General features: G+C 44.3%; 1 pseudogene across 1 annotated transcript; it reads right to left on the reverse strand.

Annotated features, from left to right (window-relative positions):
* Nucleotides 1-26,573: 26,573 nt before the first annotated feature.
* Nucleotides 26,574-33,002, reverse strand: LOC307192978 (store-operated calcium entry-associated regulatory factor-like; annotated as a pseudogene). The gene is made up of 2 exons: nucleotides 32,833-33,002; nucleotides 26,574-27,585 (listed from the first exon to the last, which is right to left on the reverse strand). The product of its transcript is annotated as a store-operated calcium entry-associated regulatory factor-like (transcript).
* Nucleotides 33,003-72,089: the final 39,087 nt, after the last annotated feature.

The raw sequence follows: 72,089 nt of genomic DNA on the forward strand, positions 1-72,089 counted from the left end.
AAACCTCAGAGAGAGGCAGGGTGACAGCAGCTTGCAGCCACACCTCTGCTACCCTCATCCACAGCCCTTTCTCCTATCCTGCCATTCTTTCACGCTCTAGTTCGATATTTCCTGAGCGCCAGCACTGTACTAGGCACAGAGGGTGCAGCATATGGTCTAGCAGGGGAGACAGAAAATTAACACCAGCACAGTCACTGGCACATGGAAAATAACCCCCAGAACTATTAATGAACAAATGATTAGTTGAACAAGAGTGTTGGAGGTAAGGCTTGGTTCTTTCAGCAGCCATCAGGCACATTTTCCTCAGGATGAGCACTCTGGGATGGAAGCCTCTGGATGACCATCTGTGACCTCTGACAAAGGGAGGCCCAACTGGCTGGCAGGACTGCTGTTCCAAAATGAAAGGTGTTAACAAAGAGTCTGACTTAAAAATGGGCAGAGGGGGCTTCCCTGGTGGCGCAGTGGTTAAGAATCCGTCTGCCAATGCAGGGGCCATGGGTTCAAGCCCTGGTCTGGGAAGATCCCACATGCTGTGGAGCAGCTAAGCCTGTGCGCCACAGCTACTGAGTCTAAGTTCTAGAGCCTGCAAGCCATAACTACTGAGCCCACATGCCACAACTACTGAAACATGTGTGCCTAAAGCCCGTGCTCCACAACAAGAGAAGCCACAGCAATGAGAAGCCCACGCACTGCAACAAAGAGTAGCCCCCACTCACCACAACTAGAGAAAGCCCACACACAGCAACAAAGACCCAGTGCAGCCAAAAATAAATAAATTAATCATTTAAAAAAAAAATGGGCAGAGGATCTGAATAGACAGTTTTCCAAAGAAGACCTACAGATGGCCAACAGGTACATGAAAAGGTGCTCAACATCACTGATCATCAGGAAAATGCAAATCAAAACCACAATGAGATATCACCTCACATCTGTTAGAATGGCTATCACAGAAAAGACAAGAAACTACAAGTGTTTGTGAGGATGTGGAAAAAAGGGAATCCTTGTGCACTGTTGGTGGGAATATAATTTGGTGTAGCATCTATGGAAAACAGCATGGAGGCCCTCAAAAAATAAAAAAAAGAACTACCAAACGACCCAGCAATTCCATGTTTGGGTATTTATCTGAAGGAAACAAAAACATTAATTCAAAAAGATATCTGCACCCCTGTGTTCCTTGCAGCATTACTTACAATAGCCAAGATTTAGGAACAATCTAAGTGTCCATCAATGAGTGAATGGATAAAGAAAATGTGATGTTGATATGTGATATATACATATGTCACATTTTATTTATTGACATATATAACACATGCACAATGGAATATTATTCAGCCATAAAAAAGAAGGAAATCTTGCCATTCGCTACAGCATGGATGGGCCTTAATTAAGGTCATTATGCTAAGTGAAATAAGTCAGAGAAAGACAAATACTGTATGATCTCACTTATATGTGGAATCTAAACAAACAAACAAATCCAAGCTCACGGATACAGAGAACAAATCGATAGTTGCCAGAGGCGGTTGAGGTGAGAGGTGGGAGAAATGAGTAAAGGCTTCAAAAGGCACAGACCTCCAGTTTGTAAATTAAGTAAGTCATGGGGTGTAATGTACAGCATGGTGACTATAGTTAACAATACTGTGTTGGATATTTGAAAGTTGCTAAGAGAGTGTTCAAAGTTCTCATCACAAGAAAAAATTTGTAACTGGTGATGGATGTTAACTAGACTTACTGTGGTGATCATTTCAAAATATATACAAATATTGAATCATTATGTGGTACACATGAAACTAATAAAATGTTATATATCAATGATATCTCAGAAAGAGAGGGAAGGAGGGAGGGAAGAAGGAAGGAAGGAAAGAAGGGAGGGAGGGAGGGGAGGGGAGGGAGGGAGAGAAGGAAGGGAAAAAGGAGGAAAGGTAGGTGTTGAAAAATGCCCAGGCTTGTCCACAGGGAGCCTGGAACCAGCCTTGCCCAAAGCTCTGCCTTAGAGATGGGGACACTGAGGCCCACTGGGGGAGCTGACTGTCAGAAGTTTACCACCATGGTGTCGGATGTCAAGTCTAAAACACTTCAGAGAAGATAATGTGATATGAACATGTGTTTGTGTTCAAGCTGCAGCTCCAGAGGAGTTTTCAGTTGCTTATTCCAGAATTCACAGTCCAGCTGGCATCCTCTCCAGCAAGGCCTTGCTGGCTCCAGAAGCCACTTGGACAAGAGCTTTACCTTCAGTGTTGATCAGCACCAGAGACTTTGCTGATTAGCATAATGACTGTTAAAAATAAATGGGTTTTCCAGATGGAGAGATATACCATGTTCTTGGATTGGAAGAATCAATATTGTGAAGATGACTACACTACCCAAAGCAATCCACAGATTCAGTGCAATCCACAGCCAGGGCCTTTACCACCTTTTTTTTTTCTTTTTCCTCCTCTTTTTTTTTTCTTTTTTCGGTACGCGGGCCTCTCACTGTTGTGGCCTCTCCCTTTGTGGAGCACAGGCTCTGGACGCGCAGGCTCAGCGGCCATGGCTCACGGGCCCAGCTGCTCCACGGCATGTGGGATCTTCTTGGACCCGCGTCCCCTGCATCGGCAGGTGGACTCTCAACCACTGTGCCACCAGGGAAGCCCCCTTCTCCTTTTTACTACTGTGGTTCTGTTTTACCTTCCGGTTGTTGTTTCATCTATATTTTTATTTTTATATTTTTTCTAACATAGCTGTTAGTTTCCTAGTCTAATCTTATTTTTTACTTTGTTATTGTTCTTTTTTTTTTTCTTTTGCCGCCCCCCGCAGCTTGCGGGATCTTGGTTCACGAACCAGGGGTCGGGCCAAAGTTCCTGCGGTGGGAGCTCCGAGTCTGAACAACTGGACTAACAGAGAACCTCAGACCCCGAGGAATATTCATCAGAGTGAGGTCTCCCGGAGGTCCTCATCTCAACACCAAGATCCAGCTCTAACCAACAGCCTACAGACTCCACTGTTGGAAGCCTCAGGCCAAACAATCAGTAAGACAGGAACACAATCCCACTCATTAAAAAATGGGAAAAAAAAGTGAGACGGCAAGAATATATGTCACAGACGAAGGAGCAAGGTAAAAACCTATGAAACCAAATAAATGAAGAGGAAATAGGCAATCTACCTGAAAAAGAATTCGGAATAATGATAGTAAAGATAAACTAGAATCTCGGAAATAGAATGGAGGGCCGGATTGAGAAAATACAAGCAACGTTTAACAGAGATGTAGAAGAACTAAAGAACAAACAAACAGAGATGAACAACACAATAACTGAAATGGAAAATACACTAGAAGGAATCAATAACAGAATAACTGAGGCAGAAGAATGAATAAGTGACCTGGAAGACAAAATGGTGGAAATAACTGCTGAGGAGCAGAATAAAGAAAAAAAGGATGTAAAGAACTGAAGACAATCTCAGAAACCTCTGGGACAACACTGAACGCACCAACATTTGAATTATAGGGGTCCCAGAAGAAGAGGAGAAAAAGAAAGGGTCTAACAAAATATTTGAAGAGATTATAGTGGAATTCCCTAATATGGGAAATAGTCACCCAAATCCAGGAAGCACAGAGAGTCCCATGCAGGATAAACCCTAGGAGAAACACACCAAGACACATATTAATCAAACTAACAAAAATTAAATTCAAAGAAAAAATATTAAAAGCAGCACGGGAAAAACAAAAAATAACGTACAAAGGAATTCCCCATAAGGTTATCAGCTGATTTTTCAGCAGAAACTCTACAAGCCAGAAGGGAGTGGCAGGATATACTTAAGTGATGAAAGAGAAAAACCTACCACAAAGATTACTCTACCCAATAAGGATCTCATCAGATTCGACAGAGAAATCAAAAGCTTTTCAGACAAGCAAAAACTAGAGAATTCAACACTACCACACCAGCTTTACAAAAATACTAAAGAAACTGCTGTAGGCGGGAAACACAAGAGAAGAAGACCCACAAAAACAAACCAAAACAAATCAGAAAATGGTAATGGAACATACATATCGATAATAACCTTGAATGTAAATGGATTACATGCCCCAACCAAAAGACACAGACTGGCTGAATGGATACAAAAACAAAACCCATATATATGCTGTCTACAAGAGACCCACTTCAAACCTAGGGACACATACAGACTGAAAGTGAAGGGATGGAAAAAGATATTACACGCAAATGGAAAACAAAAGAAAGCTGGAGTAGCAATACTCATATCAGATAAAATAGACTTTAAAATAAAGACTGTTACAAGAGGCAAGGAAGGACACTACATAATGATCAAGGGATCAATCCAAGAAGAAGATGTAACAATTATAAATGTTTATGCACCCAACGTAGGAGCACCTCAATACATAAGGAAAATGCTAACAACCATGAAAGGGGAAATGGACAGTAATACAGTAATAGTAGGGGACTTTAACACCCCACTTAACACCAATGGACAGATCATCCAAACAGAAAATAAATAAGGAAACACAAGCTTTAAATGACACAATAGACCAGATAGATTTAATTGATATTTATAGAACATTCCACCTGAAAGTGGCAGAATACACTTTCTTCTCAAGTGCACATGGAACATTCTCCAGGATACATCACATCTTGGGTCACAATCAAGCCTCGGAAATTTTAAGAAAATTGAAATCATATCAAGCATCTTTTCTGACCACAACATTATGAGATTGGAAATCAGTTACAGGAAAAAAAACTGTAAAAACCACAAATACATGGAGGCTAAACAGTATGCTACTAATTAACCAAGAGATCACTGAAGAAATCAAAGAAGAAATAAAAAAATACATAGAAACAAATGACAATGAAAACACAATGATCCAAAACCTATGGGACACAGCAAAAGCAGTTCTAAGAGGGAAGTTTATAGCAATTCAGTCTCACCTCAAGAAACAAGAAAAATCTCAAATAAACAATCTAACCCTACACCTAAAGCAAACAGAGAAAGAAGAAAGAAAACCCAAAGTCAGTAGAAGGAAAGAAATCATAAAGATCAGAGCAGCAGAAAATGAAATAGGAACAAAAAAAACAATAGCAAAGACCAGTAAAACTAGAAGTTGGTTCTTTGAGAAGATAAACAAAATTGATAAACCCTTAGACTCATCAAGAAAAAAAGGGAGAGGACACAAATCAATAAAATTAGAAATGAAAACGGAGAAATCACAACTGACACTGCAGAAATACAAAGGATTGTAAGAGACTACTACAAACAACTATATGCCAATAAAATGGATAACCATGAAGAAATGGACAAATTCTTGGAAGGTACAATTTTCCAAGACTGAACCAGGAAGAATTAGAAAATATAAACAGACCTATCACAAGTAATAAAATTGAAACTAATTTAAAATCTTCCAACAAACAAAAATCCAGGACCAGATGGCTTCAGAGGCAAATTCTATCAAACATTTAGAGAAGAGCTAACACTGATCCTTCTCAAACTTTTCCAAAAAATTGCAGAGGGAGTAACACTCCCAAATTCATTCTACGAATCCACCATCACCCTGATACCAAAACCAGAAAAAAATATCACAAAAAAAGAAAATTGTAGACCAATATAACTGATGAACATAGATGCAAAAATCCTGAACAAAATACTAGCAAACAGAATCAAACATATTAAAAGGATCATTCACCATGATGAAGTGGGATTTATCCCAGGGATGCAAAGATTCTTCAGTATATGCAAACTAATCAATGTGATACACCACATTAACAAATTAAGGGGAAAAAAACATATGATCATCTCAATAGATGCACGGAAAGCTTGTGACAAAATTCAACACCGATTTATGATAAAAACTCTCTAGAAAATGGGCATACAGGGAACCTACCTCAACATAATAAAGGCCATATATGACAAACCCACAGCAGACATCATACTGAATGGTGAAAAACTGAAAGCATTTCCTCTAAGATCAGGAAGAAGACAAGAATGTCCACTCTCACCACTATTATTCAACATAGTTTTGCAAATCCTAGCCATGGCAATCAGAGAAGAAAAAGAAATAAGAGGAATCCAAATTGGAAAAGAAGTAAAACTGTCACTTTGCAGATGACATGATACTATACATAGAAAATCCTAAAGATACCACCAGAAAACTACTAGAACTAATCAATGAATTTGGTAAGATTGCAGGATACAAAATTAATGCACAGAAATCTCTGGCGTTCCTATACACCAGCAACAAAAAATCAGAAAGAGAAATTAAGGAAACAATCCTATTTACCATCACAACAAAAAGAATAAAATACCTAGGAATAAACCTACCTAAGGAGGCAAAAGAACTGTAGTCAGAAGACTATAAAACACTGATGAAACAAATCAAAGATCATAAACAGAGGGAGAAATATACCATGTTCTTGGATTGGAAGAATCAATATTGTGAAAATGATTATACTACCCAAAACAATCCACAGATTCAATGCAATCCCTATCAAACTATCAATGGCATTCTTCACAGAATTAGAACAAAAAATTTTACAATTTGTATGGAAACACAAAAGACCCTCAAGAGCCAAAGCAATCTTGAGAGAAAAAAATGGAGCTGGCGGAATCAGACTTCCTGATTTCAGACTATACTACAAAGCTACAGTAATCAAGACAATATGGTACTGACACAAAAACAGAAATATAGATCATTGGTACAGGATAGAAATCCCAGAGATGAACCCATGCACCTGTGGTCAACTAATCTATGACAAAGGAGGCAAGGATATACAATGGAGAAAAGATAGTCTCTTCAGTAAAAGTGCTGGGGAAAATGGACAGCTACATGTAAAAGAATGACATTAGAACACACCCTAACACCATGCACAAAAATAAAAATAAACTCCAAATGTTAAAGATCTAAATGTAAGACTGGACACTATAAAACTCTTAGAGGAAAAACACTCTGACATAAACCACAGCAAGATCTTTTTTGACCCACCTCCTAGAGTAATGGAAATAAAAACAAAAATAAATAAATGGGACCTAAATAAACTTCAAAGCTTTTGCACAGCAAAGGAAACCATAAACAAGACGAAAAGACAGTCCTCAGAATGGGAGAACATATTTACAAATGAAACAATGGACAAAGGATTAATCTCCAAAATATACAAACAGTGCATGGAGCTAAATATCAAAAAAACAACTCAATTAAAAAATGGGCAATAGACCTAAATAGACATTTCACCAAAGAAGACATACAGATGACCAAGAGGCGCATGAAAAGATGCTCAACATCACTAATTATTAGAGAAATGCAAATCACAACTATAATGACGTGTTACCTCACACCGGTCAGAATGGCCATTATCAAAAAATCTAGAAAAAAAAATTGCTGGAAAGGGTGTGGTGAAAAGGGAACCCTCCTGCACTGTTGGTGGGAATGTAAGTTGATACAACCACTATGGAGAATTGTGTGGAGGTTCCTTAAAAAACTAAAAATAGAACTACCATATGACCCAGCAATCCCACTACTGGGCGTATACCCTGAGAAAACCATAATTCAAAAAGAGACATGTACCACAATGTTCACTGCAGCACTATTTACAATAGCCAAGGCATGGAACCAACCTAAATGTCCATCGACAGATGAATGGATAAAGAAGATGTGGCACATATATACAATGGAATATTAGACTTACAAAGAAATGAAATTGAGTTATTTGTAGTGAGCTGGATGGACCTAGAGTCTGTCATACAGATTGAAGTAAGTTGGAAAGAGTAAAACAAATAGCATATGGTAACACATATATATGGAATCTTAAAAAAAGAAATGGTATTGATGAATCTAGTGGCAGGGCAGGAATAAACACATAGACATATAGAATGGACTTGAGGACACAGGGTGGGGAGGGGGAAGCTGGGGCGAAGTGAGATAGCATCGACATATATACACTACTGAATGTAAAATAGTTAACTAGTGGGAAGCAGCAGCATAGCACAGGGTGATCAGCTCGGTGCTTTGCAATGACCTAGAGGGGTGGGATAGGGAGGGTGGGAGGGAGGCTCAAGAGGGAGGGGATATGGGGATATATGTAGGCATATGGCTGATTCACTTTGTTGTACAACAGAAACTAACACAGTATTGTGAAGCAGTTATACTCCAATAAAGATCTATTTAAAAAAAAAACCAATCAAAAAATGGGCAGAAGGCCTAAATAGACATTTCTCCAAAGAAGACATACAGATGGCCGAGAAGCACATGAAAAGATGCTCAACATCACTAATTATTAGAGAAATGCAAATCAAAACCACAATGAGGTATCACCTCACACCCGTTAGAATGGGTATGATCAGAAGATCTACAAACAACAAATGCTGGAGAGGGTGTGGAGAAAAGGGAACCCTCTTGCACTTTTGGTGGGAATGTAAATTGATATAGCCACTATGGAGAACAGTATGGAGGTTCCTTAAAAAACTAAAAATAGAATTACCATACGAACCAGCAATCCCACTACTGGGCGTATACCCAGAGAAAACCATATTTCAAAAAGACACATGCACCCCAGTGTTTACTACAGCACTATTTATTTACAATAGCAAGGTCATGGAAGCAACCTAAATGCCCATTGACAGATGAATGGATAAAGAAGATGTGGCACATATATACAATGGAATATTACTCAGCCAGAAAAAGGAACGAAATTGGGTCATTTGTAGAGATGTGGATGGACCTAGAGACTGTCATACAGAGTGAAGTAAGCCAGAAAGAGAAAAACGAATACCATATATTAACACACATATGTGGAATCTAGAAAAATGGTACAGATGAACCGGTTTGCAAGGCAGAAATAGAGACACAGATGTAGAGAAAAACTATACGGACACCAAGGGGGGAAAGGGGGGGGTGGGTGGTGGGATGAGTTGGGAGATTGGGATTGACATACATACACAAATATGTATAAAATAGGTAACTAATAAGAACCTGCTGTATAAAAAATAAGTGAAATTCAAAAATTAAAAAAAAATGGGTTTTCAGAGGTGAAATCAGTGGCTTGTTAGCCAGCTTAATGAGTGCTAGAAACAGGCACTTGTTGATGAAATTGATGGCATTGAGAGTGTGTAGCTTGGCTAAAACATTTTAGAGACACTCCCTCCCCTGGCATGAAGAGGGTGTAAGACTCCATGAGCTCTCGGATGGCAATCCAGGCTGCTTCCTCTGCATCTGCATCTGGCCACCGATGCAGGGCGATTCTGGTTGCCTGAAGGGGACTCTAACTATCACAGAATGTGGCTCTGGAATATTCTTATCTCTGTCTAATATTTATTGAATTTAATAATTTAATAATTTAATTTGGGGACTTCCCTGGTGGCGCAGTGGTTATGAATCCGCCTGCCAATGCAGGGGACACGGGTTCGATCCCTGGTCAGGGAAGATCGGACATGCTGCGGAGCAACTAAGCCCGTGTGCCACAACTACTGAAGCCTGCATGCCTAGAGCCCATGCTCCAGAACAAGAGAAGCCACCGCAATGAGGAGCCCGCGCACTGCAACGAAGAGTGGCCCCCGCTCGCTGCAACTAGAGAAAGCCTGCGTGCAGCAACGATGACCCAATGCAAACAAAAAAAATTTTTTAATTAAAAAAAATAATGTGTTGCATGAACTGTTTGGGGCCTGCTTGCTTATAATGGTTGCTTAATAAATGTCATTGTGGGGACACAATTCTGTCCACGACTTGCTTTCATTGTAGGCTGGTAGCAAGACTGTGGGAAAGCTGCAAATCCTCACACGATCCCACAAAAATGAACCTCATTTGTGCATTTCAGATTGGCTTAGGTTTCTTTGCACTAATGACCGTAGGAATCAGTGAGCCTGTGACCAGTCCTCCTTACTCCCAGGCCATTGCTCTGTCCCCGCCAGTTGGGAGGGGCCAAAATGCAGCTCTGCCACCTCCTTGAAGACATCTTCCCTCCAGCCCCATGACTGGGGACTGGGCCACTGGCCAGAAGCCATTTGTGTAGCAAATAGGAAGGCTGGGGGAGAGCAGTGCAAGGGTGGAAAATGCCTTGGGGTTCCTGAATTTCATGAGAGAGATCTGTGTTTGAGAAGTGTCTTCTTTGGGTTTCTGTGGTCACCAAGGGCCTTCCAGAGCTACCCCTCCATAACCCAAACCCCAGGCACAGGCCATCGTCTGTCCTCCTTAGCTTGTTTGGGAATTTCCTACTGTCCAAAGCCTTTGAGGGTCAGGGAGGCAGGAAGTCCAGAGAGGAGGAGAAGGGAACAAATCTACTTCTCACCAACGCCCCCCATGCCCACCTAGATCAACAGCAGATCCAGAGATCTGCTGGTGGAGACAGCGATCCTGCTGGACACTCCGAGAAGTGCAGCTTTGGGTAGGTGTCCAGGAGGAGCTGAGAGTTTGGAAAGATGTGCTGTTCCAGAAAACACTTCCACTCCAAGACTCAGAGGGCCTGGTAGAAATGCCTGGTGCCCAGGTTGTGAATTTGGAGTTGTCCCTCCACCTGGCACACTCCCTAAGGCTCCTCCAAGCTGCACGGAAAATGTCACCTCCTGCATCCATCTCATCTGGGTCCAAGCTCTAGTCCAGATGGGGCTGAGCTGGATGGCCGCCCTTGGGCTCCTTCCATGGGAGGGACACTGGGGAAGCTGGCTGGGCCTCCTACAAGGACGATGCTCCCTTTTCCCTTTGGGAAGACACTGCCAGGAGGCCCTCTGTCCCCTCCTCAGGTGGTCTCAGGAGAGCTAGCCCAGGTGCCCACGGTCACGGCCTTGATGACACCTCTTTATATTGGCTTTCCTCCTGCCCCATCTCACTTCTTTAATCCCTCCCTAACCCTAACCCTTCCCAAATAAACCCCTTGCAGACAAATCCCTGCCTCAAGCTCTGCTCTCGGGGACTTGGGCTGAGACCCTCCTCATGGAGGCTTTCCTTGACCCCCTCAGAGCAGGCTGGGGCACCCCCATACACTGGCCATCCCCTGCATTTCCTTGCAGAAGATCCGTCATCCTTGTGTTACTGGGCAAGAGCCTGCTGCCCAGCACACATAGAAACCAACACTGTGGTACCAGCTTCTGACGAAAGAGAGCTTTATTGTCAGGTCGACCAGCAAGGAGACGGGAGGCAAGGCTTTCAGATCTGTCTCCCTGATCGAGGGTTAGGGGAATTTCAAATTTGGAAGCCGACTGGCTAATGGATCCATAAAGGTACTTGTGCTGCTGGAAGCCAGATTTTCCTTATTGAAGGACTTCTTGCTTTATAAAGGGCTCCAGTGGCAACATTTCTATGCTTTGAGTTCTGCAGACTGAAGATTTTTGGATCTGGGGTCATCCTGGAGGCTTGGGCTCCCGTCTTGCACATGCATATTGCTGTTTCTGCAAAATAACTCAAGGTTTGATCAATCAACAGCCTATTTAAGGAGGCAAAACCAGTTTAAGCTGCTGCTGTTTCACTTTTGTGTAGTTATTTATTCATGTCTCTCTCCCAGCTAGAAAATAAACTCCACAGGCCAAGAGGAGTCTGTCCTGTTAACCACTTTATGGCCAGAACACATAGGAAGTACTCGTTAAATATTTGTTGAGTGAATGATTGATGGATGGGAAGCAGATGAAGAGGATATAGTTACTATCACACACCAGCTCTGCCTCACTGAGAGTCTCCCTGCTGAGTTTTCTCCCCTGCAAGGGAACAAGGCCTCACGGGGCTGTCCTGGGGGAAGGAGACCTTAGGCCCTTGGAACGTGGGAAGGGGCTGAGCAGAAGGAAATGATGACCATGACCTCCAAAAAAATTCGGACCTTCTCAGACCTGCCTTGGAGATTTGGAGGAGCAGGAATTAGCACTTAATGAGCATCTGCTGTGTGTCAAGCACTCAGTGGACATTGTCAAGTGCGCATGTATCCTGCCACACTCCCTGGGGCCTGGGGAGAGGTGTGATAGGAAGGCACGGCTCTGCTCATGCTGGCGGACTCACTGTTGGGTCAGAAAACTACACCAGGCCCCTCTTCAACAACAAGAATAGAAGACACCCCATTTATCTGGGAATGGGAAGACCATTGTTATCCCCATTTGACAGATGGGGAAACCTAGAGTCACAGCTTGAAGTCACTCGCGGTTTAAAATGAATGAGACGGATGCAAGCCCAGGTCTGTCTGATATCAAAGCCCAGAGGTCTTGCCGCTCCCTGGAGCAGCCCCCTGAGCCCTGTTTCTGGACAGCCAGAGGAAAGCAAGGAAGCCAGGAATCCTGATTACTTCCTGGCACCCGGGGCTGTGCCTTCCTGTCCATTTGCAGAATGCAGATGAGAAGGGTGAGGGTGAGTCCGCAGAACAGTAAAGAAACACCAACATTCCCTTAATGGCCAGCAGTCAATCCGCCCTGAGCCAAATTTCCACTCCCATGGCAACGTCAACACAAAGGCAAACCAGGAAGCCCTGTCCGGTGGGGTGGGAGTGGGGGGCGGGCGTTGAGCCTCAGCCAGAGGGTGGCCTGGGGGCTGGGCCCCATGTGTCATCAGGGGACTCCTGCAAGATCAGCACAGCACCCCCATTTTCCAGAGGAGGAAAGTGAGGCTCAGAGAGGGGGTGTCCTTGCCCAGTTTCACACGGCTGGTCTGTGACTGAATTAGGCTTCAACACGCAGTCTGAACCGAAAGTCCACATTCTTTCCAGTTGTCACGTTGGCCCTGCTAGGAAGGGAATCATTTTTAAAGTGAAAAAGAGGTTGCCGTAGCAGTATAGAATTCAGTTGCATTCCTGTAACTGATTAAAGCTACATTATACTGCTGTGATTGGTAGACAGGGGGATTAAGAACAGAGAATCCTTAACCATTGTCATCCCACCCAGGCCATGTCTGTGTCCTATCATTCTAGAACCTGTGGTCAGCTTCAAATCGTTTTATTTTTTTTACGTCTGTTACCTTATTGGTGCTACTAAACCATCTGTGAAGTGGGGTCTAGCCCCATTTTACAGAGGAGGAAATTGAGGCCCAAAGAGCTTAAGCGAGTTTTTCAAGGTTACATGGCTAGGAAGTGGTGGAGACAGGATTTGAACCCAGACTGAATCCCAGGCCCATTCTTGTAAGCACTGTGCTTTGCTGGGCTGTTAAAACAAAACAAAACAAAATTCACCTGAGTAAATGTAAAGATCTTATTGCCTTTATTCAATTATTCACGAATCGTCAGCATCCCAACTAGCAAAAAGGAAGGAGCTCTCAGGAGCTGTACAAAGTGAAAGACTTTTATAGGCAGAAGGGTGTGGGACAAGGAAGTTACACCGCGGACGAGCTGTTTGTTTGTGGCAAGGTCACCTTTCTTGAGGGGACAGCTGGCTTCTATCAGACAGATTACCTCACTTGTGCTAGCCAGGTAATTCCAGATTGGCTGGTTTAAGACTCCATGCCTGGGGAAGGCTGAAACTGTAATTAAGTTAGGTGTTAAGTCTTGGTTTGGTAACATGGCACTTAGCACAAGTGACTCCATTTGGGTCTGCTTCCTCTTTTTTAACAGGGCTCTGTGTAAAGTGCTTTGCAGTCATTACTTCACTTAATCCTGGTGATAATCTTGCAATATAGGGGGAATTATTTAATCCCACTTTACAGTTAAAGCAACAGAAATGGGGAGAGGAAGACACTTGCCCAAGTCACATGGCAAGTAGTATCTGTCCCCGAGAAAAGTCCCAGAGACACACCCCTTGATTCTCCTGGAAAATGACAGCCATGTTCCTCCACCATGGTGCTGGGCTTGCCTACTTGTCCTGGAGCTGGACAGATGGGAATTGTGGACAAACCTGTGGAAGCTGCCAGACTTGCCATGGATCTGGGGTGGGGGTGTGGGGAGGCTTCAGTAACTTAGCAGTTCAGTTAGTAGGTGCACCTTGGAGTCTTCTCAGCCATCAACTATAGGAAGGGAAAAGAAACTCAGCCTGACCCATCGCCATTCTCCCATTGTCTTTTCACTGGATCCTTGAACCTTCCCAGTGGGAATGACTCTCCCCATCTTGCAAAGGAAGAAACGCAGGCTCAAAGAAGGAAAATGACTCACCTAAGCCCATACAGCTAGTTGAGCAGGGATCCCAACTCAGGGCTGTCCAGCAAGCTGGGTTTCTCCCTCTGCTCTGGACACCCCAAATCTTGAAGCTCCATTCATGAGGGTCTCCTAAGGCCCTGAAAAGTTAAAGAAAACATCAGTTACTGGCTTCCCTGGTGGCGCAGTGGTTAAGAATCCACCTGCCAATGCAGGGAACATGGGTTCGAGCCCTGGTCTGGGAAGATCCCACATGCTGCGGAGCAACTGAGCCCGTGTGCCACAACTGCTGAGCCCGCATGCCACAGCCACTGAAGACCCCGTGCTCCGCAACAAGAGAAGCCTCCGTGATGAGAAGCCTGCGCACCACAACAGAGTAGCCCCTGCTTGCCGCAACTAGAGAAAGCCCGCGCACAGCAACGAAGACCCAATGCAGCCAAAAATAAATAAATTTAATAAATTTAATTTAAATTAAATTAAATTTAAAATTTTAAATAAATTTAATTTAATAAATAAATTTAATAAATTTATTTAAAAACAAAACAACACATCAGTCACCTACTTGGGGCCTTTCTGTTCCTTTTTTCTTGCTGTTTGACCCTTACCAGGCTCAGTGCCAAGCTAGGTCTGTACACCAAGGCTGTCTTTGCCCAGCCCTATGCCCTCCAGACAACAGGAACCTTGCCCTTTTTCCAGCCTCCCTTTCTAGATGGAACCGTAGGGAGAGCAAAGCAGATAGACGAGGCCAGGCACCAGAGGCTTGAAAGGCTTACAGCTCTTGCCAAGGAAAATGTCAGACTTTAGAGGGAGAAAATTGTGTTTCACACACTCCAGACCGAATTCCCATTTCTTTGCCATTACATGCCGAAAAGATGTGTCCATTTAGGATGTAAAAGATTGATTTTTTCACATTTGTTTAAGAGATACAGTGAGATATGGAGTTGAATAAAAAAAAGAGCCTCTGTTGGCCAGGGAAGAAGAAGACTTGGTTTGGATCTTATTTGTGCCTTTACAAAGCTGTGGGACCTTGGGCTAGTCACCTTCCTTCCCTGGGCCTCATGTACAAAATAAGAAAATAGAAACAGATGATCTCTAGGGTTCCCTCTACTCAGCCCTGACATTTTGTTCATTGAAATTCAACATGACCGATGTCTGTTTTGTTCAAAATAAGTTGGCCTCTGTCCATCAGCTGGAGACTGGGTAAATGCATTGAGGTCCAGTCATATAATGGAATGTTATTCAGCAATAAGAAAGAATGGCTGCCGGTAAATGCAGCATCGTAGATGAACCTCAGAAATATTATCTCGAGTGAAAGAAACTAGACACAAAAGACTACAGATTGTAAGAGTCCATTATACAAAGTTAAAAACAGACAAAACTTAATTGTAGTGATAATAGAGGGGTTGCTTTGTGAGTGTGGAGGGGTGGTGGTTATCGACTGTGAGGGGGCATGGGGAACTTTTGGGGGGGATGAAGGGGTTCAACACCTTGATCTGGGTGGGGGTTACAGCAGTATGAGCAGAGGTGAAAATTCATCAAGCTGTACACCTAAGATTTATGCACTTTTCTGTACTTTAATAACAACTCAATAAAACACTATTAATATATAATTATACAAATCTTAATACACAAATACTATGTATGTGTATATACATATATATAATCATATATGTGTGTATATTGCTTCTAGAACTGTCCACAATAAAAACCACTGGAAGTGTCCAAATGCCAAGTTTTCACAAAACAATTAACGAAGTATACCCCTGGGTGTGCTCGTGCTCTAAAAGGAAGAAAAACGGTCTGATCCTTTTTGATAAGAACTTGGTCATATTCTCGGTATGACCAAGCTTTGGAAAATGCCAGTTTGTCAAAGAGACGAGAGAAGAGAAAACTTCAGGTTTGAGGAAGTCTGCTTAAGGCTCAGGGGAGCCCACTCAGCAAGTCATGGTGGGAATGGGGCTGGGAGACTTGTTTTCCAGATGTGGCCGAATCACCACCAAACCCCGCCTTTCTCAAATCCTTGAAGGGGAAGCGATGTGATTGGTCCAGGCCCTGCCCAGCTGCAGGCCTCTGAGCACCTCCAAGGACCATCTGCTCATCACCCCCAGGCCGAGCCCCACCCTGAGGCACAGTCAGTTCTCATCTGAGAAACCACAGCAGCTGCCTCGGTGGTGTCCTGGCGGCTGCTCTTGCCCCAGTGTATGAATTGGCTCAGGCTGCCGTGACAGAGGGCCACAGGCCGGAGGGCTTAACCTACGGAAATGTATCTCCTCACTCTTCTGCAGTTTGGAAGTCCAAGATCAAGGTGCTGAGGCCTCTCTCCTTCCTTGTACGTGACTGTCTTCTCCGTGTGTGTATGTGTGTCCAAATTTCCTCTTCTTATAAGGACACCAGAAATCTTAGATTAGGGGCCACCCATGTGAGCTGATTTTAACTGAATCACCTCTTTAAAAGCCCTATCTCCAAATGCAGTCACATTATGAGGTACTGGGGTTAGGACTTCAGCATACGGGTTTTTTAATTTTTTGGTTGCACCGGGTCTTAGTTGCAGCTTGCCAGCTCCTTAGTTGTAGCAGGCGGGCTCCTTAGTTGTGGCAGGTGGGCTCCTTAGTTGTGGCTCGCCAGCTCCTTAGTTGCAGTATGCAGGCTCCTTAGTTGTGGCATGCGTGTGGGATCTAGTTCCCTGACCAGGGATTGAACCCAGGCTCCCTGCATTGGGAGCATGGGGTCTTAACTACTGCACCACCAGGGAAGTCCCCAGCATATGGGTTTTAAGGGGACACGATTTAGCCCATAACACCCATCAAGGACACTTTCTATCCAGTTGCCAAAGGGAGCTTTCCAAAGCACAAATGTGATTGTGTTGCTTCCCACTCAGAAGCATTCCATGTCTCCCCTCAATCCTCAGGATACATTTCAAATTTCTCACCCTGGCTCAAGGCCCAACGGTGGTCTGGCCCTGCCTCCTGCACCCTCCTCATCTCTCACCATTCTCCTTCCTGGTCTACTCCCGCCTCCTTGTTGCCCTGCCCCTGCCCTGGGGCCTTTGCACAAGCCGTCCTTTTGTCTAATGTGTCCATGTGTCTTGAGGAACTCATCTCCGACTGATTCTCACCCCTGCACATGGCTCAAAAAATGAGAAGCCTGTATTAATTCCTCCCCTCTCCCCCAAACCCCTTTATAATTCTCAGTGTGGATTCTGATACCTCCAGGAACTTTTGTGTTTCAGTGCCTCAGAGAGAACTTTCCAGGCCTATGGAAGGGCCCTCACCTGTGCCAGACTGCAAATGTGGGGATGGGAGGGGGTCCATGGAGGGAGGCAGCGGCAGAGGCAGAGATCTGACTGGGGAGGAAGGGGCAGGAAGGGAAGGGAGGGTTTCTCAGCGTTGTTGGTTTTGCAAAGCAGGAAGACAGGGAGTGTCTTTATGGTTCCAGAATGCCTGGGGGGGCTGGAGAGACCACCCAGAGAGCTTGAGGCAGGAGGGTTTCCATGCCCAGGTATGTGGCTGGTGGTGAAGGAAACTTTTGGAGTCAACAGGGGCTGGTCAATGGAGCACAGAGAAGCAGGCTAAAGAGCTGCTAAGGAGAGCAGAAGAATAAATGGCCACAGTAGCCTCTCAGTGAGCTGAAGAACAGGCCCCATCCCTGTTTCCCATCCCTGTTTTCCCACTGTCACAGAAAGCCCCCATCCTTGATTCTTGTTTGAGCCTAAAACAGAGTAGCCCACAAAACCATGCCTGAGACTGAGTGCTTGCCAATCGGGTGAGTGTGGGCAGAGGGACACCCTTACGCGATTGAGACAAATAAGATAATGTGATGTTTTGTGTGTCCATATGTTGTGGAGCAAGTTGGTGCCTACCTGTGATGGTCAGTTTTGTATGTCAGTTTGGCTGGACCACAGATATTTGGTCCAACATTATTCTGGATGTTTGCATTTTTTGGATGAGATCAACATTTAAATTGGTGAACTCTGAGTAAAGCAGATTGCCCTCCATAGTGGGGGTGGGCCTCATCCAATCAGTTGAAGGCCTTCATAAAATAAAGACTGACCTCCACCAAGCAAGAAGGAATTCTGCCAGCAGTTGGCCCTTGGACTCAAACTGCAATTCTTCCCTGGGCCGCTAGCCTGCAGGCCTACTTTGCAGATTTTAGAATTATCAAACCTGCACAATTATGTGAGCTGATTCCTTGAAGTAAACCTCTCTATATACATATGTACACATTCTGTTTGTTCTGTTTCTCTGGAGAAACGTAACTAATACACCACCATACACTTTTTAGCATGCCCCAGGCCACACTGCTCATATTCTGGTCAATTCTGCTCATCCTTTTAGGTCTCTGCTTAAATGGCATTTCCTACAGGAAGTCTTCCCTGACCACCATCAGCCCCACTCCCAAGATGTGTTAGGTGCCTCCTCTTTGTTGCCATAGAAATCTGTCTGACCTTTGTTGTAGTGCTCATCAAACTGAGCTTTAATTTTTCCATTACAGAGATTTTCAAAGTGGGTATTAATTATCTGTGTCCCCACGTAGATTATGAGCAGAAATTGTGTTTTACTAATAGGACCTGGCACATAGTTGTTGAAGGATGAATGAATGAATGAATGAAAAGAATAAGAATATATGTGAATGCTTACATGAGTTCCTGTTGCTGCTGTAACAAATGTTACAAAGCAAAATTCAACTGAGTAAATTTTAAAGATCTTACTTGCTTTATTCAATAATTCATGAATTGGGCAGCATCCCATCTAGCAGATAAAAGGGAGCTCCAAGGAGCTGTATGAAATGAAAGATCTTATAGGCAGAAAGGGGTTGGACAGGGGAGTTATACTAACAAAAAGTGGACTGCTTATGGCAAGGTCATCTTCCTAGAGAGAATGGCAGTGGTCTGTCAAGCAGATGACCTCACTAGTGCTGACCAGGTAATTCCTGATTGACTGGTTTAAGTTTCCATTCCTGGGAAAGGCTGAAACTATAACAAAGTTAGGTATTAAGTCTCAATTTGGTTATGTGGTGCTTAGTATAAGTGACCCCATTTGGGGCCTGTTGTCTCTTTTTTAACAATATCCCCCTTTTGGTCAAGCTCTCAGTCTAACAGAGATGCTATCAAAATTTAAGCCATTAACGCTACTCCCAGCTACCTCTCCGGAGTTCTCACAGTTTTTCCTGACCCTCTGTGTGGTATTTACAGGTCATGACATCTTTCTGCTGGATCTCTGTGGTATTCACAGGTCACAAGTGCAGTCTTTCTCTTCATTTCTTCATTCCTTTGGTTGGTCATTCTCTTCATTCCTTTTCTGACATTCTGGGCTTAGGGAGATCATTTGTTTGGTGACTGGCAGTTGCAAACATGAATTTAAAGCTTCTGAGAGAATACAGTACACCAGGGGAACTACTATGATTATTATAAGCAGGATGATTCTCAATGTCTGGAGTGCATTTCAGAGCCATGTTCCCCGAGACCCAAACCAATCAGAATCAAATAAGTCAAAGAAAGGAGTCAATTTCTTAAGCCAAGTGCCTTGTTCAGTGATTTTATGTAGCTGAGTTTCAATTTCTTCAGAAGTATTAATCCAGTTTCAGCAAGTGGTGTTGGCCATTGCACAAGCACCTCCTTGCTCAGCTAGAAGATAATCAAGGGCTAGCCTGTTAGCAAGAACAGCTGTGGCCAGAGAATTTAAGAATTTTTGTGGGGCAGCTATTGCTTTAGCTGCAGATTCTACAAAATCTTCAAAAGTTAAGGAGAGGTTTCTGATCATAGCTTTGTTTGCATTTACTCTGAGCAAGGGGAGGAGTGATCTACCAAAGGAAGCTAATTTTGAATCACGAATGCCTCCTGGTAATTGCCGTTTGAGTCTGTGGCTCAGGCCTAGAAAGTGACAGCCAGGTCAATAAAATTTAAGAGTCGGTAGACTACACAGGAGGTTTTATTCTACTTACCTGTGCCTTGGGTTCCTTTCCTTATACACAGCCTGGATGCAAGGTTCTCTGGGTTTGAGGTTGTTAACCAGAGACAAGGAAATGGACTCCCAAGGTCAGAGAGTCTGACACAATAGAGATGGGGATGAGTTTTGCTTTTTGTGGTTTTTTTTTTTTTTTGAGAAACTGAGGTGTTGGAAATCAGGAAGACATTTGTGACAGGCAGAAAGAATTACAGTATCATCAGCATCAAAGCAAATCCAACAGTCAGTTTATCCTCATTTACAGTGGCCTGAGATATGTGAACAGTAAACTTTTCAGGCCAGAGCAAAGAAAAAGGTGGACAAAAGAATCATAAAGAGCCTCATGGTGTAAGAATTAAGAAAAGAATGGTCAGAAAGGGAAGGAGGAATGGAAGGAAACGTGCTTGATCCCCTTGATCTGATGTTTTGGGAGGAAGCAGTCTACCTCAGTGTTGACTGCTTCTCTTCCTAGTCAATTTGATTTTGAGGTCTCTGGCATTTACACAAGACCAGATGTCAGATGGGGTCTTCTTCAGCTGTGAAATATGTCCCAAAGTTTCAACACCTCGTAATTTGGCTGTAGTGTCAGGGGTCAAGAATACTTGGTAGGGTCCTTTCCATGAATCTCACTTTTACAAAAGCATCAGAGTAGGACAATAACTGTCTGTAAATGACAAAAGATTTTAATAATGGCGATAGTTAAAGATCTGATTAGAGTTCATTATAATGCAATAGAAATTTGGTTATTTCTGAGACATACAATATTGTAAGATAACTAGAATTATGACTGATAACATTCCAGGACACGTCAGAATTTTAGGAATTTCAAATAATTTCTGGAACACTTATAACTTATACCTTTATGAGTACAACATAAAGAAGGCTTGGTATTACTTTTTATTTAACAATGCTTCCCATATAATTTAACATATTAAATAAGCCTAATTAGCTCAACATCTTCTTTTTTATCAATATAAGGAGAGAGAACACATCTTCTGAGATGTTCCAGGGGTCCTCTGGAAAAATCCCTAAGTTACTTCTAAGTCAAAAAGACTTCATTTGGAATTTGACAAAGTTGGTAAATAAATATAGAAAGTTTTTGACCCTTGACTAAATAAAGATCGTCATGAAACAACGCTTAGATATTTAACTAAAGTGACAGTGAAAGATTTCCAAGGCATATACAAAAGGTTACATAGTTGTAAGCAAAACTTAGCTCTTTTACAATTGAGAAAACTCAGTTTTCTTAAATATTCAAAGACCTAAGACAACATGAAGCACAGGAAATTATTTTGGTAAGACATAAATCTTTGCTTTCTAGGCAGATTACTCAAAAGGTAAAGAAAAACCTTTCACAATATCATTCTTACCAAAAGCAGACCAAAAGTCAGAAAAAAAACAAAACAACTTTGAAAGAGAAAACCAAATTCTGATTTTGTACCAGTGTACTTTTGATATAAAAACTCCCTTTTTTAATTAATTCATTCCAGTCTTAGCTTGACCATGCATAAAATTCCTTTCCTAAGATTCCTTTTCCACAAAACTTCCACAAGTTTTTTTTTAATACCCCTTCAGATTTTGTCCTATGTTTTTACTCTTTCTCATCCTGGATCAGTCATTTTGCTTTCTTTACCTAATTTCCACAAACACTTGTTTCCTTTCATCCTTATTATTTCTAAGTAGTTTTAAGTACATATATTGATTAGAATTCTTAAGTCTAAGAACCTTTAATTTCTAGGGAAAACTAAGAAGTAAGCAATTATAGACTGTCTCTTACACTAGCGTTCTTTAGATTGGCAAATGGATGAATACGTGAATTACCTCTAGAAGCATATGCTTCCTCACAGTACAATTTTTTAAATGTGGAAGAAGACATGTTTACGGGTAGACCCAAATAGCTTTAGTTCCTCTGAGAAAAAGCTAAAAGTGGATAAATCTGTATTCAGTAATGAATGCGCTGTATTTGGAAATGATCTAGATTTTCAATGAATTTCCATCATTTAAGTTAACTTATCAAAACTTTAAAGTTTCAGTTTATAAAACTACTTGGCAAACTATTTTTTAGTAGACATACTTTTACACATAGTTATTGCTGAAAGTTCACCTGAAAACTTTTATCTCATTTATATCTGTCTACATCAGTTGTTCTTAACAATTATGTTTTAACTATCCACGAAAACTTCTCGGGACATTGGACAAAGTCTGCTGTCATCCCAAGCTATTTTTCTTGCTGACAAATTCTGTAACAAAGATAACATGAGCTTATTTGACTTTAGTAAACTTAAGTAGAGTAAAAGCTTTATATTTGGTGCTGATAAGTCTAAAGACAGGCCTCTTTTAATTAAACCAAAAAATTTAAACTAGCTTTTATTTACTAAAGATTTATCCTAAATCATGTTAAGTTGAAAAGCATTTGGGTTAATTTCTATATTTTTGAGAGTCTAGAAGCATGTATTTTCCTTTAAGTGAATTAAAGTTCTTTTACAAATTGCTCTTAGCAATGCCACGCAAAGGTAGAAAAATATCACACAGCTACAACATACATTCATAGACATACACAAACATTTAGACAAATGCAAGCAGAGATCTTATAGCTTTAACTTCACATTTTTAGCTGTGAAATGGGTATGATAATGCAAAACTCACTGGCTTATAAAAGAACAGATGGATTCAAACTTTTTTTTTTTTTTGGCAGTTGGAATAAGTTAAGTTTACCTGCTAGGATGGCTAAAGGTTTTTCTATTAATATTTTTAGAGAAGACACTTAAGATTTGTATTCATCCTTGGCAAGTCATCTTATGGAAGCTGTGGACTAGATTTTGGGCAAGGGAGCTTCTCTGGCAGTTTGTATTTGTATTTTTTTTAAAAAAGATTTATTTATTCATTTATTTTTGGCTGCATTGGGTTTTAGTTGTGGCATGCGAGATCTTTATTGAGTCATGTGGGATCTTTTGTTGTGGTGCGTGGGCTCTTCGTTGTGGCGCACAGGCTTCTCTCTAGTTGTGGCGTGTGGGTTTTCTCTTCTCTAGTTGTAGTGCACAGACTCCAGGGCACATGGGCTCTGTAGTTTGCAGCCTGCAGGCTCTAGTTGGGGTGCGCCAACTCAGTAGCTGTGGTGTGCAGGCTCAGTAGTTGTGGCACGTGAGCTTAGTTGCCCTGCAGCATGTTAGTTCCTTGACCAGGGATTGAACCTGCGTTTCCTGCATTGCTAGGTGGATTCTTTACCGCTGGACCACCAGGGAAGTCCCTGGCAGTTTGTAGTTTTAAAAATCCTCTTTCTTTCTTTTTTTCAATCTTAGGAATTGCAGATGGTAAGGATAAGTGGACTTTGAATTGTTTCCAGAGCTGCGTTTCTGGTTTTGCAAAAATTTGAAAGCCAAGGACTTTTAATTTTTCAAAGAATGGGCTGTAGCCTAAATGATATCTAGGGGCTGATCTCTCCTTCCAGCTATATTATCTTCAATTTGCTTCTTTATATCAGGGAGACCTAAGATGGAAATTCAGTGAGATCTATGTTCTGGGTATAGGGCTGTTTGTCTTTGGAATGTTTTAGTAAATTTTTCCATAAGGGCTTCAGAAGGTTTTACTTTCTCTCTAGATACATTTAGCTTAAGGGAAGACGCCTAAACAAAGTTCCTATCAGGCTCTGAATATTAGCTTCCAATTTGGCCAACTTCTGACAATAGAGCTACATTAAAAATCTTTTCAAATATCTTGCCAGGTTTCAGCTGGGACAAACAGTAAATATTTCTGGCAGTATTGAACAATCCCATGGATACAAGAGGCATCCTCAAAGAGGGTGCAAAATATAATACTCTCCCAAGGTCTAGAGCCACTCCCAAAGGGAGCCAAGAGAAAGAAGGACCTAGACACTTCCCTGGAGGGCTGGCAATGGACACTAGCCACTAACGTTCAACCCACATTTCTGTCTGGCCATATTTTGAGGCCCCCAGCCTGGCAGTCACCAAGCCAAGCTGTCAGGACACAAGAGAAGACAAACAAGAAGGTTACAGCTGTCCCTGGGAGAGAAAGGACCAATAACCAATGGGTCTGGATTTGCAAAGGGACAGTGTGAAGGTGTATTTTCCTCTTTCCACCAAGCACTACAGGCAGAGATTCAGGAGAGCTGCTTTTGGTAAGAATTCTCACCCTTCACTGGCTTCTGCCAGTTTTCCCAGGATCCCATCTGCAGGCTCCAGTATCTACCAGAATTTGGCATGGTTTTCCATTAATTTTAATTTTAGTTTCCCTTGGCTATTTAAGGGAATAGCATAGCAGTTTACCAGAAAATCCTTCAGAGACCCATCAACCCTGGGAGTGAACCATTTGGGAGTCCTCCTTCAATGGTAGGTATGTGGGGGCATTCAACTTGATGTGGAAGGATTTGCATAAAACCTTTGAGGAAAATATTTTCCCACTGTCCCAGGTGATTACAAATGAGACATTGACCCACGGGCCAGCATTTTGATGATGGACCCCTAGCAGATTACAGCGGAGGACGCCCGGGTATTATTTTAGGTTTCTGGCCTTGGGGTGATTGCAGCTTGATGGACCTTTGTTTACAATCCTTTCAAAGTGCTCAGCTATAGTCACAAGTCCAGTCAGGCCAAGGGCCTCCCATCCTTTTTTCTGCCTTTTATCAAACCACCAACCTCAAGAGATAATCCATTGACAAATAAGGCAGCTAGAGCAGGTTGGGTGACATCATTTATCGTATGGAACCCAGAACGCCATAGGAAGAGATCTTCCAGATGGGCTTGAAAGTCCGCTACAGATTTATCTTCCTTTTGTTTGCATGTTTGACCGATCAGTGCAGGCAGGGAAGACTCTAGAAATAGCTTTTAAAAGATCAGTTGCTATTCTGCAAGCTTTTCCTCGTCCATAAGGAGACCGTGTTGAAGACTGAGGATCTCAAATGTTATCCTTGGGTCGTGCCGTTTTGCTTCCCGCATCCGTTTTTGGGCTTCACCAGGTCCTACCAGCATGTGCACAAGCTGATAAAGACCTGGCAGCCTGGGGTCCTAGGCCTCAATAAGGGCTCTAAATTTTTCAGAAAACTTTTGGGGAATCCTCCCTTGGTTTAGAAAATTCTTTAATCCTTAGTTCGGTCCTTGACCAAGAAGTGAAGAGAATCACCTGCACCCACAGGTGGTCTTATTTTATTTTATTTTTCTGTCATTTTAATGTAAGATTGAACAGACTGCTACAGCAACACTTGAGATTCCACAGAGAACTGCATGATTTTGCTATTAGAAGACATTTGTTGAAGTATTTGAACTTTACCTCTTTAAAAAAATGAATATGGTCCATCAACAACAGATGAATGAATAAAGAAGATGTGGTGTGTGTGTATGTGTGTGTGTGTGTGTGTGTGTGTGTGTGTGTGTGTATATATATATATATAAAATGTCTACAACAGAATAGCCATAAAATAGAATGAAATTCTCCCATTTGCAACAATGTGGATGGACCTAGAGAGTATTATACTTAGTGAAATAAGTCAGACAGAGAAAGACAAATACTGTATGTTATCACGTATATGTGGAATCTAAAAAATAAAACAAATGAATGAATATAACAAAACAAACTCACAGGTATAGAGAACAAGCTAGTGGTTACCAGTGGGGAGAGGGAAGTGGGGAGGGACAAAATAGGGTTAGGAGATTAAGAGGCACAAAATCCTATCTGTAAAATAAATAAGCTAGGGAATTGCCTGGCAGTCCAGTGGTTAGGACTCTGTGCTCTCACTGCCGAGGGCCTGGGTTCAGTCCCTGATCAGGGAATTAAGATCCCACAAGCCGTGCTGCGTGGCCATTAATTAATTAATTAATTAAGCTAAAAGGATATATTGTATAGCACTGGGAATATAGCCAATAATTTATAATAACTTGAAATGGAGTATAATATATAAAAATATTGAATCACTCACTATGTTGTATATCTGAAACTAATATAATATTGTAAATCAATATTGTAAAAATGGAAATATTTCAATTTTTAAAATGAAATGGAGGTTTCAAGTGTTGTTTTCAGCACACAAACGTTCACAACAACCTTCTAGATAACGTATTTTCTACTTTTCCAAAAAAGGTAATTCTCATTTACTAGAACCTCACCCACCACTGAAGAATTCAAAGCTCCTGAGCTCAAAAGTGATCAGAACGCACAGCTGAGTATAATTAGTAGTCCAAAGCTTGGCTTAAATATCTGAAGAACAGGAACCACCCAGTAATAAATATATCAGCATTGTTTCTAGGAGGCAACGACTCATAAACTAAAACCACCTAAGTCTGAAACTTTCTGTACTCAGTGTCTGTTGGCATAAAGACTTCATTCTTCATGCTGCTTGTGGCATCACAGGTTTTATAAACTAAACAATACATTTTTAGCGTTCCACAGTAATCATCACTTTCAAAAACTGTAATATACATCTGTATGTTACACAAACATATCATTCTCTACATAAGCATTTTGTCATATATCACCTCTTAGCCTCAAATAATACAAAAATCTTTACAGAACAAAACACCACAGAACTTTTGTATATTCCCTTTCCCCAGTTGTTAGCAGGTAGCACTGCTTTAAAAAGAAAGTGATGAAAAATCAGAAATTTTGCAACCAGTGTTTGACTTCAACTTTTTACTTTATCATCTTCTAGTACCACCATATCCTGCTGCTGTTCTGGGTCTGGTCTCTGAGCTTGAATATGCCAAAGAGCGACGTGTGCCTCCAAGAAGTGGTAAGCAGGGCTCTTCCACGTGCTGGAGTATGAGGGAGGGTGAGACGGGTGGTACCATGAGTCTGAGAAGGGTGTTGCTGCTCTCTTGCTGCCAAATATTCTAATATTCCTCCAGGTCCCAAGCCAGTCCAGAACCCTGGTCCTGAATGTTCATTTCCTTGCTGTCCATGCAAGCACTGCCAAAACCAGAGGTTGCACCATGTTGACCTGTGAACTCAGCCTTAAAGCCCACAGGAGGGGCGCCTGCTGAGTTGGTGAATCTCTGATAATGATGGGAATGTGGAGTATACTCAGAATATGGTGGAGGAGAATCTTGACCATCACTAAGGAACAATATATAAACTCCAAAGTCAATAGCAAGTAGCACCACGATGGTAATCGGTCCACTGATGCCACATGAGTCTGGGGAGTACAACTTCTTATAATAATCAGATAAAGAGTCAAAGCCATGGTTTTCCCTAGACTCTCTCAATTTCTTCAGGCCAGGTTCCATGTGATCTAAGTTATACTCCAAGGTATAGGAGCCTCTTAGTATGTACCTTCAGAGGATTCATAGCTTTTACAGCCTGGCAGTTTTTCCAAATTTGTACTTGATATCTAAATCAGTCTTACATTCCCACTGTACACCGTAACCATCCCACCCTGTGTTGTGACACGGTATGAATTTGGGGGTATAAGCATCCCATCCAGCTACGCCTCCAGTACATTTCACTGTGGGATTGGAGCCGACCCACGAGAAGTGGTGTAGCGGTCCTAGTGGAGGGTAAGAGCTTTTGCATCCCACAACAATATTCTGTCTAAGTCGTTCCAGCCCTGGGCAGGGCCCACGGTCAGCAGAAGTGAAAGGAAGCTGAGGAGAGGGCAGCGTCTGGCTACGTCCAGCCCACCAGCCTTGGCCAGGGTGCTTGGTGAAGATGGCAGATAAAGAGGGGTGGAGGGGAGTGGCCTGAGTTATGTCATAGTCTTTTATTTTATGTGCATCTTACATCTTTAATTTTTCATTAGCTTTTGGCAGTGACTCTTCTAATGAAACTATTTTGTAGTTTTGAAGCCCTCTGGAGGCTTCTGCATGACAACTAAATTAGGTAACCTATTCTGCTTGTTTGATTTGGGAGCCCTTGTTTTAAAGTGCATTTCTTAATTGATCTTGTCTTGGAACATTCCTCATAAAGGCCATTATAATTCTAGGTTGTCTTGGTAAGATTCTGCCATTTTTGTGGGTATCCACAGCTCCTGGGACCACAGTTCTTAGACATAAACAAGCGGGTGTGCCAGAAGGTGTGCTCGGTTCTTGGGAATTTCAGGATCCCATTACCCAAATAAATACCTAAGAAGCATGTGCCCCTGGGTCGGGGATTGTGTGGTGTTTTACAGTGTACCTCGCTGCGTGGAAATTTTCTTGAGGATGTTGAGTGACCTAGTGTTACTCTAACCCATTCTGTGATCAATGTATTCTAACATAGGAGTCCTGGAGTTAGGTGGTGAGTGCTCTAACAGCTTTGAAGTACTCAGTCCATGTCCACCAGTGTTGCAGCTTTTGGCTTCTGAGATTCCCATTAGAAATAGCCTTTCCCTCCTGTGCGTGTTAACACACCAGCAGTAACCAAAGAGCTGTTACTGTGGACTGGCCAAGAGAAGGCCTGTGTGCACCACCAGCAATTCCAGTGTAGAACCGGAGAAAGGACTGAACCAGCACATCCCCAACAAATGGGGACTGTGGACTGGGATTCCAGTCAAATGGGGCACTGCGGACTAAACCAGCAGCATTTCCCAAAGTGGAACCAGGGACTGGGCCAAGAGCTTGGGACTTGGATTCTAGTAGAACTGTCTGCTAACTCAAGCTGACCTGCCCTGGGCTAGAAAGCCAATTACATCAGTGGCTCAATGCAAAGAGAACATAGCTCTGTACCAAGGAGAACCCTTGGAAATGGCAAGAAAGGCAGAGAACTAAAAGCATTTGTGGGTACCGCTGCCTGTGTTTCTTGTTGCCCCCAAAGTTGTTGGGAGTTTCCTCCAGATCCCATTGCTGCTACAAAATTAAAAAACAAAATTCACCTGAGTAAACTTTAAAGCTCTTATTGCCTTTATTCAGTGATTCAGGAACCAGGTGGTGTCGCATCCAGCAGACGGAAAGGGGCTCTGAGGAGCTGTACAAAATGAAAGGCTTTTAAGAAGGGAGCAGGACGAGGAAGTTATACTAGCACAAAGCAATTGGATATGCAAGGTGACCTTCCTTTAGTGGGGGCACAGACTTCTATCAGGCAGGTTCAGTAGTGCTGACCAGGTCGTTCCTGACTGGTTTAAGATTCTATTCCTGGGAGAGTCTGAAATTATAGTTAAATTAGGTAGTAAGTCTCAGTTTGGTGACATGGAGCTTAGTATAAGTGACTCCATTTTGGGCCTGTTGTCTCTTTTTTAACACAAATTACCATAAACTCAGTGGCTAAAAACAACACAAATGGATTATCTGACAGTCCTAGAGGTTAGGAGTCTGACGCCATTCTCCCTGGACTAAAATCAGTGTGTGGGCAGGGCTGCGTTTTTTCCTGGAGGATATAGGGGGAATTCATCCCTTTACCTTTTCCAGCTTCTAGAGGCTGCCCACATTCCTTGGTTCAAGGCCCCTTTCCTCTATCTTCAAGGTCAGGAATGTTGCATCTCTCTGACCTAATTCTTACGTTCTTTTAAGAACTCATGTGATTGGGTTGGACCCACCCAGATAATCTAGAAGAATCTCTTCATCTCAAAATCCTTAATTAAATCACATCTACAAAAGCCCTTTTGCCACATAACATAACTTACTGTCAGGTACAGGGTTTAGGATGTGGACATTGTGTGGGACCATTGCTCTTCCTACCACAGTGCTTCATTGTTACTTTAAAAGAACTGCCCAGGGCTTCCGTGGTGGCGCAGTGGTTGGGAGTCCGCCTGCCGATGCAGAGGACACGGGTTCGTGCCCCGGTCTGGGAAGATCCCACGTGCCACAGAGTGGCTAGGCCCGTGAGCCATGGCCGCTGAGCCTGTGCGTCCGGAGCCTGTGCTCTGCAACGGGAGAGGCCACAACAGTGAGAGGCCCGCGTACCGCAAAAAAACAAACAAAAAAAAACAAAAAAAAACTGCCCAGACTTCTCCTTCACGGTCTCTACCTCCACTAACAAGTGATAGGATATAGTTTAATGCACCCATCTGACAGATGAGAAAACTGAAGCCCTGGGAGAAAGGGGCATTTATTAAATACCTACTGCATGCCAGGCCCTGTGCTAAGAGCCTCACATGGCTTGTCTCCCTTAATTCTCCAAACAACCAGAGAGGGATGTATAATACTATTGTATATACAATACGGCTGAAGGACTCTGCAGCTGCAAGGGACAGAAAACCCAGCAGAAACTGGCTTTAGCAAAAAACAGTGATTAAAAACCCTGAGGCTGATCTTCAGACCCAGCTGGATCCAGGCGTTCAATGGATGTTATCAAGAACCTTTGTCTCGGGACTTCCCTGATGGCACGGTGGTTAAGAATCCACCTGCCAATGCAAGGGACATGGGTTCGAGCCCTGGTCTGGGAAGATCTCATATGTTGCAGAGCAGCTGAGTCCGTGCACCACAACTACTGAGCCTGTGCTCTAGAGCCCGTGAGCCACAACTACTGAGCCCATGTGCCACAACTACGGAAGCCCGCGTGCCTAAAGCCTGTGCTCCGCAACAAGGGAAGCACCACAATGAGAAGCCCGTGCACCGCAATGAAGAGTAGCCCCCGCTCACCTCAGCAAGAGAAAGCCCGTGTGCAGCAATGAAGACCCAACACAGCCAAAAATAAATAAATAAATTTTAAAAAATGCTTTAAAAAAAAAAAGAACCTTTGTCTCTTCATCTCCTGGCTCTGTGTCGGCTTCTTTCTCAATCATGTTCTCCTTTTGTGGAGGCAAAATGACCATGAGCAGCTCTGAGCAGAAACCCTAATCTCTCTGAAATCCCTGGGGAAAGAGACCTTCCGGTTTTTCAACTTCCAACAGAAGCCCTGGAGTGTCATTGAGCCCCCAGGGGTCTAGCATCCATATCTGAACTATCAAGGAGGGTGTGAGGGTAGAATGTGCTCATAGGCTAGGGCTGAAATACATGCCCAACTTGAAGCCTGGAGGTTAAGGCCAATCTTTCCCAAACACAGGGCTTGGGTGTGCAGGGGTTTCTCCCCAGGGAAAGCAGGTGCTATTATAGAAGTGACGATGCACATATGTAAAGGAGTTAAGAAGCCAGTGTTGGGGAAAAAGGCTCATTGTCATTATCATACCCATTTTATAGGAGTAGAAACTGAGGCACAAAGTGGTTCAATAAAATGCCCTACATCACGTAGCTGGTAAGTGGCCATGCCAGAACTTGAACCCAGATCCCCTCCCCCTGCATGTGATAGTCCCAGAACTCAGGGCAGGGCCCCTCCATGCTTGGGTCTCTCTCCTACTTTCTCTGAACCCCCAGACTGTGTCAAAAGACACATTTTAGTTGTTAGCTACCCCAAGGTCAGGCTGGGATATTTCTGTCTGTGCCCTGACATTTTAGACCTCAAAGTCCCTCCTCACCTGCAGAGGCACCTCTAATACAGGGAGGAAACAGGTGCTCAGGCACCCGACCACTGGCCCCTTTCAAGTCCTCCTCTGTGATGGCAAATTCCACTAGGACTCCATACCATCTTACCAGGATTCCAAACAAAAGACACAGCTTACTGGCAAAGGCACCACCTTGGCCAAACCATCTTTACAAGGAAAAAGTGCGGATGAGGGAACAAAGACGATGCTCGTAAAAGAGATAGTCTCCTGGGAGATGCAAGAAACAGCTGAGAGGAAAGAATTGAGGCTTTGTGGGGCAGTTCCTGGAACGGGGGCCAGAAACCGACAGGATGAGGGCCTCTTCCCAGAGGGTAAAGAAGTTCATTAGGCTAAACAAGCCAGACCCCCTAGTGCAGGTGGTTACCGTAGGAAATCTGCTCCCCCAGGGGTGACAGGACCAAATACATGACATCATTCCAGAGGAGACAAGCGGCAAAGAGTCAGTGCTTATCAGGGGCTTACTGTGTGCTGAGCACCTCACGTGATGAGGCTCTTCATCTTCCTAATCACCGTTCTGAGCAAGCACATTAATTTACACATTTTTACAGAGGGAGAATCTGAGGCTCAGAGAGGTAAAGCAACTTGATCAAGAGCACACAGCCATCAGATGGCAGAGCTGGATTGAAACCCAGGTGTGTCTGACTCTAAAGTCACTGTTCTTTCCTCCCATGACGTACACTATTAGAGGAAGTGTGGACATCCCAGGAACATTTCCCACTCACTGTTTCTGGAAAGCCCCAGCAAAAGCAGAGTCTTGGGTTGGATGGACCAGGTGGTGGTACCTAGTGGTCAATTCTCAATTTCTTAGAAGCACAAAATAGAGAAATGTTAAGGGGAGGAGTTGATACAGATGACCAGAGGCTCAGGTAGGTGTGCATGAAGATATTCTAGGTACATGGAAGGAAGGCGAAATTATGTGGCAAGGCAGTAAGGCCAGATGGTAGGCAGCCACTGCCCCAGGTCCCTAAAGGGTCCCCCACACTGCTCCAGCTACCTTCCTTGGGAACCCCAAACTTTCCTGTGATCCAGGAATAAAAGGGGGTCTTCAGGACACAGCTGCTCTGCCAACTTCCGGCTGTTGTGTTTCTTTTTTTTTTTTTTTTAATTTATTGTATTGAAGTATAGTTGATTTACAATGTTGTGTTAATTTCTGCTGTACAGCAAAGTGATTCATATATATATATACATACACACATTCTTTTTCATATTCTTTTCCATTATGGTTTATCAGAGGATATTGAATATAGTTCCCTGTGCTGTACAGTACGACCTTGTTGTTTATCCATTCTATATACAATAGTTCTCATCTGCTAAGTGTTTCTTTGTATTGCTCATGCTTAGATACATAGATATTGGGGTCTCACTCTGCCCTGATCCCTAAAACATGTTGAATCTGCAGTAGGCAGAGCGTACACATTTATGGTACTGGGTACACTTTCTCACGCAGCTAAGAAATAGTTACTGTTTCTTCACTGCCTATTGTGTGAACTCACAAAAGCCCTGGGCAACGGGTATTTTACCCCTAGAGTAGTTGCTGTTGGGGTCCCAGCACCAGTAGGTCTCCGTCGCCAGGCCAGCATGTCCACTCTCCAGCATGTTGACTGCCAAGAGCTCACAGCCACCCCCCTTCTCCAGAGAATTGCCGTCTGTTGACAGGAACCTCACCAGGTGGTTACGTCCTTTCAAGAGCACCGCACAGTCAATGCTGACATGGGGATGCATCTGGAGTGGGTAACAACTCTGTGACATGAACAACCCACAGCCCACAGTGTATCAGGCTAAGGCTGGACCTTACCTGTGGCCACTTCCCCACTTGGCTCCCCGCTTCCCTATCCTGTTTCCCTCACTCCTTAAAGCTTTTTCCTAAGTGCTCTTCCTCAATAAATCACCCAATGTCCTAAGATACCCCCACCCTATTTTACAGAACAGGAAACTGAGGCTTAAATAGGATGCCCCCCCCGCCCCAGCTTAGTCTGTCCCCAAAGTTCAAGCCCTTTCTGTTCCTTCATCCTGCCTGGACAGAATGGACAGCAGACAGATCAGGAGAGGAAACCCCAAGTCCTGGCAGGGATGGGCAGCTTCTCCTCCCCCAGCTGCAGCCCAGGCTTCCTCGGGCAGAGCGCCGTTCCTGTTTCCCTCCCCCGCACTGAGTCATCATCCATGCAGAGCGGTGAGAAATCATGGAGCAGGACTGGGCGGGCAGCAGGCACTTGAAATGAGATTTCTCAGAAGCCTCCGTCCAGCTCTGCTCAGGAAAGCAGGGGCTGTGCAGGATGTTCCTCCCCACACTTGGTTGCTTCAGGATCGGAGGCAGGGAGACCCAGAGGCTGCTGTGCCTCCACCTGAGCCTCTCCTCAGAGACAAACTCTCCAAGGTGTTTCAGGAAGCTCGGTTGACTCAGCCACCAAAGCTGCACAGCAGGGTAACGGGAGACAGTGTCCCCAGAACATGCAGCAGAGGCTGAGCCACACACCCCTGCATGTCCCCAGGGCCCAGAACATCAGAGGCAAACTCTTGAGCCCTGAATCCCTGCTTCTTCCCATTTGGCTCCAGACACCCTCCCTCCAGTCACAACTTCTGGCTCTCAGCTTTTTCATTTCTTTTAATTGAAGTCAAATTTACATACACTGAAATGTACCAGTCTTGGGTGTGCCAATAAGTGAATTTGGATAAATGTGTACCTGTGTAATGAACACACTTCTCAGCATATAGAACATTTCCATCACCCCAGAAGGTTTTTCGTGTTCTTTTCTGATTAACCCCTGTAGGCAATCACTGTTCTGATTTCTATCACCATGAATTCGATGTACCTGTTCTTGAACATCTTATGAATGGAACCACACAGTATGTACTTTTGGGGGTCTGGCATCTTTCACTCAACGTCTTATCTGTGAAATTCGTCCATGCTGGGCAGGCAGCAGTCGTGACTCCCGTCTTTTACTGAGTGGTATTTCATCGTGTGAATACACCGCAATTATTCCTCCATTGTCCTGTTGAGGGACGTTTGGGTTGTTTCTACTTTTTGGCTATTATGAATAAGACTGCTATGAACATTCTTGAATAACGCTGTGGACATATGTTTTCATTTCCCGTGGATTAATAACTAGGAGAAGAATCGGTGGGTCATGGAAGTGGCATTGCTAACTTTCTAGGAAACTAACAAACTGTTCTCTAAAGTGGACATATCATCCTACACTCCCACCAGCAATATTTGACATTTTGAGCTGCTTTATAGCGTCACAAACATTTGGCTTTTCAGTGCTTTTAATTTTAGAAATGGCGTTTCCCTGTTGACTTTTGAAGTCAAGCACTTCTGCACATGCTCATTGGCCATTGGTATATATTATGCTGTGAAGCATCTATTCAAGTCTTTTGCCTATTTTTATTTATTTATTTTTTAAATAAATAAATTTATTTATTTATTTTTTAAATAAATAAATTTATTTATTTATTTTTGGCTGTCTTGGGTCGTTGGGTCTTCGCTGCTGCACACGGGCTTTCTCTGGTTGCGGCGAGTGGGGGCTACTCTTCGATGCGGTGCGCAGGCTTCTCATTGTGGTGGCTTCTCTTGTTGCAGAACATGGGCTCTATGTACGCAGGCTTCAGTAGTTGTGGCACGTGGGCTCAGTAGTTGTGGCTTATGGACTTAGTTGCTCCACGGCATGTGGGATCTTCCTGGACCAGGACTTGAATCTGTGTCCCCTGCATTGACAGGCGGATTATTAACCACTGCACCACCAGGGAATTCCCTTGCCTACTTTTTAAAAATGTGTTTATTTTTATTTTTGTTAACTATTTTTCCATTTATAAATAGGAGAGAAATATTCTGCAAATCACCCTTTCTTAGAGAGGAATGATTATAAATCAACTCATTTGTGCTGTTGAGACACGCGTAGGCAGTTCCAAAGTGTTCCTCTTATTCTGTAGCTGAGGTCTCTTGCTAGGGGATTTCCAGCTATTGGGAGATGGAACCTCTCAGGAGATTCTCTTGCAGTGAGGATGGAGGTTATGATGCATCCTTGGTTGGTACTATTACATCTTAAATCTCTGTAGAGAATACTGGATTCCACATTGTCCATGCACTTCTTTCTAGTTCATTGATTAAATATGTTAATATTAGGTTAATCAAATTTATAAAAATTGAATCAGTCATATTCTGTTGAGATAACTTAATTAAGCTCTTGGTTTCCTATCAAGCATCCATTTTCCCCTTCTTTCCTAATTCTTACTACGTTCGATATCCACTCCTTCCCCACCCAGCCAACTGCTGGACCCCAAGATCCAGACTGGACCTCAGTGGTCTGAAAGTAATCCTATCCCTGTTTGCATTGATTGCCTTAGGATGAGCACATGAGCCAATTCTGACTGTGAGCTGTGAGGGCATGTCTGTTGGGGGCTTTGGGGGAAGTTTCCCCTTTCTTAAGAGAAAACTTTTAAGAAGATGAGCTCTCTTTTTTGCCTTGGATGGTGCTTTGTGAGGTGATGCCCGGAGTAACTTGAGATATCTTACTACCAGCCTGAAGAAAATCTGACACTGAGGGCTACGAGCAGAGAGATTTAACAAGTCAGGATTCATGATACCAACATTCAGTTACTGGATCAATGAATCCTGAAGGCTCCTTCTGCCTCTGGACTCCAAGTTTCACGAGCCAGTAAACTTGCTGATTAAATTAGTGGAGGTTGTATTTCTGTTATCCGCAGCTAAAAGGGTCCTAATACAAGTGCTGGGTATACATGCTGTTCTTTTAATTGTTTTTATTAAACTATATAACATTTAAAGTACACAATCAGTGTTTTCAGTATATTCACAAGGTTGTGCAACTATCCCCAATATTTAATTCCAGAACATTTTCATCATCCAAAAGGAAACCTGTACCCACTAGCAGTCATTCCAAACTCGCCTCTCCCACAGCTCCTGGCAACTGTTAATCTACTCTCGGAATCTGAATTTGCGTATTCTGGCATATATGTGTATGTATGTATATATATATATATATGTAAAATCATACAATAAGTGACATTTTCTATCTGGCTTCTTTTACTTGGCGTAATATTTTCAAGGTTCATCCATGTTGAGCATGTGTAAGTACTTCACTCCTTTTTATGACTGAATAATATTCTTTTGCATGGATATACCACATTTTGTTTATCAGTTCATCAGTTGCTGAACATTTGGGTTGTTTCCACTCTTTGGCTTTTTTGAATAATGCTGTTATGAACATTTGTGTAAAGGTTTTCTTGTGAACATACGTTTTCAGGTCTTGGGCATATACCTAGGAGTGAAATCTTTGGGTTTTGTGGTAATTCTGTGTTTAACTTTTGGAGGAATTGCCACTCTGTTTTCTATAGCAGCTGCCCCACTTCCATTCCAACTAGAAATGTATAAGAGTTCCAGGTTCCCCACATCCTTGTCAACACTTGCTGTTGCTGGTTTTTCCTCTTTTATTATAGTCGTCATAATTGATGTGGAATGGTATCTCATTGTGGTTTTGATTTGCATTTCCCAAATGTTGAACATTGTTTCATGTGCTTATTGGCCATTTTTATATTTTCTTCGGAGAAATGTCTATTCAGTCCTTTGTCCATTTTTAAACTGGATTATTTGTCTTTTACTGTTGAGTTCTAAGAGTTTTTATGTATTTTGAACATTAGACCCTTTATTAGATATACGATTTGCAAATATTTTGTCCCTTTCTGTGCATTGTCTTTTCACTTCCTTGATGGTGTTCTTTGAAGCACAAAAGGGTTTAATTTTGATAAAGTCCAATTTATTTTTTTCTTTTTTTGCTTGTGCTTTTTGTGTCACATCTAAGAAACTGTTGTCTAATCCAAGGTCACTAAAATTAACACCTATGTTCTGTCTAAGAGTTTTCCAGTTTTAGCTCTTACATGTGTGTCTATGATTCATTTTGCGTGTGGATATCCAGTTCTCCTAGTACCTTTTGTTGAAAAGACTTTTCTTTTCCTGTTGAATTGTCTTGGCACCCTGTCAGAAATCAATTGGTCATAAAGACAGAGGTTTATTTTTAGACTGTCAATTCTATTCCAAATGTATGTCTACCCTATGCCAGCACCACAGTCTTGATTACTTGATAGGTTTGAATTAAGTTTTGAAGTTAGGAAGTTTGATTCTTCCCAACTTTGTTATTCTTTTTCAAGATTGTTTGGACTGTTCTGGGTCTCTCGCATTTCCATATGAATTTTAGGATCAGCTTGTTATTTTCTGCCAAAAAAAAAAAAAAAGGCAACTATAATTTTGATAGGGAATGCAATGAATCCATAGATAAATTTGGGCAGTATTGCCATCATAAGAGTATTAAGTATTCCAGTCCATGAACACAAATGTCTTTCCATTTATCTACGTCTTTGGTCACTTTCAAAGGTGCTTTGTAATTTTCAATGTAAAAGAAGTCTTTCACCTCTTTTGTTAAATTTATTTCTAAGTATTTTAATCTTTTGGTTGTAAATGGAATTGTTTTCTTAATTTCACTTCTGGCCCATTCATTGCTAGTCCACAGAAATACAGCTGATTTTCAGATACAGATCCTGTGTCCTGCAACCTTCTTGAATTTAATTATTAGCTCTAATAATTCCTTCCTTCTTTCCTTCCTTCCTCTTTCCTTCTGCTTGCTTTTGGTTCAGTTGGCTCTTCTTTTTCTAGTTTCTTAAGGTGTAAAGTTAGGTTATTGATTTGAGATCTTTCTCCTTTTTTGTAGGTATTTACAGCTATGATGATTTCTAATTTTATTCCACTGTGGCCAGAGGACATGTTTTATATGATTTTCAATCTTTTAAAAGTGTATAAAGACTTGTTTTAAGGCCTACTATGGTCCAACTTTGTGCTGTTTTTTGAGATTCAAAGAAAAAAATATGTTGAAAATAAAAAGATGGGAAAGGCTCTATCATGCAAACCACAATCAAAACAGCTTGAGTGGCTATACTAATATGAGAAAAAAATAGACTTTAAGAAGAAACCTGTTAGTAGAGACAAAGGACATTTTATAATAATAAAAGGGTCAATGCCTCAAGAAGATGTAACGATTATAAACATATATGTACCTAACAAGAGAGTCCTAAAATACATGAAGCAAAAACTGACGGAATTGAAGGGAGAAACAGAAAACTCAGTAATGTCAGAGACTTCAATACCATGCTTTGAATAACTTGTATTTACCTAATAACAAATGATGTGGAGCATCTTTTCACGTGCTGAGTTAACATCCGTCTGGGAGCTTTGAGCTGGCTCTTGCCTGTCCTTGGGGAGCTCTTCCTAGGTATCTTCACAGCTCACTCCATCACTTCCTCAGGGCTTCATTTAGATGGATCTTCTCTGTAAGGCCTCCTCTAGAAACAGTCTAAATTTCAACACCCTTTCCAAATCATTCCTATTTCCTTCCTTTTTTTTCTTAAATCCCTATCACCTCTCACAAACATACGATGCCCTGGCATTGCATTATTCCTCCTGAATTTCTATTATCTCACTAGCCAGCTCTGAAAACAATCCCAGTACAGTGTGTTATTATTACCATCGTCATCACCACCCGCTGTTCAGACCTGGGTTATAACCTGGGCATGTGGTGCTGTCATTATCCCCATGTCTGTCTCCTTCATGAGACTGGGTGCTCTTCAAGGGCTGGGTGTGCCCAGGGCTGTCCGAGCTAAGTGCCCCCCAGTGCCCAGGACAGGGTGTGACACAGCCAAGGACCCTCTGAGTGTTTGCTTCGTGAAGCCAGGAGGCCCTGTTCTGGCACCAGGTAGGGACCATGAGTCAGCCAGACCAAAATGAAATTGGGAGGTGAAACCTTTCTGTGAACCTCTGGACTTGAAATGGCTGCGCTCAGGGCAGAGAGAGGAAGGCTCTGATGGTCCCCCAGGCTCACTGCTCAGGCCCCGAACAGAGAGGTCAGGACTGCCGGGAAGTGCAGGAGAAAGACACAGGGTCTGGGACCCAAGCAGAGCTGGGTTTGAGTCCAGCACTGACACCATTTATGTGACTTTCGACAAGTCCCTTCATCTCCATGAGCCTTGTTGCCTCATCTGTAAAGTGAGCACAACAGTATTTACCTCAGAGAGTGGTCGTGTGCATTGGGGCACCTCTAAGGCACCTGACACAAAATAGATGCTGAACATGTGACTATAATAACAGGTAAAGTTTACTGAGCGCTTCCTGCGTCCAGGCATTACACACAGCTCTGTACAAGCACAATCTCATTTAACCGTCACAATGTCCTCCATCAGGGAGTATCATCCCCATTTTATAGATGAGGAAAATAAGGCTTAAGGAAGCAGTGTGATTTTGCCCCAAGTGACCCAGCTAATTAGTTACAGAGCAGACTTGAAACACAAACCTGTTCGGCTCAGAATTTGTGCTCTTAGCTGATGCTACATTGTTCACCTGGGCTCTCCTCACTCTCCCCCTTTCCCCTTTCTCAGGGTTCCCTTCTCCCCTGCTTCCCCTCAAGGAGCAGGAGACAGCATTACGTAGAGGTCAGGAACCTGGGAACTGAAGATGAGCAAGTCTGTGTCCACATCCCAGCCCTGTCATTTATTGGCTGTGTGGCGTCGAGCAGGTCACTGGCGCACTTTGAGCCTTAGTTTCTGTGCTGGTTTCCTAGGGCTGCTGTAACGAATTTCCACAAACTCGGTGGCTTAATGCAACATAAATTTGTTATCTCGCAGCCTGTAGCTCAGAAGTCCAGGAGGCTCAGCTGGCTATTCTGCTTAGAGTCTCACAGGCTGAAATAGAGGTGTCGGCCCGCCCAGGCCCTTACCTGGAGGCTCTGGGAAAGAACACGCTCCCAAGTAGAGTCAGCTTGTGGGCAGAATCCAGATCCTGTGACTGTAGGACCGAGGCCCCGTTTCCTTGCCAGTGGTCACCTGGGAGCTAGTCTCTGCTCCTGGGGCCACCCACATTCCTTCTCATGCAGGTCAAGTCTTTCTCATGCTTTGATGAAACCCTCCAGCTTCTCCTGTGGTTCCTTTCCTACTCCAACCAGGGAAAGTCTGCTTTTAATGGTTCATGTCATTAGATTGAGTCCACCAGGATAATCTCCCTGTTTTAGGGTCTGTAAATTTAATTACATCTGCAAAGTCCCTTTGCCATGTAGCATAACATATTGTCATATTCACGATGGGATTAGACCGTTGACATCTGTGGATGGGGCTGGGGTGGTGTATTCTGGCGACCGACCGACCCGCAGTTTCCTTTCCTTTGTTCATTCATTCGACAAGTGTTCATTAGCTTTGTAGCAGACACCATTGGTGCCTTCAATACATGCCCACCCCAGCTTCCTGCTGCCGCCACCTGCATCACCTGGTTGGAGGCTTTCTCCAGCTGTCAGAGTAACTTTGCAGAGCCCATAGAGAAAGACAGAAGTGCTGGGGAGTTCATACCCACCCAGGAGCAATCCTCAACCTATAGCTGATGGGAGCTGGTGGATAAATAGCCCGAGTCCATCACTCTTGAGATGCTGTAACTGCACGTGTGTCTTCGCTTGCTCCCAGCAGGCTTCATCTCCAGTTGTCCACGGCGGTCCCTTAATTAATAAAGCACACTTTCTGGGCTGCCTTCCTTTCCGCGCCTCATTCCCTACTCCCGGCCTCAGACCTCCCCCAAACTATACTTCTGCTGGTATCCTTGTCTCAGGAAATGCTTCTGGGATAACCAAGACAAGCCCTTGCTATATGACAGGCACTACTCCAGGCACCATTATTATCTCTATTTTGCAGATGGGTTAACTGAGGCAGGGAGCAGATATGTAATTTGCCCTCACAGCTAGCATCTAGCAGAGTCAGGATTTGAACCTGGGCAGTCAGGTACAGAGCCCCTGCTGTTATAAACTAGACCATACTGACTTTCTCCTTAGCCATAAATTGGGAGCAATATTCCCTGACTCATAGTGTCACTGTGAAGATTAAATGAGATAGTGCTTGTAAAGGCTTAGTTAGCATCCTGAGTCATCATAGTGAGCTGTCAGTAAACGGCAGCTCCAAACCAACAATAACGATAACACGACTGACAGTAATAATAATAATTGCTCAAACCCAACTCTGAGGCCAAAGGGAGCCTGGTCACTGCAGGCAGATCCATTCTCTGAGAGGGAATAAAGAGCCTGGCTAAGTGCAGAGGAAGGTGGTGGGTGTTGTTATAGCAACTGATGAGCCTTCTTGTGTCCTCACAGCCAAGTGGGCAGCGAAGCAGGGGAGGAAGAAGCTCGTCAAAGGAAGCCAGCAGGAAGCAAATGGGGGCAGACCAAGGGAAGACCCCCTCCCAGCCCCATCCTGGCCCAGCCGCTGTGACTTCCATTCCTTGGGTTGAGACTGGTGGGGGCCAGGTAGGCTGCTTCCCTGCTGGGGCTGGGGGCACAGAGATACTCAGAGGCCAGGCAAAGTGGGAAAGCACAGGAAGCCATAGCCCTCGGGCCCTCAGACCTGAGTAACCAGACAGTAAGCTTTGTGGACCAAGGAATGCAGTCCCTCACCCAGGGCGGAGCGAGTGCTCAGAAGCACTATTCCAAGACCAGAATCTGGCAGCTCCGCACAGGGATGGGTGTGACTCTCGTGGACCCCAACACAAGAGTCTGCTAATGGCTAATGGCGTGGGTTTGGTTTCTCAAGGCGCAAGCAACAGAAACAGACTCAGGCTAACGTAAGGCAGAGGGAATTTGGTGAATTCATATCAGAGGCTCAGAACTTCATGAAGGACCTGCCTGGGACCTGGAGGACCTGCCTGGGACCCATGCAGGATCCAAAGCAACGTCAGAGGGCTGGATGCCGGGACCCTGGGAGTGAGACCAGAGCAAGGGCATTCTGGTCAGTACGCCATCCCCGATGAGTAAAAACCAACCACTTTCATCTCTTTGTCCCTCTGTTAGAGTCTCAGATTCCAAAAGGGTGTGACCAGTGGGCTAGTTGATGGGCCATGGGTCAACCCCCGTTAGCTAGGAGTCCGTGACTTCACTCCCATTAGCTATAGCCAAAAAGTAGAGATAAATCCTCGAAAGGAAATTGTCAGGATTGAAGTTGAGCTCCTTCGTGCCTTCCTTTGTAGATTTGACTTGGGAAACATTCAAATATTTTACGCAATTATGAAACAAAATTAAAGTTAAAAAAATCGCTAAGTAAAAAATAAAATCTAATAAATAAACCTTTGCAAAAGTTGGTGATATAACCGCATAGAGAAGAATTATTTCTTAAAAACAGAGTAATCTGTACATCCCTGGTGGGATATATCCAAAGAGCCCTAAGGACAAAAATAACTGCAAAAAAGAAAAAAAATGTGCTAAGTATCTACCATGTGTCATGTCTGTGTGAGTTGCTATGAAACACTGATGGATAAGGCAGACATCCCTGCCCTCATGGAATTTGTTGTTTTGTGGCCTCCGCTATCCCTGTTCCTTTCCAATATCATCCCAGTTTCCTTAAAATTTTTTTACTCTGGAAAATTTTAAACATATACAAAAGTAGACAGGATAGTATAATAAAATCCATGTATCCATCACCTGGCATCACCCATTATCAAGTTTGTTTCATTTTACCCCCACCTCCATTCTTCTCCCTCGTCCTGTATTATTCTGAAGCAAATTCCAGACTTCATATTATTTTCAGTATGCCTTCATAAATATTTCAGTATGTCTCTCTAAAAGACAATGACTCTCTCAAAAAAATAAATAACCACAACATCATTATCACACCTACAACAAATAACTACCCTTTAATAGCATCAAACATTCAGTGTTCAGATATCCAGTTATTTCATGAACCCTATAAAGTGTTTTATGTATTGTTTGGAATTGGTTACACATTGTGATTGGTTGATATGTATGTCTCTGAAGACTGTTAATTTATGGGTTATCTCTCCGTTATTTTTCCCACTTACAATGCATTTCTTTAAAGAAAAAAAAAAAAGCTGGGTTGCTTTTCCTGTAGTTTTCCAGAAGTCCGGAGTATCTGGATTTTGCTGATGGCATCAGCATGGTGTTGTCTCACGTATTCCTTTGTCCTCTGAGTTTCCTGGAAGCTGATAGCTGACTCAGAGCTGTGCTGTCCGGGACGGCTGTCAGCAGCCACCTGTGGCTACCGAAGACTTGAAATGTGGCCCGTCCAGACTGAGACGTGCTGTGTCAAACACACGCCAGATTCAAAGATTAACCATGAAACAAGCATGCAAACGATTTCACTGATCATTTTTCATATTGATTATATATTGAAATGATAAGATTTTGGATAGGTTGGGTTAAATAAGGCATACTATTAAATTAAGTCCACCTGTTTCTTTTGACTTTTTCAGTGGGCTTCCTAGAAAATTTTAACTTACGTATGTGATAAGTTGATTCGCCTCCGTGTGTATTTCACTGGCTGGTGCTGGGCTAGGGACTTGATCAGATTTCCGTTTAATTTTATGGCAATTTCAGGGCCCTGTGGTGTTCTTCCATCACGAGGCACTTAGTGTCTGCTGGCCTCCCTTTTAGTGATGTTTGCAACCACTGGTGCCCAAAGCCTGGATCCACTAATAGGGGTTGCGAAATTATGATTTTCTTGTTCTGTTGTTTCCTCGATGTATTCACTGCCACTCTATGAGGAAAATTCTTAAGTGAATAGTCAGCCCCTCAGAGAGGTCTTCCCCGATGTCCCTGTGTAAGGCGATCCACGGTAGGTTCTTTCACTGCGCTGTTGTCTCCTCCGTGGCCTTTTCGCCACTTGCCATTATCAGCTTGCCTGTTGATTGGCGCGGGCTTCCACTACTGTGTAAGCCTGGGACGGGAGGGCTACTCTGGCTTAGTCAGCCATGAAATCCCAGCGTCCCAGCCTGCGAAGGTGCTGGGGAAGAATTTGGGGAAGGGATGGAGGGATTCAGAAGTGCACAAGACCCCAGACCGTAACACAGGAAGCCTGAGCTCTCATCCGGCTCTGCAGTGTGCTGAGGGTCACTCCCACCTCCGGAGGCCGCCATTTCCTCAAGTGGGGTGAGCAGGTGGGCAGTCTGGCTGCCGAAGCATGGCTTCAGCTCTGAGGGGCTCTCCCTCTGCAAGAATAGCCTCCCATCAGCTCATGCTTCTAGAGGCCTCTCTCCCGCTGGGGCTGAGCTGGGGCCAGGTGGCCGATGATTACAGAGACACCCCACAGCTAAGAAATCCAAAAACTAATTAAGCTCAGCCCAGCAGACTCAAGGGAAGCCAGTCTGGCCGGCGCACTGATGGCAGGTGGCATTAATACCTAATGGTACATTCTGATTGCTGTCTTTCCCCGAGTCCCTCCTGGTTCCCAAAGCACTCTCAATCAGACAGAGAGCATCCACACAGAGCTTCTGAGCCCCAGCCCCTGGGGGCAAGAGGCCATGAGACAGAAAGCCACCCTACCAGGAGCTAACAAGTAAGTCGGCCAGACGAGGTTTACCGTTCAGAGAGGAGGGAAGCGCGGAGCCGGCTGGAGACTGCTGCACCCGCCTCCCAAAGCTGTCGGAGAAATTCGGGGGTGTGACTTTCTTGGCACTCTGCTGGGTGTATCTAAATGCTCCCAACAAGCGTTGGTCCCTCACAGCTCTGTAGGGTCATGTCGGTGAATAGGATTACCTCCACCAGGCCTTTTGGGAAACTGAGGCTCAGGATCAAGATGACTCGGGGAGGCTATAGAGCTGGAAAGCCAACCCGTGCTGCTTTATTCACGCACTCAGAAATGTTTAGCAGCCCTGCTGTGCGCGGCACGGTATGCCAGGCATGGAGGGCGCACACGTGTCTCAGGGCAGGTTCCCGGGAAGGGGAGCCCGAGTCAGGATGCTTATGCCCGTGGGCTGGGTACTAAGTGAGGACGCCTGGCCCTGTAGGGCGGCACCACCGAGTCGGTCTCACCTTGAGGCAAGCGGGCAGGATTTTGTACCTGTGTCCGTCACTGGCCATGGGCTATCCCAGGTGTGGAAGGCAAGGGGGCTCCTCCTTGGCCAAGGGCAACTCTCAGGAGAACTGAGAAGGGCAGTAAGAGCACACATTACAGCAGGTATACAGTAGGTAAGGAAAACAGTCCGGGCCTTACAGTCGTGGGGTAAATATCAAGGGAAACCCTCCCAAAACTCACTAAGACCTCCTGACACCACCCTATAAGGATACCTACACTCCTCATGGGAAGTAAAAAAGGATGAACTGTCATTAAAGACAATGTTATGGGAACTGCTATGTGCTAAGCACTGTTCTAAGCACTTGACATACAGTAGTGGAAAAAAGAAAAAGGCAGAGCTTGTATTCCAGTGGGTAGCAGGGCCACCCAGTTGTGCATCTCTAGGAGGTGACGTTGACCTATCACACTGTCGTCTGTGTAAATGGTGACCTCAGGAACCGTGCAGTGCACAGCCTGTGCAACAGGACACAGCTGACCCAGTTGGGGGAGACAGACAATAAACATAGGTGAGTAGAGTATGTACCACGTTAGGTGGTGAGAAATGCCGAGGAACACAAGGCAGAGAATACAGGGAGGGTGTGGTCCTGGAGGCTGGCATAGCCAGGGACAGGCTCACTGAGAAAATGACTACATCAGTCAGCATCCCGGCAGGGAACAGCTGGCACGACAAGGGGGTCACAGGAGGAGAGTTAGCAGAGGGACCACTTACAACAATATGGGCAGGATGGAGGAAAACCACGGGGATAGTGGCGTGGGACTACCGTCCCACTGAGAGTGGGAGAAGAGGAGACAGGACAGAGGACAAAGAGGAGGAAGGCTGTGTGCACACGGCCTGCAACAGTCATCTGGGAAGGGAGCCTGGGGAATAAATACCCGACCTCACTCTATTCTCCCCTCATCAACCTTCTCACGGTCCCCCCCACGGGCCAAACCCAATGGGAGCCAGAGGACAAAGGAGTCTGTGGGGTTTGTCCCTATAGTCAGTACTTGGGGGGCAGAGCAGGGTAGAAATAGGTGTTGAGTAGATCCAGGTGTGCAAATAGAAGATACTCGCACAGTGACATTTGAGCAGAGACCTGAAGGAAGCAAGGTCAAATGGATATCTGGAGAAGAGTATTCCAGGCAGAGGACAGAGCATGGGCAAAGACCGTGTGGTGGGAGAGTGGTTGGCATGTCTACACGGCAGCAAAGAGAAAGAGAGGAGTGCATGAAATCCCAAGATGGCAGGGGTGCTGGGGAGAGACTGATTGTCTAGGCTCTTGAATGTGATGAGCAGCCCTGGAGGGTGCAGAGCAGAGGAGAGCGTGCTCTGGCTTAGGTTTTGACAGCATCCCTCTGGCTCAGTGCGTAGACCAGGCGGAGTGGAGCAGAGGTGGAGGCAGGGAGAGAGCAGGGAGGAGGCTGGGCAGCAGCCCAGGTTGGAGACATGATTGCTGGGACAGGGATGATGGGAGCAGACGTGGTGACACAGGATTGGATTCTGATTCTGTTTCGCAGGTGGTGGAATGGAGTTTTCTGATGGACTGGCTGTGAGAGGTGGGAGAAAAAGAACTTGTTACTCTTGTCTATTATCCTTCAGCAACTTACTTACAGCCCATGGGCACCCTTTCTAGGAGGTCACTTGGCGAAGGAGAACCTAGGATATCTTCAAATTCTCTGTGAAGCCTCTGGGGATTACTGGTGGCTGTGGGGAGGGGATGGAGCACAATGATAGTGTTATGGTTCTGCTTAAAAGTGATGAGCCTCTTAGAGTTGCAGTCTGAAATGCTGGGTTACAATGAAACGATAAGAAGGCTGAGATTTACTGCGTAGTGACACGGGAGTGGGTGAGGCTAGAGAGGAAACAAACTCCGCCATAAATTGAGAGTTGCTGGAGTTGGGCGATGGTACATGGGTGTTCATTACACTCCACTCTTTTCTCTGGTGTAGCTCTAGTTTTTCCAAAATAAAAGATTTTAAAGGACTTTTTTTTTTTTTTTTTGCGGTACACAGGCCTCTCACTGTCGCGGCCTCTCCCGAATCCATGCATGGGATACATTTGCAAAAAACTGATTCTACACACACACACACACACACACACACACACACACACACACACACAAACGAGTACATGTAAAAGTGGTGACATCTGAATAAGGTCAGTGGGTTGTGTCAATGTTGATGTCCTAGTCATGATATTATGCTAAAGTTACGAAAGATGTCACCGCTGGGGGAAATGGGTGAAGAGTATGTGGGACCTCCCCACAGTACTTCTTACAATTGCATGTGAATCAACAATTATCTCAAAATTAAAAGCAATTCAAATCCCTGTAAAAGATTAGAGGAGAAAATAAGTGTTGGTAAGGATGTGGAGAAATCGGAACCCTTTTGCATTGTTGGTGGGAATGTGAAATGGTGAAGACACTGTTAAAAACAGTAAGGCGGGCTTCCCTGGTGGCGCAGTGGTTGAGAGTCCGCCTGCCGATGCAGGGGACGCGGGTTCGTGCCCCGGTCCAAGAAGATCCCACATGCCGCGGAGCGGCTGGGCCCGTGAGCCATGGCTGCTGAGCCTGTGCGTCCGGAGCCTGTGCTCCTCAACGGAGGGGCCACGACAGTGAGAGGCCCGCGTATCACCAAAAAAAAAAAAAAAAAAAGGTATTTGTACACCCATGCTCATAGCAGCATTATTCACAATAACCAAAGGGTGGAAATGATCCAAATGTCCACAGACAGGTGAATGGATAAATAAAATGTGGTAAATATGCTAAGTGAACTAAGCCAGGCACAATAGGACAAATATCATATGATTCCACTTCTGTGAGGTCCCTAGAGTGGTTAAATTCACAGGGACAGAGAGCAGAGTGGTGGGGGCTGGGGGCTGGGAGAGGTATGATGGGGACGCAGTCTCTAAAAAGCTGAAAGCGGGTAATAATCCATGTTGTCAGGTTCCCATATTCCCTGTCCAGAATGACATCACCCAGGCAGAGGGAAAGCCATGGACAGGCTCTCAGTGCCTGCATGTCCTTTTCGGTGCCATCAGAAGAATCCCAGGCAGGGCCTTTTCAGACAACAGTGACATCCCCAATATGGGAGTCCCTGAGCCAGTGAGAAATTAGCCATCAGATGGTCAGTGAACACCTGTGGTGACAGCCATCTAGGAGCCATCGACAGGTTCTGATAACATACAATGGGGCCTGAGCAACTAGTTAACGCCTACACACCCTTCAGATTCGAGCTCCCACATCCCTTTCTCAAGGAAATCTTCCCTGATTTCCTGGACTAGATCATGTTTCTCTATTTCAGAATTACCATCTATCCCAGTTTGCCCTGGATAGTCCCAGTTTATGCCATTTGTCCAGGCATCGTTATTAGTAGCACTCACTTTCATCTCAGAGGGGTCCAGGTTTCAAAGGTAAACCATATGTTCATCCCACCTATTACAGATTCTCTGAGCGTCTCTTAATGGTGACTAAGACATCATATAATGTGTGTCTCCCAGCTGTGGTATAAAAGCTCCCGAGGACAGGGACATGCCCGTCAAGTTCACTGTTATATCCACAGTGCCTAGCACAGTGCTTTATTTTTAATGTGAGCTCAACGAATATTGGTTATAGGTAATGAATATTTTCATTACTTTGTAAGTGTCTATGGCGGCCGTGGAGCTGCCCCTTGAAGATTCCCTCCTGGGGAGAGTGTGTTTGGCTGACAGCCTCCAGCTGCTGCCCCAGCTGCTCCCAGACAATGACTGCACATGGTGGTGGTGGTGGGGTACCAGAGCTGGGCCTTCCCCTCCCAGCAGGGGCTCCTCTAACAGCCAGTCTTTTCTTTGGGGCCCCCACCCCCGCTGGCCCAGCCAGCGTTTTCTCAATGCCACACGGCAGCCTGAGGCTCCTTCTGCCCAAGCCGCTTCTTGCCTCTCTCCTTTCACAGGTGTCCAACCACCACTGCAACCTGAGGCTCTGCTGTCTACCTTGTGCTCTCTTTCTGCTTTATTCCTTACGAGGAGCTCCCCAATAAATCCCTTGCATGCCTCTTGTCTTGAGGTCTGCTTCTTGGAGGACCTGAACAGGTGTTCCATCACAGTAAGACTGTAAGGTGGGATCCAGGGTCCAGTGTTGTTTCCCCACCAAGACACACCTCTTCCCTTGGAAGGAGGGGAGCCCCAGCCCAGCCTGCTCTCCCATCGCTCGTAGTCAGCAGCCGGAGAGCATGACCTCGGGCCCGTTCTCCTGTGCTTTCACAGATCTTTCTTTGCCATTTCTCTACTTACTCTTGCCCAATTAGCTCGGGAAAATTTCTTCCTCAACTTCTCTCCTCTCTCTCTCTGTGTCTCTGTCTCTGTTTCTCTCACTTTATCTTCTTCCCCATGGGCTCAATCATTGATAGTTTCCAACTCTTTCTCTAACTGCTCCCTCCAAAAATTAGCCTTATGAACATGAGTTTTTCCCGTGATGTAACCTAAATCTAAAACAACTAAGAGTAGAATAACAAGCAACATACAACTTGTGAAGCCCTTGAAAATGTCCAGACATTGTCATCAGCGTCTTCACAAATGTTGCGCCTCCTCTAATTAAATCTGCTTTTCTCCAGCTGCAATATTCAAGATCAATTAACTGGATAAAGGGCATTGATTAAACAGCTCTAGCTCTGGTGGTACAAAGGCCTGGCTGCACATTAGAATCCCCTGGAAACTTCCTAAAAGCAGCAATGCCCAGGCCCCACAGCTGAGCAATTAAAACGCTGATGCCCAGGCCCCATTCCAAGATTTTTAGATTTCATTGTTTGAAAAGGGTGTCTGCTTCCTGTGGGATTAGAATGTGCAGCCAGGGTCAAGATCCACTGGTACAAGAAGTTTCACACATGCTTTGGTTAATTTGGTCAGATGAGCAATACTATTTTATTTTGCAAATGAGGAACCTGGGGCTCAGGAACCTGGAGAAAGTAGAACCCAGATGTCCCAGGTCTGTGTCTGGTACTGGGCAGGGGCAGCCTGGAGCAGAGACAGAGGAGGAGACGAACTTCCTTTCCCTCCCCCAGTCCACCTCCACCCAAGCAATTCACAGCTGTCACTTACGGTGCCATCCTTTCCATTAAGGCTGGAGGGCCTGCTTTGTTCTGTTTTGTTTTTGACATATGCAGACATCCTGGAGCAGTTATTTACAGCAGCCATCTCAGGGGTCAGACTGTCATTGTCATGGGTTGAGTGCAGAGCCCAGCACAGGGCTGGCCACAATTCGATGCTTCAGAAATGTTTGTTGAAGGATTGTTTAGATATATACCAGACAGGACGAACGAATAGATGGATACACAGAGAGACAGAATAAATGGATGATGATAAGCAGATAAATGGATACAAATGGATGGATGGGCAGTCGATTGAATGGTTGGATGGATGGATGGATGAGTGAATGCAAGAGTAAATGTGTCTGTACCCTGCCTTGTGTCACAAAGGATTTGACATACTTAAAGGGACTTGAGATACTTATGGTAAAATTAAAAAATAAAATTTTAGCACCGTCTCTGTACTTGGCTCTGCTCTAGGCATTAGAACACATCCATGAACAAGAGGCAAAGGTGTGTCCCCTTGTGAACCTTACATATGAGCAGCATGAGACAGACAATAAACAATAAAGATAATAAATGAGTAAATTATAGTGTATATTAGAAGGCTAAGAGCTATTGGTGAGAGAAGAGCACAGGGAAAGGGAGGCTGGAAAAGCCAGAGAGTCAGGGTTGGGATGCAGTTCTAAATGGGGAGATCAAGGAAGGCATCATGGAGGAGGTGACCTCTGAGCAGAGTTGAAGGAGGCGAAGGAGGGAGCCCTGCAGAGATCTAGGAGGAGAGCCTCCGAGCTGGGGGAAGGGCCTGTGCAAAGGCTCTGGCTGACAGTGCGCCAGCTGAGTTTGAAGGATAGTATCAGAGGCTAAGCAGCTGGAGCAGAGGGAGTGAAGGGGAGAGTAGAAGGGGGTCAGAGGTCACGGGGTGGCCACAAAGGGTCTTGTAAGTGATGGTGAGGACTTTGGCATTTTTGCTGAGTAACAAGGGAGTCCTAGTAGGGTGTTGGGCAGGGGAGGGCTGTGATCTGTCTTAGATTTTAAAAGGATCCCTCTGGCCACTCTGTTATAAATCAGCAGGCTTTAGGAGGTTACGGTGGAAACAGAAAGAGCAATGCGAAATCATCCAGCTAAGCGGGGATGGGAGCTCACACCGGGTCGGTGGCAGCCAAAGAGATGGGAAGTGGTTGGAGTCTGGATATATTCTGAAGGTAGATCCAATAGGATTTCATGGCCCTGAAGAGATCATAAAATGGTGATTGTTTGAAAGCCACTAAGTTTGGGGTGGATCATTACACAGCAATAACTAACCCAAACAGGGAGACATAAAGGGGTAGCTAGAAGGGAAAGAGGAGTAAAGAAGATTGGTATGTTGTTGTTGTTATTGTTTTAAAGATGGGAAAAATAACGGTGTGTTTGTATGCTGATGAGAATGACCCACAGGAGGTTAGAAATGATGCTGGGGAAGGAGAGAGAGGGTTGCTAGAGAGACGTCCTTGAGCAGAGGGAGGGGGATGGGGTCCAGTGCACAAAACAGGTGCATAAGAGAGTGGTCAGCTCACCTGTGGCAACAGGTAGGAAGGCTGAGTAGTGGGTGGAGATGCTGGTGGGAGGGTCGGTGTATGGTCTGTGGATGTTCCAATTGCTTTGGGTTTTTCTGTTTGTTTTTAATTAATTTTTATTGGAGTATAATTGCATTACAGTGTTGTGTTAGTTTCTGCTGTACAGCAAAGGGAATCAGCTATGCATATACACATATCCCCCTCTTTTTGGGATTTCCTTCCCATTTAGGTCACCACAGAGCAGTGAGTAGAGTTTCCTGTGCTATACAGTAAGTTCTCATTAGTTAGCTATTTTATACATAGTAGTGTATATATGTCAGTCCCAATCTCCCAATTCATCCCACTCCCCCTTCCCCCTTGGTATCCATGTTTGTTCTCTACGTCTGTGTCACTATTTCTGCTTTGCAAATAAGATCATCTATACCATTTTTCTAGATTCTACATATATGCGTTAATATACGATATTTGTTTTTCTCTTTCTTACTTCACTCTGTATGACAGTCTCTAAGTCCATCCACATCTCTGCAAATGACAGAATTTCGTTCCTTTTTCTGGCTGAGTAATATTACATTGTATATATGTACTGCATCTTCTTTATCCATTCCTCTGTTGATGGACACTTAGGTTGCTTCCACGTCCTGGCTATTGTAAATAGTGCTGCAGTGAACATTGGGGTGCATATATCTTTTTGAATTATGGTTTTCTCTGGGTATATGCCCAGGAGTGGGATTGCTGGGACATATGTTAGCTCTATTTTTAGTTTCTTAAGGAACATCCATACTGTTCTCCATAGTGGCTGTATCAATTTACATTCCCACCAACAGTGCAGGAGGGTTTCCTTTTCTCTGCACCCTCTCCAGCATTTATTGTTTGTAGATTTTTTGATGATGGCCATTCTGACCATGATGGCCATTCTGACTATTGATTCTGACCATTTGATTATTAGACCATTTCTCTAATAATTAGTGATGTTGAGCACCTTTTCATGTGTTTGTTGGCCATGTGTATGTCTTCTTTGGAGAAATGTCTATTTATGTCTTCGTTCTGATTGCTTTGATTTTCTCAGTGGACAGGAAGCCAAGAGTGAGGACGGGGGAGGAGGCACTAAGGGTTTAGGGAGCAGAGGAGTGAAAACAGCCGTGGAGCAGAGCTGCAGAGTGAATGAATAGGGAGATAGGGTCCAATTGCCAGACCGCGCTCGCAGCCAGGGTGGTTGTGAGCTCTTCTCCAGCCTCACCCAGCGGTAGCTGTGCGGGGGTGGGGCAGGGGTGACTGAGAGTGCACGTGACCAGAGTTGTGGTTTTGCCAAGTGAGTGTGGAAAACACAAATAATCAATGAAGACATAAAGACCTGAGGAAATGCAACTCAGATTAAAAGCTCAAGACCAGGGACAAAATGAGAAAGCAGCACGTGGAGGGGGAGGGAGGGAAGAAGGGAAGAGAGAGAAGAAAAGAAAGAGGGGACTATGGTCATGTTTTGGATCAGCGTTATTAGGCAGTTGCACTGAAGGGTGGATGTGTTTCAGCTCCTGCGCAGGGAACACGTTGTGATGGGAAGGGCGGGCAGGGAGCAAGGAGGGTGCTGGGAGCCTGGGGCAGGAGTGGGGCTGGCAGCTGACTTGCCTGCCCGCACCACCACCTCTCATGTCCGCACCCCCCCAGGTGACAAACAGGCTCCTTTTTAATTTCGTTTCAGTTCTGCTTGCCCTGGGGTGGAGCTTCTGTTCCTCTCTCACTTCTCCCTCAGGCCCCCAAATCTCTCCTTCTCAGGTTTCCGAGGAGAAAACTCCTCAGAGGAGCCGGGCTTCCTCCCAGGAGACTTCTCTCTCCAAAGAACATCCATAACGAAAGTCCAGAGCACAGAGGCGAGAAGCATTCCCAGCAAATTTGGTCCAGCCACACACATCCCAGGCTTAGTGACCCCTCGCCAGAAGCACACCTCGGGGTTCTGGGAAGAGAGCCAGACGCCATCAGGAGATGGGCCCCCCCAAGATCCCACACTTTTCTGTGTGTCCGCCAAGCACTCAGCTGCTCTCCTGTTCCCAGCAGAATCACCTGTTAAAAAATGCAGATGACAGGGCCCCTACCCCAAGCTGGTAGTAGGATCTAGGGAAGCTTATTTACCTCAAATTCCCCTGGTGACCCTAAGACACGGCCAAGGCTGGAAACTGCCTATTCCTCTCTTTGAGCCTCGGTTTCCCCATTTGATATCAAAGTTTAGTGCAAGAGTCTAGATGGAGGTTTATGGAGGCAGAGGGAGGAAGAGGTGGCCTGACAGCTTCTCCAGTCCTTGGTGTGAGGAGTCTAAGGGGACCCAAGTGGGCCAGAGGACTCTGCCTCCTGATGCTTGGGGCTGACTTAGGCTCTCACACCCGCAGGAGCCTCTCAGGTGACTGGATTGAGTCCCCAGCGGGCCGGGTGTCCAAGGGTGTCACTGCACACACTGAGGGAGGTTCCCTCCCCTCACGGGCGCCCTTCCCCTTCCCCACACAAACCCCTGCTCCTCCCTGACCAGTTGTTGCCCATCCTGTGATTTCTTTTGGAAATTTCCACTGCCATCTCTTTACTATCCCCTATTTCAGAGGGGATGGTTTCTGTACAGCATGGAGGTGGGGTGAGTTGGCAAACTGGGAGAAGACTCGACCTGGCTGAGTCACTTCAAGAAGGGGGTGGGGAGAGCAGTGCCAGCCAAAGGTCGCTTCCTGTGCGTCTTTTGTCCTGACAATAGGCGTGGCAAAGTTGTCAGCCGGGGGAACCCCAGGACGGATTTTTACTTAAGAAAAGTCACTCTGCTCCTGTGTCGATGGAGTGGGGGATGGACTGGAAGAAGCCAGCCTTGAGGTCTGCACACGACTGTGAAGCTTGAGATCATTCAGGTAACCGCGGCGCAGGCTGGGGTGTGGAGAGGAGGAGGAAGGAGAGGTGACAGCTGCGGTAGCTGATTGGCTGGTGACGCGAGGGGGTGGAGTCAAGGGCGCCCGAGTATCTGGCTTTGAGAGCCTTGGCGATTGATTGTAGACACTGTTTGAGGAGATGGGAAAGCGGAGGAAAGGGACCATGTTATCTCCAGATTTAAGCCCCTAGTGCCAAGTGGCAGACCGGTTGTAAAGGTGCTGAAGTGCTTCCATGTCCTCTTGGTTAGACCTCGGAGAGACTGTTTCTGTTTTCATGGCAGGAGAGCGACCAGGGCTGTGGCACCAGGGTTAAAGTCCCCATCAGACCCAAAGGAACCCTGGTATGAATTAGAAAAAGGTGACCCCCAGAGAATGCGAGAAAATGTTTGCAAATCAAATGTCTGATATGGGTCTAGTATCTAGAATATATTAAAAATTCTTAAAATTAATGCTAAAAAGCAAACAACCCAACTTAAAAAAAAATGGACAAAAGATCTGAATAGACATTTCTCCAGAGAAGATATACAGACGGCTAATAAGCACTTGCAAAGATGCTCAGCGTCATTAGTCATTAGGTAAATGCAAATCAAAACCAATGAGATATCACTTCACACCCAGTAGGATGGATATGTAAAAGGAAAAACAAAACAAAACAAAACAAAAAACAGATAAGTTGGCAAAGATGTGGAGACTTTGGAACCCTTGAACATTGCTGATGGAAATGTAGAATGGTGCAGCTGCCCTGGAGAGCAGTTTGGTGATTCCTCAAAAAATTAAGCCTAGAATCACCATATGATCCAGCAATTCCATTCGCAGGTATATATCTAAGAGAATAAAAACATAGGTTCAGGGCTTCCCTGGTGGTGCAGTGGTTGAGAGTCTGCCTGCCGATGCGGGGGACACGGGTTCGTGCCCCGGTCCGGGAGGATCCCACATGCTGCAGCGCAGCTGGGCCTGTGAGCCATGGCCGCTGAGCCTGCGCGTGTGGAGCCTGTGCTACGCAACGGGAGAGGCCACAACGGTGAGAGGCCCGCGTATCGCAAAAAACCCCCCCCCCAAAAAACCATAGGTTCATATAAAACCTCATACAAGCATACAGGAATGTTCATAGCAGCATTTTGTATGACCGCCAAAAAGAGGTAACAACCTGTGTGTCCCTCAACTGATGAATGAATACACAAAATGTGGAATATCCACACAATGGGATATTATACAGCCATGAAAAGGAATGAGGTACCTATATATGCTGCAACATAGATAAACCTCGAAAACGTTATGCTAAATGAAAGAAGACCGTCACATCAGACAACACTGTGGAGTTGATTCCATTTATATGAAAGTGAAGAATAGGGAAATCTATAGAGACAGAAAGTAGATTAGCGGTTGTGAAGGAATGGGGGAAAAGGGGAATTGGGAGATATGGAGTTATTTGCGGGGGGGGGGGTGGAAATGTTCTGGAAATGGATAGTGGAGATGGTTGCACAAAATTGGGAATGTACTAAAGCCACCCAAGGAGCAAAAGAAGCCCTTCTTCCCCTTTAGGCACACGGTTGACTTTGGCGCCAGCTCCAAGATCTCTCTGCACAGTCCTCCAGCTGAAATTCCACCAACACAAATTCCCTAACCAAGCCTCTTCCACACGCCCAGACTTGCTCATTCTTGTCACTCCAGCTACGCTCCTTTTTTGACTTCACATACCCTGGGAGCCTCCCGGGGACTCACTCTGCCCCTTCAGACCCTCCCATGCCCCCACCCTTTCCACTAAACCACCTCCCCATTTTAAAACCCTGCTGCCTGCTCACCTCTTCCTGGAACCTCTCTTAGAGGAAACCCACTGACCTCCCATCAACCATTTGCACTTGTAAAAACACCCAATTGCCGGGTTTTACCCTGGGCTCTGCCACTTAAAGCCTGTGTGACTTTGTGAGAATCATATAACTTCTCTGGGTCTCAGTGTCCTCATCTATAAAATGCACATTGCCATGTGCCTTAGTCTGCTCGTGCTGCCGTAAGATACCATAGCTTGGGTGGCTTAAACAACATATACTTATCTTTTCTCAGTTCTGGAGGCTGGAATCTGAGATCAGGGTGCCAGCATGGTTGGGTTCTGGTGAGAACTCTCTTCCTGGCTTGTGGCAGATAGCTGTCTTCCCACTGTGTCCTCACATGGCCTTCTCTCTGTGTATGTGCATGGAGAGGGAGAAAACAAGCTCTCTGCTATCTCTTATAAGGCCACTAATCCCATGATGAGGCCCCACCCTCATGACCTCATCTAACCCTAATTACCTCCCAAAGGCCCCACATCCATATACCATCATATTGGGGGTTAGGACTTTGACATATAAAATTGGGAGGGGGGAGGCACAAACATTCGGTCCATAATGCTATGCTTATCTGCCAGATGGGATTCCATGGAATTATGGATGTGTAAAGCTTTGTAAGTGCAAAGTGCCAGACCCCTATGAAGCCTTATTATTTCTCATCATTAATGTATAGACATGCACGTGTTTCCCTTCAGGGAAATACCAAACACTCTTTGCAAGCATCTGACCTCTACTAGTCTGGTGCTCAAGGGCAGGGGATGTGTCTGCTGCTTTTTGAGTGTTCTCTCAACCTATAAGGCTCGACTACCAGAAGACAGAATCCAAAATTCTCTCCCTCCTGGGATCCTAGAGCCGTGTTTTGCCTTGGATCATAGGTATTTGAGTTTCTGACTCTCAGGCCTGAGCATAAAGTCCTTAAGGTCAGGGGTTCTGCAGGGAGAGACTTCACTGTTCTAAACCTCAGTTTTCTTGTCTATAAATGGGGATAATAAGAGTACCTATCTCATAGCATTATTGGGGGGGAGGGGTTAAATGAAAAACCACATGGTAAGCTCACAATAAATGTTGGTGATGAAGATAAAGATGAAAAAAGAAAAAGATATAGATGATGAATTAGTTGTCTCTTGCTACATAACAAATCACTCTGACATGTAGTAACTCAAAACGTCAGTAATCACTTTTTCTCTCTCATGGTTTTCGTGGGTGAAGAATTCAGGAGCATCTGGGCTAGGCAGTTCTATCCCAAGTTCTCTCATGAGGCTGGGTTTTAGTCATCTGGAGGCTTTTTTTTTTTTTTTTTAATGGTACAACCACTTTTTATTTTTTAATTAATTTATTAATTAATTTATTTTTTGGCTGTGTTGGTCCTTCGTTGCTGTGCACGGGCTTTCTCTAGTTGCAGTGGGCAGGGGCTACTCTTTGTTGTGGTGCATGGGCTTCTCATTGTGGTGGCTTCTCTTGATGCGCAGCACAGGCTCTAGGCGCACAGGCTTCAGTAGTTGTGGCACGCAGGCTCAGTAGTTGTGGTATGTGGGCTTTAGAGAACAGGCTCAGTAGTTGTGGCACACAGGCTTCGTTGCTCCGCGGCATGTGGGATCTTCCCAGACCAGGGTTCAAACCCATGTCCCCGGCATTGGCAGGTGGATTCTTAACGACTGCACCACCAGGGAAGTCCAATCTGAAGGTTTGACTTGGTGGAAGGATTCATTTCCAAGTGGCTCACTCACATGTCCCGAAATTAGTGCCAGAGGCTTGGTTCCTCTCCAGGTGGGCTTCTCCACAGAGCTGTTTGAGTGTCCTTACAACGTGGCTTCTGGCTTACCCATTGAACGATCCGAGTCCAAGGGGGAAGCTGCAATACTTTTTATGATCTAGATTCAGAAGTCGTACACTGTCACTTCTGCAGAATTCTGTTGGTCACACAGGTCAGCCCTAATTTAATGTGGGCTATACATGAACATAAATACCAGCAGGTGAGGGTCATTGAGGCCCATCTTGGGACTAGCTACCACAGTATATTCTTCATGGGAGACCAAGTGTCCAGCCACTAGAAAGTGGCACATCCAGGATTTGAATTTAAGTGTGTCTAGCTCAGACTCCGAGATCTTAACCTATGCTCACACCCATGATCTCCATGTAAGCAATCACTTATTCATTCAGCAACCCTTGTCTAAGCACCTACTGTACTATGAGTGTGCTAGATGCTGGTGATGCCTTTGCCCTCAAGGAGACTCACAGTCTGGAAGGTGTGTGGGTGGCAGAGCTAGATCCAGCTCTGAAGCATGCTGGCTTCTAGTTCACTACCTTTTCTGCCTTTTCTGTTCTGGGATGCTTGCATCACAGGGGAAATCACTGAAGCTTGGCAACTCTTTTAGCAAAAGGAGGTGGAGGGGAATTACAGAAAATGAACTGAACTTGCAGCCAGAAATCCTGGGTCAAGATCTGTCTCTGACGCTGATTTGCAGAATGCCTTTCATAAGTCCCTCTTCCTCTCTGGGCTCAACTTCCCCATTTGCAGAATTACCTGTAAGGACCTTGACTGTGTGAATAGTTCATTCATTCAATTATCATTTATTGAGTACCTACTATGGGCCCGGCACTGTGCTAAGTGCTGGAGACAGAGCTAGAACATGACAGAATCCCTACCTTCCAGCTGTTCACATCCAAATGGTGGCTGAGAGACAATCAACAAACCAGGAAAAAGACCACTACAGACAGCCTGTGAACTATGAAGGGTGAAGCGATTGGTGGAGCATGACTTCATCCAGGGAAGCCTTCTCCAAAGAGCAGCAACTGAGCACAGACTGAATGATGATGAGGTGTCTCTGGGGAGACGGGAGTATGAGCATCCCAGGCAGAGGGAACAGAAGGCAAAGGCCCCAAGTCAGGACAAAAGTTTGCTGTGTCTACTTACAACAGGGATGCCAGGGTGCTTGGAGGGAGTAAGTCCAGGCACAAGGGTGAGAGATGAGGACAGAGGGGTGTAGGAGGTATGTGGGCTGAATTCTAAGTGGGTTGGGAATCCTTTAGAGGGTTTTCAATGAGAGTGGCTTGCTGTGTGTCAAAAGGGCCCTCTGCCTGTTGTGTGGGGAGTGGGTTGCAGAGGGCAAGGGTCTGGGTTCTTTTTGGCCAGACAGCCCAGACCTCCAGACAGCCCAGACTGGGACGTGGTAGGCAAGGACACCCTGTATCACCAGTCCCTGAGCTCACCAGCCATCTATCTTGCAGGGCCAGTGGGACGTGGAAGTTGGCTCCAGGGGAGCCAGTTGCCAGGAAAGGCAACCTGGAGCTTGGGCCCCAGAAGCCATTCCTTAAATTCTCTTATGAAGTTTTCCCAAACAGCCTTGGAACTTCCAGTGCCTTTTCTAGACAATGGGAATTGACCTCTGGTTGGGTTAACATAAACTCCCTCACCCTGGCATTCAAGGCCCTCCCAATCTGGGCCCCAGTCTACCTTCCAGACCCACCTCCCATGATCTCCAGCTTGCTCAGGACATCTCAGCTTCTCACCATCCCTGAATGCTCTCTTTACTTTCCTCCCTCCAAGGGTTTGTTCCCCCTGTTCCTTTACCTGAAATACTTTGCCTCTCTGAACCAGATCTTGATCACTTATCTTTCAAGCTCCATCTCAAAATGCATATCTTTCGTAATGACATTGCCTGTCTCTCTATTTGCATATTTTTAAAGGTTTTTATTAACATTTTTTGTTATGGTAAAATAGACATAACATTAAATTTATCATTTATCCATTTTTAAGTGTACAATTCACTGGCATTAAGTACATTCACAATTCATATCCCCACTATCCATTTCCATAAATTTAAATCATCCCAAATAGATGCTCTGTATCCACATAAAAGCTTTTTAGTGGAGGCGATATTCATTAGAACTCTTCCAGTTACAAGTGGCAAAAAACCAACTCAAACAGTTATTCTAGGAATAGAATCCATTGGCTCACGTAGATGAAAAGTCCAGGTTAGCCTTCAGGCGTGGCTGGATCTAGGAACCCAAGCGATATCATCAGGCACACACATCTCTTTTTTATGTGGTTACTGCCTCTCCTGGGCTTTCAAAGAGTGCTGTGGGCTTACCTCTTCGTGGCACCAGCGTAGCATATTATTTTTGAAATGTTAGCCTCTGTGTTTTTAAGGAAAATTTGATTTTTTAAAACTGAGGTATAATTTACATATGGTAAAATGCACAAATATTAAAAATTTTTCCTATCTACATACCTGTGTTATCATCCCAAAGATCAAAGTTTAGAACTTTTTCAGCAGTCACTTCCGGTGCCCCTGCTAGGTCAATAACAGTCACCCTCCTTCTCCCCAAGAGGTAACCACTTCTAAAACTATAGACTAGTTCTGCCAGTTACTGAACTTCATATAAGTATTGCTAGAATTATATAATATTTACTCTTTCATGTTTGGTTTCTTTTATTCAGAATGATGGTTTTGACTCTTGTGTTTTGTGGACAGCAGTAGTTCATCTACTTTTATGGTTGTGTGGTATCACATAGTATGAACTTACCAGAATTTGGTTTTTCAAACTCCTGTTGATGGATATTTGGGTGGTTTCCAGTTTGGGCTATTATGAATAAAGTTGTTATGATTTATGCACTGTCTTTTGTAGACATCTGTTTTCATTTCTCTTGGAGATATACCTAGGAGTGGAATTTCTGGATCACAAGGTAGATCTCTGTTTATTAAAGTTGCCAAGTGGTGTTCCAAAGTGCCTATACAATTTCACATTCCCAGTGTTCCAGCGGCTCCACATCCTGGCCAGCACTTGATGTCGTCAGTCTTCTTAATTCTAGCTATTCTGGGGGCAGGGGGAAATGGAGGGAGCTCATTGTGTTGTTTTTCATTCTTGCTAATTTCTGTTACCCGGAAGCCTTACATGTAATCCCCTGCCACCACCATTACAACAAAAAAACAGTAGGCTGTTGTTTCAAGGCTACTGTCCTTTCCTGGCCCTGCAGAAAAAGAGAAACCAGAATCTTTTCCTGGATTTTGAGTTTCAAAAATCTAGGGTCTCAGGGCAACAGGAAAAGGCTTTTGTGCATTGATGACATGATTGATATGGGAAAATGCAGGGGGTTTAAGAGTAAGGTTCTGCCTCTCTGAAACTAGACAAAAGTTTCTAGAGAAGAGTGAGGAGAGGGCTGGAGCATCAGCAAAGGGGGATATGGATGGTGTAACCCCTGAGGAAAGTAAGAGCAGACCTGCCTCTTCTAGGGGCACAGCCCTAAACTTGGAGAGACCACAGAATCGCCAGATAAGTTCAAGGAAATTTAATGTGGAAAAGACCTGTGCTCTTCTCCTGGGCAGACCCTTAGTAGAAAAATGGCTGTGTGTGGCTGGGCAGAAGAATCTCATATGTCTAACAGAGTTTCCTGTGCCCTGGGGGCCATCGGAGCTGAGCAGTGGTTCCCGTGCACTTGGAAGGGCCCTGGAAGCAGCTGAGAGAGGGGGTGAGACTTCAGAACAAGGGACAACTTAGCAGTGGCCTGCGTAGGTGGGTGACTCCTCCTCAGATAGAAGTAAAGTTGTCTCAACAGATGTCAGCATGGATAAGTGATGATGCACCCCAGATGCTCCCCACAAGATCCCTAGAACTGAGACACCACCCCCAGAGAAATAGGAAAATCTCAACTTACCTGAGATTAAGGTCTCCCACCCAATATGGGAGATCATAGCAGAGAGTGAGCTCGTTTAACCAAAATAAAGTTAACTTTCTTGCTCACCTGAGCTCATGGACTGAACTTGGACCACTGTTGCACTTTCCACATGATATTATGCTTGTCTCTTTATATTAGTTTCCTCTCCTTGAGACTGTAACTGGAGGTCAGGGATAAGGTCTGATTCACCTGGAATCAGCGACCTCCTGGCCCAGAGTAGGGGCTTGGTGAAAATTTGTTAAATATTGACTGTAAGCTCCCTGAGGGCAGGGAAAGAAAGAGGGCTACACGGCTGAGCACCTACAATGGGTAAAGCCCTGTGCTGTGTTATCCACATTGGCTGCCATGAGAGGTCAGACTATGATTATCCCATTTTGCAGATAAGCGCATTAACAGCCAGAATTTACTGAGCACTCACCAGGCACCAGGCACTTCACAGATACTAACTCGTGTAATCCTCACTACAAGCTGATGAGGCCGACACTATTGTTACCCCCATTTTACAGATGGGGAAGCTGAGGCATGGAGCACTGACGTGATTGTGATGGGATTTGAATCCAGGCTGCATGATTCCAACACCCCTGGGCCCATTCCCAGCCCTGTGCCCATGCTCCCTGCATGGTCCACTCTTCCTCTTTAATCCCTGCCCATCTCACTGGTGAACTCTTCACAACCTCCACACCTACTCTGACTTCCTTGATGCTCAAGAATGGAAATATTCATTCTTCCCTCCTTCACTCCTTTGCTCCCATAACACTTTATTTTTAGGATTTGTATAAGTAAGGATTTTGTTTATCTGCATGTAAGAGAAAATCCTAAGTAATAGTGGCATAAGAAATAAGAAGTTTGTTTCTTTCTTATGTAAAATAAGTATAAAGATATATAATCCGGGGCTGATAGAGCAGCTCCATTGTGTTGGTGACTAAGGCTATTTTATCTGTTCCATCATCCTAGTATTGTGATCCCTTCACAAGGTGACAGTATAGGTCAAAAGGGTTACTAAAGCTCCAGCCATTGCATCTACATTCCAAGTAGCAGAGAATAGAAAAGGAGATTGGCTGTTCCCTTTAAAAAGACTTCCCAGAAACCCCCACAACATTTCCCCTTACATCTCATGGACCAAAATTTTGTCACATGATCACAACTCACTACAAGGGAGGCTGGGAAATACAATCTTTTAGTTGGAAGTTGAGAGAATGGCTATTAAGAAGAAAATCAGTCTCTGCCATATCATCAGGTTAGCATTTATCACATCATATATGGGATGGTTTATTTGAATATCTGTCTCCACAGCTAGAATTTCTTGAGGGCAGATTCTTGTCATCTGCATCCACATATCCCCAAATCTAGCACACATTGGAGACACTTCTAATGGAGGAGTAGGCAACTAGGTATTACATTGCTTTGGAAGTTCTGATTCCCCTTGTATGGTTCTCTGGCCACAACAAGTCTCCAGTAATTGTTAAATTGAAATAAATTTAAATGTTCTTGTCCTCAATTTCCTCATTTTCAAAATGGGTAAAAATGACCTCAAAAGTCAATCCCAGTTTGGACATACTCAGTGTTTGTTATATAAAATTGGAAATAGTTATGTTAAAAAATGAAAACCTTGCCAGTTAGGTACTGTGTATAGCTTTTGTTCTTTCTCTGATTCTTCTGTATAAACACACACATATATATATATATACTTTGCATATAAATAGAACCCACTGTACATACCATTCTATAAATAGCTGTTTCACTTACTAACATATGAAGTGATTTGTGCTTACGTCCATGACAAACTAGCTTGTAGAGATCAATCCTCTCAATAAACAACTAGAAAACCTAGATAAAATTGTTGAAAAGAAAAATAAAATCTGTTAGAAGGCTTCAAAGAGCTATCCAGAAAGCCAGGACTTGAGGAATCAAGATCCCAGAGTAAGAGAAACACATGGAGGTGAGCCCGATATTCTAGGTGCTTTTCCATGAATTTGCCAATTTCAAAGTAGCTGGATGGAGAGACTGAGCAGAAAGAAGATGCTAAGACACAGAGAGGCCAAGCAGAGTTTTCCACAGTCTCACAGGGCCGGAGAGACAAAAATAATTTTTGCTGAACACATTTCTGGGCCATTACATGTTCCCCTGGAGCATATATGAACATTCACTGGAGGTCACAGAACTTATCCATACTAGAATTTCCGCACTGGAAAGAACTCCAGAGATAATGTAACCAAACACTTCATTTTGTGGAGGTAGCAACTGAGGCCCAGAGATGTTGAGTGACTTGCCCAGGGTCATACAGCAAATGGGTACAGCCTCCTGGTGCAACCCCTTCTTGCACTGTATCGCTCTGTAGCTGTTGCTGCTCTTCCAGCCTTCAGCTCCCCATTCCTCTCCACACGCCCTAGCCAGAGAGAGAGAAACAGACAGAGAGAGAGGGAGAGAGATATCAATTTAACCTCACTTCTGATTGTGATCTTTTAATAAGTGAAAGTGCTTTTTAAAAAAGAAACCAACACAAACCCTTTTATAAATTACTGGGCATTTTTCCTAATTAACAAAGTAATACAAATTTATTAATGAAATGTTAGAAAACATACAGATAAGTGAAAACCGAAAGCACCCACAAATTTTTCTCTCCTTCCCATCTATCCCTGATACGGCCACTTTAAGCTCTTTAATACATAAATATGTATATTTTTTCACAAAATGAGTTTATGCATACCTAGTCACTTATAACTTGCTCCTTTAACATTCGTATTATAATCAGGTTTCACATAATTCTGTATTCTCTAATATGATATCTGTATCTCTAATATCTGTATAATAGCTCACTCTATCGATGTACCATAATTTATTTGACAATCCCCTATGGTTAGACATCTGGATTCTTTTCAGTCTTTTACTATTATATGCAATCCTGTGATGAACATCTTTATGCGTATCTTAGTGACAGCCATGATTATTTTCTCAGGAAAAATGCTTAGACTATGGAATAATAGTCTGAACATTTTTAAAGCTCTCAACACCTGGCTCCAAATTACCTTCCAGGAAGCCTGTAGCAAGGTACACTCCCCGCAGCAGTGTGTACGCAAAACCCATGTGCTTTACTTGAGGGGGGATGGAGGGAGCAGCCTTGTCATTCCAGCTTGATGTGCGCCATTCTTGCTCACCTTCCTTGACACACAGAGCTTCACAGCATGCCAGTCTAATTAATTTAGAGTGGAGAAGTTAGACTACCTGCCCAAGGCCAGAAACTCTAGAACTGAGTCAAGGGTCAAGTTGAAAGGATCAATTTTGACAACACTAAATCACATGCTTGCTACCTGGTCCACTTTAGCCCTGAAGGAGACACAGCTGCTCTCACAAACTAGCCAGGAAAGTAAACAAGGGAAGGGCCATCTTGCCTACTTTGGGCAGGCGTATGAAAAATGCCCACTTGGGTCTCTCCGCCTCCAGAGTGCAGTCCCCTGAGGAAGTGGCCAGGTTCATAATATGATGGGTGGGGAGCTGGACTGGCACTCTGCCAGGTCTACCAGTCCACAGCTTGGTGCATAGTTGGAGCCCAATGTGAGTGGCATCATTTCCTCTGGGGCTTAAGTGCTTTGCAGTTTTCCAGTCTCCCCTGTGCAAATGAGAAGATAACTCCCTTGGTTAGTAGGGGATCTCAATGTTGTCAGCTAAGACTTTAACTGAGATTGGTTTCAGGTCAAAAGACACAGATTCTGTGACTGATCAGCTGGGTTCTGTGGCTGGTTGCAGGGTCACCTTGGGCAAGTCCCCTCCCTTCTCTGGACCTTCTTAGTTTCCCCACGTGAACAAGGAAGCAGTTGGCCTAGATTTGGTGGGATGTGTATCCTGTTGCTTAGAGGAGAGGAAAGAATGGAGGGACTCAGTTCCGGAGCACCCACCAGAGGCAAACACTTTGCATACGTAAGAGTATCTAACACACAATGGCTCTGTGAGGAAGTAGACATCTGTGCCTGTCCAGCACCGATGCCCTGTTGTTTTGTTAATAGCACCCTGATTTTCTTTTACAAAACCATCCCTAACCCACTTCTAGTCCTGTGACTTGGGAGGGGCTGACCCCCCCCTCCAGTTGTAAGCATGTGACTCAGGTTTGGCCAATCAGAGCAACCATGATGGTTTCAGGGCTGGGCATGTGACCCAAGCCAGGACAATGGGAGTCAACCCTAGGATTTTTGCTGGAGGTTTGGGGAAGGAAGTGATCTCTTGGCTTGCGATTGCTTAACTGGCCATTTCTGCATCCCTGTGGAGAGACCCAGCCTGCTAATAAAACTGATACAAAAGCAAACAGTCAAGAGATAGAGAGAGACAGATTTATGACAACTTCCCTTGAGCTTCTGACATGGTCTGCATCTGAATCCAGAATGACTTCCTGCATTTTTCAGTTTAAAGCCCCTTTTGGCTAAAGCTAGTTATAAGTGGGTGTAATGTACCCTGCTACCAAAAGATCATCACTGAAATCCTGGATGTGGCACAGGCGTTATTATTCTCATTTACAGGCGAGGAAGCAGAGGCTCAGAGAAGCAAAGTAAGCAGAGAACTAACAAGTGGCAGAGTAGATATTTTTCATCTACTTCTTTTTTAAATTAAAGTATAATTAACTTACAATGTTGTGTTAGTTTCAAGTGTAGAGCAAAGTGATTCGTTATACATGTATTCTTTTTCAGATTCTTTTCCATTATAAGTTATTACAAGATATTGTTTATAGTTCCCTGTGCTATACAGTAGGTCCTTGTTCTTTTATACCTATTTTATATATAATAGTGTGTATATGTTAATCCCAAACTTGTAATTTATCTTTACTTCTTTTTAATCCATACCTCTAGTCTCTACGCAGGGGCTCAAGTGGTTCCCCCTTTTTAGTTTTCTTTCACAAACCACAGAAGTAGGAATAGGCTTGTGGAGCCAGACTGATCCAGGTTCCAGACCTGGTTCAGCTGCTTCCTACCTGTCTGATCTCGAAGTGACTCACTAGCTGTATTCTCTGAACAAGTCTCCTCATCTCTTTGTGCCTCAGTTTTCTCTTCTGCAAAATAGGATAATAGTACCTACCTCATGGGATTGTTGTGAGCAGATATATTAGATTATGTAACACTCTTAGAATAGCCTGACACAGGGTAAGTCTGACACAAGGGCTAACCATTTTTCTTCTGCTGTCTGTATGCTCTTAGTAAGTTGGCTACTCCCTCTCCACCCCACACACCCAGGATATGGCCTGAGTTATCTCATGATACATCAGTCTCAAATGGCACAAGAAAACAACACATACCCTAGTCACCAGGGGCTTCAAATAATGTCTGACATACTGTTTCTCAAATGCTGATGTTTCTAAAAGTGCTGATCACTATGGACTGAGCAGGCCTAAAACCAGCCCAAGAAGTGAAACTTTGGAGAGGAATTCCAAATAATCAAGCCTCTGCTGAGTTGTAGAAAGGAGAGAGGGGATGGATGTAGACCCAGCCATTTCCGAGGTATTTTTCCCCCTTCACTCCTATCAGCTGTAGAGAGCAGAAATGCATTTCCTCAAGAGTTTATAACAGTTGTGATTGGTTCAAGATGGCGGATTAGAAGGATGTGCTGTCACTCCCTCTTGCGAGAGCACCGGAATCACAACTAACTGCTGAACAATTATTGACAGGAAGACACTGGAACTCACCAAAAAAGATAGCCCACATCCAAAGACAAAGGAGAAGCCACAGTGAGACAGTAGGAAGGGCGCAATCACAATAAAATCAAATCCCATAACTGCTGGGTGGGTGACTCACAAACTGGAGAACACTCACACCACAGAATTCCACCCACTAGAGTGAAGGTTCTGAGCCCCACGTCAGGCTTCCCGACCTGGGGGCCCGGCAACGGGAGGAGGAATTCCTAGAGAATCAGACTTGGAAGGCTAGCGGGATTTGATTGCAGGACTTTGATAGGACTGGGGGAAACAGAGACTCCCCTCTTGGAGGGCACACACAAAGTAGTGTGTGCATCAGTACGCAGGGGAAGGAGCAGTGACCCCATAGGAGACTGAACCAGACCTACCTGCTAGTGTTGAAGGGTCTCCTGCAGAGGTGGGGGGTGGCTGTGTCTCACCGTGAGGACAAGGACACTGGCAGCAGAAGTTCTGGGAAGTACTCCTTGGTGTGAGCCCTCCTAGAGTCGAGCATTAGCCCCACCAAAGAGCAAGTAGGCTCCAGTGCTGCGTCGCCTCAGGCCAAACAACCAACAGGGAGGGATCCCACCCCCACCCATCAGCAAACAAACGGATTAAAGTTTTACTGAGCTCTTCCCACCAGAGCAACACCCTGCTCTACCCACCACCAGTCCTTCCCATCAGGAAACTTGCACAACCCTCTTAGATAGCCTCATCCACCAGAGGGCAGACAGCAGAAGCAAGAAGAACTACAATCCTGCAGCCTGTGGAACAAAAACCACATTCACAGAAAGATAGACAAGATGAAAAGGCAGAGGATTAGGTACCAGATGAAGGAACAAGATAAAACCCCTGAAAAACAACTAAATGAAGTGGAGATAGGCAACCTTCCAGAAAAAGAATTCAGAATAATGACAGTGAAGATGATCCAGGACCCCGGAAAAAGAATGGAGGCAAAGATCAAGAAGATGCAAGAAATGTTTAACAAAGACCAAGAAGAATTAAAGAACAGACAGAGATGAACAATACAGTAACTGAAATGAAAAATCCACTAGAAGGAATCAATAGCAGAATAACTGAGGCAGAAGAACGGACAAGTGACCTGGAAGACAGAATGGTGGAATTCACTGCTGCAGAACAGAATAAAGAAAAAAGAATGAAAAGAACCGAAGACAGCCTCAGAGACCTCTGGAACAACATTAAACGGAACAACATTCGCATTGTAGGGGCCCCAGAAGGAGAAGAGAGAGAGAAAGAACCTGAGAAAATATTTGAAGAGATTATAGTCGAAAACTTCCCTAACATGGGAAAGGAAATAGCCACTCAAGTCCAGGAAGTGCAGAGTCCCATACAGGATAAACCCAAGCAGAAACATGCCGAGACACATAGTAACCAAATTGGCAAAAATCAAAGACAAAGAAAAATTATTGAAAGCAGCAAGGGAAAAACGACAAATAACATACAAGGGAACTCCCATAAGGTTAACAGCTGATTTCTCAGCAGAAACTCTACAAGCCAGAAGGGAGTGGCATGACATATTTAAAGTGATGAAAGGAAAGAACCTACAACCAAGATTACTCTACCTGGCAAGGATCTCATTCAGATTTGATGGAGAAATCAAAAGCTTTCCAGACAAGCAAAAGCTAAGAGAATTCAGCACCACCAAACCAGGTCTACAACAAATGTTAAAGGAACTTCTCAAAGTGGGGAACACAAGAGAAGAAAAGGACGTACAAAAACAAACCCAAAGGGCTTCCCTGGTGGCGCAGTGGTTGAGGGTCCGCCTGCCGATGCAGGGGACACGGGTTCGTGCCCTGGTCTGGGAAGATCGCACATGCCGCGGAGCGGCTGGGCCAGTGGGCCATGGCTGCTGAGCCTGCGCGTCTGGAGCCTGTGCTCCGTAGCAGGAGAGGCCACAGCAGTGAGAGGCCCGCATACCGCAAAAAAGTAAATAAATAAATTAATTAAATTAAAAAAAAACCAAAACAATTAAGAAATGGTAATAGGAACATACATATCAATAATTACCTTAAACGTGAATGGATTAAATGCTCCAACCAAAGGACACAGGCTTGCTGAATGGATACAAAAACAAGACCCATATATATGCTGTCTACATACAAGAGACCCAATTCAGACCCAATTCAGACCTAGGGACACATACAGACTGAAAGTGAGGGGATGGAAAAAGATATTCCATGCAAATGGAAATCAAAAGAAAGCTGGAGTAGCAATACTCATATCAGATAAAATAGACTTCAAAATAAAGAATGTTACAAGAGACAAGGAAGGACACTACATCATGATCAAGGGATCAATCCAAGAAGGAGATACAATAATTATAAATATATATGCACCCAACATAGGAGCACCTCAATACATAAGGCAACTGCTAACAGCTATAAAAGAGGAAATTGACAGGAACACAATAATAGTGGGGGACTTTAACACCTCACTTACACCAATGGACAGATGATCCAGACAGAAAATTAAAAAGGAAACTCAAGCTTTAAATGACACAATAGACCAGATCGATTTAATTGATATTTATAGGACATTCCATCCGAAAACAGCAGATTACACTTTCTTCTCAAGTGCGCACGGAACGTCCTCCAGGATAAATCACATCTTGGGTCACAAATCAAGCCTCAGTAAATTTAAGAAAATTGAAATCATATCAAGCATCTTTTCTGACCACAATGCTATGAGATTAGAAATCAATTACAGGGAAGAAAAACGTAAAAAACACAAACACATGGAGGCTAAACAATACGTTACTAAATAACCAAGAGATCGCTGAAGAAATCAAAGAGGAAATCAAAAAATACCTAGAGACAAATGACAATGAAAATACTATGATCCAAAACCTATGGGATGCAGCAAAAACAGTTCTAAGAGGGACATTTATAGCAATACAAGCCTACCTCAATAAACAAGAAAAATCTCAAATAAATAACCTAACCTTACACCTAAAGGAACTAGAGAAAGAAGAAGAAACAAAACCCAAAGATAGTAGAAGGAAAGAAATCATGAAGATCAGAGCAGAAATAAATGAAATAGAGACAAAGAAAATAATAGCAAAGATCAATAAAACTAAAAGCTGGTTCTCTGAGAAGATAAACAGAATTGATAAACAATTAGACAGACTCATCAAGAAAAAGAGGGAGAGGACTCAAATCAATAAAATTAGAAATGAAAAAGGAGAAGTTACAACAGACACCACAGAAATACAAAGCATCCTAAGAGACTACTACAGGCAACTCTATGCCAATAAAATGGATAACCTGGAAGAAATGGACAAATTCTTTGAAAGGTATAACCTTGCAAGACTGAACCAGGAACAAATAGAAAATCTGAACAGACCAATCACAAGTAATGAAATTGAAACTGTGATTAAAAATCTTCCAACAGGGCTTCCCTGGTGGCGCAGTGGTTGAGAGTCCACCTGCCGATGCAGGGGATGCGGGTTTGTGCCCCGGTCCGGGAGGATCCCACATGCCGTGGAGCGGCTGGGCCTGTGAGCCATGGCCGCTGAGCCTGTGCGTCTGGAGCCTGTGCTCCGCAACGGGAGTCTACAACAGTGAGAGGCCTGCGTACCGCAAAAAAAAAAAAAAAAAAAAAATTCTTCCAACAAACAAAAGTCCAGGACCAGATGGCTTCACAGGCAAATTCTATCAAACATTTAGAGAAGAGTTAACACCCATCCTTTTCAAATCCTTCCAAAAACTTGCAGAGGAAGGAACACTCCCAAACTCATTCCATGAGGCCACCATCACCCTGATACCAAAACCAGACAAAAATACTACAAAAAAGAAAATTACAGACCAGTATCACTGATGAATATAGATGCAAAAATCCTCAACCAAATACTAGCAAACAGAATCCAACAACACATTAAAAGGATCAGACACCATATTCAAGTGGGATTCATCCCAGGGATGCAAGGATTCTTCAATACATGCAAATCAATCAATGTGATACACCATATTAACAAATTGAAGAAGAAAACCCATATGATCATCTCAATAGATGCAGAAAAAGCTTTTGACGAAATTCAACACCCATTTATGATAAAAACTCTCCAGAAAGTGGGCATAGAGGGAACCTACCTCAACATAATAAAGGCCATATACGACAAACCCACAGCAAACATTGTTCTCAATGGTGAAAAACTGAAAGCATTTCTTCTAAGATCTGGAACAAGACAAGGATGTCCACTCTCACCACTATTATTCAACATAGTTTTGGAAGTCCTAGCCACGGCAATCAGAGAAGA

The sequence above is a fragment of the Stenella coeruleoalba genome, assembly GCF_951394435.1.
Source record: "Stenella coeruleoalba genome assembly, chromosome: 10".
NCBI classification, from domain to species: Eukaryota; Metazoa; Chordata; class Mammalia; order Artiodactyla; family Delphinidae; genus Stenella; species Stenella coeruleoalba.